This window comes from Theropithecus gelada, chromosome 7b, assembly GCF_003255815.1.
Source record: "Theropithecus gelada isolate Dixy chromosome 7b, Tgel_1.0, whole genome shotgun sequence".
NCBI classification, from domain to species: Eukaryota; Metazoa; Chordata; class Mammalia; order Primates; family Cercopithecidae; genus Theropithecus; species Theropithecus gelada.
Genome location: NC_037675.1, coordinates 91,844,497 through 91,916,585, shown reverse-complemented (window position 1 = coordinate 91,916,585; position 72,089 = coordinate 91,844,497). Strand labels below are relative to the sequence as shown.

The 72,089-nt window shown below is 47.5% G+C and overlaps 2 long non-coding RNA genes across 2 annotated transcripts; one reads left to right on the top strand and one right to left on the bottom strand.

The window, feature by feature from the left end:
* Positions 1-53,049: 53,049 nt before the first annotated feature.
* On the bottom strand, positions 53,050-56,704 carry LOC112629342. Its single transcript, XR_003120579.1, has 3 exons — positions 55,691-56,704; positions 54,801-55,518; positions 53,050-53,361 (listed from the first exon to the last, which is right to left on the bottom strand). It is a non-coding gene; the product is annotated as an uncharacterized LOC112629342 (long non-coding RNA).
* Positions 56,705-56,761: 57 nt separating this feature from the next.
* Positions 56,762-59,816, top strand: LOC112629431. The gene is made up of 3 exons (XR_003120596.1): positions 56,762-56,782; positions 56,972-57,124; positions 59,567-59,816. It is a non-coding gene; the product is annotated as an uncharacterized LOC112629431 (long non-coding RNA).
* Positions 59,817-72,089: the final 12,273 nt, after the last annotated feature.

Sequence of the window (72,089 nt, the reverse complement as noted above, 5' to 3'; positions counted from 1 at the left end):
TCCCAGCCCGGCAGGGGAAGGTCAGGGGCACGCAAGAGCACACAGGCCCCCTCACCTGGGTTGGTGCCACTGGGCTTGCCCCCAGGAGAAGCTCACCCTGCAGTCTGGGGCTCCCACCGGACCCTGCACTTACCCCTCAGCACGTTTTTCCGGCAGAATCAAATCGTGCCAGAGAGCTTCTGAGTGAGCCTCAGACAGATAGTGAACAGCAAGGAGGGCGCAGGGCCCTGTGGGGCTGAACCCTCCCCCAGACCCAGCCCTGGGCCCCCAGAGCTGGCCTTATTGTCCCCATTTACAGATGAAGAATCTGGAACTTGCAAGGCCCCAGGGAGCATGGGGGAAATGTAGGAGACGATGCTGTGTCTGCAGATGGGCCTGGAACAACCGTATGCCCCGTGCCCGGCAGCTGCCTCTCAGAAGGAAGCCGAGAGCCCCACGTGACCATCCATCAGCCTCGTGACATCAAGCACGTTACCCAACCTCTCTGGGCCTCAGGGTTCATAAATAGTACACCTTATGGGGTTTCGGCAGTTAGTGAATTCATACTTTTTAAGCACTTAGCGTAGTGCCAGAAATAATCATTACATACATTTCTCAAATAAAACAAATATACTCTAATGGGATGATGACAATGAGAATGGCAACTATTACAAGATGAAACTGTCTTGGAGGAAGCAAAACAGCTCAAGCCTGCAGACCTCAGAGAGTTCTTCCGCTGAGGTGCCTCTAGGGTACCTGGATCCTGGGAAAGAGGTCACTGCCTAAGGTGGTCTGGGCTGGACTGGTCCCTGGGCCACTGTCTGGGAGTTCTCTGAAGGCTAGGTGGCTCAGAGCCTTCCTCCTTGGCCTTCCCTGATCCCTGCCTGACCTGGCAACTCACCCCAACGTGCTGTTAAGACATTTTTCTCCTGGGCACTCAGCCCTGCTGCGGATGTGACGTCACAAATCCATCAGCCTCTGCTAATCTGACCCAGGTGAGGTTCTCTGTGTATGTCTCTGTGCTGGGCACAGGTGCTCGCAGGGGACACAGTGGAAGGTCCAGCCATCAAGGTGCCCAAAGGTGAAGGGCACACTGACCTGAACATACATCACCCTGGATTTCTCCTTCCTTCCTTCCTTCCTTCCTTCCTTCCTTCCTTCCTTCCTTCCTTCCTTCCTTCCTTCTTCTTTCCTTCCTTCCTTCCTTCCTTCCTTCCTTCCTTCTTTCCNACTTTAATGTGATGATAAATGATATTACCTGAAGAATTTGTTAAAATGCAGATTGCAGTTCTGTATGTCTGGGTGGGGCCTAAGATTCTTCCCTCCCTCCCTCCCTCCCTCCCTCCCTCCCTTCCTTCCTTCCTTCCTTCCTCATTCTCTTCTTTCTTCCTTTCTCCTTCCTTCCGTCCTTCATTCCTTCCTTTCCTTCCTTCTTTCTTTCTTTCTCTTTCTTCTTTCTTTTCTTTCCCTCCCCCCCTCCCTCCCTCTCTCTCTCTCTCTCTCTTTCTTTCTTTCGACAGAGTCTTGCTCTGTCACCCAGGCTGGAGTGCAGTGGTGCAATCTTGGCTTACTGCAATCTCCACCTCCCAGGTTCAAGCAATTTTCTGCCTCAGCCTCCCAAGTAGCTAGAATTACAGGTGTTCGCCCCTACGCCCAGCTAATTTTTGTATTTTTAATAGAGCAGGGTTTCACCATGTTGACTAGGCTGGTCTTGAACTCCTGACCTCAGGTGATCTGCCCGCCTTGGCCTCCCAAAGTGCTAGCCAGGCACAATGGCTCATGCCTGTAACCCTGTCGGACTTCGGTGTGGGAGGGCAAGCGATAGGAATTATGGACCCAGGAACAGGAGAGACCAAATCAAAGTGGCCTCAGAGAGGCAGCATGGCTCAGCTCAGAGCAGGCAGGAGGGTACAGTGACCCAGGGCTTGTACTACTGTCCCTGTGTCCGAGGTGACAAAGCTGGAGCTCAAAGAGGTGAAGGGAGGTGCCCAAGGCCACAAAGTCAGTCAGGGGCACAGCAGCACCTCCCAAGCCTCTGGGCGTTCACGTTGCTTCCAGGGGCCAAACCCTGATTCATTTTGAGCCTGATTCAAATACCGGATTTTGATAGCCCTTCTTTTCCTGGGCCCTCCTTTCTGTTTTGTTTGGGGAGAAGGGGACAGGAATGAAGGGGGAGTCAGTGGGAGTCTGCCCAGGCAGAGGGGAAGAGCTCACTCTGGTTTGCACGCCCAAGAAGGCAGGCACAGGGGAAGCTGGCTCTGCGGCCCTGGCTCCTGACTTTCTTCCAGCAGAACAGTGGTGGGGGTGGGGATGAGGTGTGTGCTGGTTCACATGAGTGACACACTGGGAGCAGAGCAGCATCATCTAATGAGAACAACTGGGCCGTGCGCCACCAAAGGTGAGGCGGGGTGGAGGGGGCAGTCAGAGCTGGGTGAGCCGCCAGAGATGGGAAGACGGGGCCACTCGTGCCTTGCCTGGCTGTCTGGCTGAGTCACATGTAATAATGACAGTCACTGTTCATTGTGTGCTACTATGTGCCAAGCACCAGGCAAAGCACCTTCTACACGTTACCTCCTCTATCCTCACAACAGACCCAGGAGCGGTGCTATTATCCCCCTTTCAGAGTAGGAAACTGAGGCTCAGGGAGGTGAAGAGATGTGACCTTGGTCACAAAGCTGGGGGGCAAACCTGGGTTGGCCCTGGAGCCTGGGCTTTGAGCCCCAGCCCCGCCCTGCCTCTCTGCACCTCTGTCATGGCTCCTAAAGGATGTGAGTGCTGGCCGGGCTCAGTGGCTCACTCCTGTAATCCCAGCATTTTGGGAGGCTGAGGTGGGTGGCTCAGCTGACGTCAGGAATTCAAGGCCAACCTGGACAACATGGAAACCCTGTCTCTAATACAAAAATTAGCCAGGAGTAGTGGTGGGCACCTATAATCCCAGCTACTCAGGAGACTGAGGCAGGAGAATAGCTTGAACCCAGGAGGCAGAGGTTGCAGTGAGCAGAGATTGCACCACCATATTCCAGCTGTGTGACAGAGCAAGACTCCATCGCAAAAAAAAAAAAAAAAAAGAATGTGAGTACAGGAGCTTGCCTCAACCTGTGGCCAGAGGGCATTGGAAGGAAGCAGAGGCCTCTGGGTGGTCATGAATGGTAACACCGATTGGCCCAGACTTTCAGCAAAATACCGGTGCCGGGCTCTGGGGGCACCATCATGCTGGGACCAGCTGCACCACATCATGAATGGGCGTGGGGGTGGGATTCAGGGGAGAGCTGAGTGGAGTGGCTGCTGTCAGTCATCTTGGAAAGAAGGAGTGTCTGGGATCTAGGAGGGAGAAAAGACTTTCTGCTCTCTCTGGGCTCGTGTGTCCCTTCAGAGGCCTGAAGTGGTCCTGGTGGTGGGTGAGTTTTCCCAGGTCGCATGGTGGTAGCTGGGAGTTAAAGACAAAACTGTGCCTCAATTTCCCCCTCTTGGCGGTGGAGGTGGCAGCAGGAGCCCAGAGTGGGCAACAGTCTGTAGGACAGCCAGTGTTGAGGACGGGTGTATTCAGTGACACTGGTTAAGGCAGGGTAAGGAGGACTTCGCTCACGACCATCGTGATAGGTACAGGGGCCACTGCACCAGGTCTTGCTGAGGGAGAGAAGAATTGGCTCAACTTCAAAGACCAGCCGGACAGGTGGGGATTTATAGCAGGGGAGGCAGAGCAGTTGTCAGTGGATGGAAAATTACCGAGAGGAAACGTCTGGCAAAACCGCCCCAACAGGATTCTTGCTGCAGGCAGGGTGATTGGACAGTGCCCGGGGGATGGTGGAGGACGAGGAACCCGTTCAGGTATCAACGGTGATCAGCGATCTAGGATGGGGGTTCTGCCTAAACTGACTTTGCAGGTTCTTGTGCTAAAACTGGGTTTTACAAGGAAGTGCACAGACGGGTGTAGCAGAAGATTCAGAAGACTGCCTAAAGTTCTGCCAAGCAAGGAATCTTCATCAGGATCATGACTGAGGGGGCCTTCGCCTCCGTGCAGGGGGAAGCTGCTCTGGCCACCCTAAGGAGGGAAGCAGCCTAAGAAGAGAGGTGTCCCCATGCGCCCCAAAGCCTGGGAACATCTGCAGTGGTCCACTCCCAGGAGAAGGAGCCTCAGCAGATGCTAGAGGAGAGAGCAGAATACCCGCTGCCACCAGGAGAAGCTTCCAGAGAGCACCAGAAGAAGGCAGGGCCTGGGAAATGCACAGAAGCAGGGGTGCGTACTCTGAGGGGGAAGATATGAAAAGTGAGGTCTCAGAACAGTGAGGTAGGAACGCTGGAGGCACCAGTGACACACCAGCATTTTTTGTTCATTGTTCTTTAGGTAACACATCACCCCCAACAAGATTTTGTTACTACGTCCCACAGTCCTGGGGGTTGACTGGTTCTCCCTGGGAGCCTCTCCTGCCATCATGGTGGCTGGGGCCAGAGTTGCTCTGAAGATGTCTTCATGCCCATGTCTGGCGGTTGAGCCTTGGCTGGGGCAGTTGGCTGGAGCATCCACATGCAGCCTCTGTGTAGCTTGGGCTTCCTCACACCATGGTGCCAGCCTTCCTTCATTCTAAGGAACTGGGCAGAAGCGTGTTGCCGTTCATGATCCAGTCTCGGAAGTCACATAACTTTACCTCTGACATAGTCATAGGCCTGCCAAAACTCAAGGGAAGGGAACAAAGACCCCACTTCTCAAAGGGACGAGTATTGGCACCATGCTGTAAGAAGTACAGTGGCATGGGAGGTATCATGGCCAGCCCTGGAAAAGAAAACCGCCATATTAGTAAATATTTATTGCAGACTTACTATGAGCCAGGCACTAAACCCTGGGAATCCAGACGTGACCCACAGGCACAAGTCCCTGCCTCATGGAACTGACATTCTAGGAGGGGAAGCCAGACCATGGAGCAAATAAATAAATGAAATGGCACGTTAAGTGGAGGTAAGCACTAAGGAGGACAAGCAGTCAAGGACCAGGGCAGGCAGGGAGAGGGCTGAGTGACATGAGGGTCCTCTCCCCACATGCCCTGGTCCCCTCTGCGGGGATATCTGGGGATGAGACTCCAGGAGAGAGATCAGCCTGAGCAGAGGCACTGAGGTGGGTGGGTGTTGGGGGCTCAGGCCACAGCTCAGAAGCAACAGGGCTGGAGTTGAGAGAGGGAGGAGAGTGTGAGGCGAGAGCGGCCAGGCAGTGGGCCCAGCATGGGCAGGTGGTCAGCCTTGGTGGAGATTTTGGCCTCTGCCTTGAGCAAAGCAGGGACTGTGGAGTGTTTTGAGCAGAAACAGAGAACGTCTCACTCTAAGAGCAGGACTGGATGTATAAGAACAGTTCTCCCCCACCACCATGGCACATGTTAACTTATGTAACATGTAACAAACCTGCACATCCTGCACATGTACCCCGGAACTCAAAATAAAAATAAATTAAAAAAAAAAAAAAACGAACAATTCTCCCTAACCCCCAGCCTCTGCTTACATGCCTCCAAGAATATGGGACTCCCCCTTCATTGCTAATGGGGTCTTTCTTCTCGTGAATGAACATGAGCCTCTTTGCTACATCCCCCGCATTATGGTTGGGTTCTGGGACCATTGAATGGCTCCGTCCCCAACCCTTGGTGTTTTAGGGGTGGATGCCTAACTCTCTGAGTCTTCACACTGAACCAACCCCACCCAGTTCTTTCCCCAGTCCATATACACGCCACTACCTCCTGAACACTCACCTTTGTGGTCATTTATATGTGTCCTTTTTCTAAACCAGGGGGTGGCAAACTACAGCCCAAAGGCCAAATCTGGCCCACCACTTCTTTGTGCAAATAAAGTTTTATTGGAACACAGCCACACCCGTTCATTTACTGTTGTGCTTGGCCGCTTTTGTGCTATACTGGCAGAGTAGTTGAGTTGCTATGGTAGAGACTGAATGACCCACAAAGTTTAAAATATTTACCCTCTGGCCCTTTACAGAGGAAGTTTCTGACCCTCTCCTAAATGTGTGTGCCTTAAGTTTCACTCCAATCACTCAGCTACTGCTGAAAGCAGATTGGAACGGGCAAGGAGGCCTGTTAGAAGCACAAGCTCTTAAAGATGAGCAGTAATAATCCCAAATTATAATACTTTCACACATTTGCTATAAATTTGTACAATTCAAATATCAATTTAGAGTGGGCACAGTGGCTCACGCCTGTAAATCTCAGTGTTTTGGGAGACCTAGGCATGAGGATCACTTGAGCCCAGGAGCTTGAGACCAGCCTGGGCAATGTAGCCAGATCCTCTGTCTAAAAAATTTTTTTTTCTTTTTTGAGATTTAGTCTCACTCTGTCACCCAGGCTGGAGTGCAGTGGTGCAATCTCAGCTCACTGCAACCTCTGCTTCCTGGGTTCAAGTGATTATCCTGCCTCAGCCTCCCGAGTAGCTGGGATTATAGGCATGCACCACCATGCCCGGCTAATTTTGGTATTTTTAGTAGAGACAGGGTTTCACCATGTTGGTCAGGCCGGTCTCAAACTCCTGACCTCGTGATCCACCTGCCTCGGCCTTCCAAAGTGCTGGGATTACAGGCATGAGTTACTGCACCTGGCCCAAAACAATTTTTTTTAAATTAGCCGAGTGTGGTGGAGTGCGCCTGTGGTCCCAGCTACTCAGGGGGCTGAGGCAAGAAATTGTTTGAACCCAGGAGTTGGAGTTTGTTGTGAGCTATGATCACGCCATTGAACTTTAGCCTGGAACAAGACCCCGTGTCAATAAATAAATAAATAATAAAAGGATGAATTTATACAAACACATGTTTTAAAATTGGACTTTATGCCTAGCTCTCCGTAAAGATTTCTATGACACGTCTCTGGTTGTGTAAATACATACTGCTGTGTGTTTTCGTGAATGACCACCCCAACACGGAAGGCCTGGAATCTTACCTTCAATCCCTCCGTTCTGCCTTCCCCTTGACCCCCACCTCAAGGGCTGCTGGAAGGCTCGCTGAGGGGGTGAAGGTGGAAGTTCCAGGGGAAGTAACCACCAGGTGTCCCAGCGTGGGGACTGTGTGTGGAAGGAGACTGGAGAAGGGAGTGGCTGGGATCCCAGGCACGGATCTCCTGCGTCATTGCCACCCACCTGGGATGCAGAGATGCAGGGCGGTGTGTGGATACCACAGGTGTGCAAGCATCTTCTGGAAACTTCATTAGTGAAGTTGGTGGGTGAGGAGCTGAGAAAGAGAGCAGGGGGCCGGGAATGGTTGGCTCATGCCTGTAATCTCAGCGCTTTGGGAGACCAAGGTGGGATAATTGCTTGAGAAGTGCGATCCTGTTTCTATGAAAAATGTAAAAATTAGCCAAGCATGGTGCTGCACGCCTGTAGACCCAACTACTTGGGAGGCTGAGATAGGAGGATTGCTTAAGCCCAGTAATATGAGACTGCACTGAGCCATGATGGTGCCATTGTACTCTAGCCTGGGTAACAGAACAAGACCCTGTCTCTAAAATAAATAAATAGGCCAGGCATAGTGGCTCACACCTGAAATCCCAGCACTTTGGGAGGCTGAGGTGGGCAGATCACCTGAAGTCAGGAGTTCGAGACTAGCTTGGCCAATGTGGTGAAACCCCATCTCTACTAAAAACATAAAAATCAGCCAGGTGTGGTGGTGCATGCCTGGAGTTCCAGCTACTTAGGAGGCTGAGGCATGAGAATGGCTTGAACCTGGGAGGCAGAGGTTGTAGTGAGATGAGATCGCACCACTGCACTCCATCCTGGGTGGCAGAGCAAGACTGTGTTTCAAAAAATAATAATAAAATAAAATAAATAAATATATGATAGACAGATACCGATAAATAGATAAGAAAGAAAGCAGAAAGTGCTATCAGGAGAGGAGAGGGCTGGGGACGCCATAGAGGCTCAGCTATTGGACCTTCACCATGGGGCAAAAGTTGAGGGCACCAGGGACCAAGGGGTCACAGACTCCTCCACACCCAGGCCCTGTTCTGGGTTCAATGAAGGCACCCTGACCTACCTGCTCACCTCCCCCAAGGGTTCCCTGGGCACCCAGACCAATGCTGCCCAGCATTTTCTGTGTCATGGCTCTGGCAGGGTGCCTGGGTGCTGGCACTGGGCCAGATCCTCTTCTTCCTGCTCCAGAATGTGCCCAGGGTCACAGGTGGTATGGAAAGGCAGCTGCCCCTGCCCAGGCCTCCCCAGCAACAACCCTCGGTTGAGGTCATTTCCCCTTCTCATTTGTTCCATGAAAAATCTCTCCCCAGGTTAGCAGACAGGCAGGCCTTGCTCTGAACAAGCCTCCAGGGAGAGGTGGGAAGTGGAAAGTAGAATGCAGAGCTCTGGGTGGAGTTAGCTGAGCTGAGATCATTAGATATCGCAGGACCTAGACACCACCTCGACAGGCTGAGCCCATGTCCTCTGAAATCACCTTGAATCTATTCGACTAACTGGTCTCTACCATTCTAGTTTTCCTTAATAACCACAAATAGATTATTTGTTTATTGACTAAGGTCAAAATATACAAGATAAATGTAGCAGATCAGGCAATGGGGGCCAGCTTCAGGGACCACCTGGAAGTTCCAGACTGCCTTGTGAGGGAGCTGACCAGCTGAAGGGGTATGAGAACTGTCATGTCCAGCCGTGAATCCAGGCACCCAACCATTCATTCACCCATCCTTCCATTCTTCCTTCTCTATCCTCTTACATTGCTCCTTTCAGCCTTTCATTCTTCCATCAGTCCATCCAAACATCCATCCATCATTTCATCCTTTATTTCCTTTCATCCATTAATTTATCTCACTATTAATAGAATCCAACTATCCAACTAATAGAATCCAACTATTCTTTTATCTATTCACCCTTTTCCCTTCCTTCCTTTCTTTCATTTTTCCATCCTTCTTTCCCTCCATTCTAATGTCAATCTTTCCCTCCATTCATCCATCCATCCTTTATCCTTCTATCCTTCCACTCAATATCTATCCTTCTTTCCTCCCATTCAACTGTCCTTTCTTTCATTCATACTCTTTCCATATATATCCATCCAACCATCCATCCATCTTTCCTTTTCCTCACTTCCATCCATCCATCATTCAATCTAGCCAATCATTCTTCCTTTCCTCCTTCCATTGGTCCACCCATCCTTTCTACCCATCAATATGTTCATTGATTACATATTTATGAGTACCGACTTGAACTGGATACTACTTATGTTTAAGTATTTACATTTATATGCATGTCCAAATTTTTCAATATGAATAAACCATAAGCGTATTCTAGAAACATCTCATAGGGAAGAAAGACTTCAAATACTTAAGGTACAACTTGAGAAATGCAATATAATAGATGTGTTCCCAAGAAGTAATGCAAGTTAGAGTGGAGTCGCCAGCCCTCAGGGGGTCATAATGGGTTTCCTGGGTGCTCTTGGGGGAGGTGGGAAGTGAACGTTTATCATGCAGATAAGGAAGGCATTCCAGGCTGAAGGAAGGGAATGGGCAAAGTCACAGAGGCATGGGAGAGCAGGGAGGCGATAAAGAGCATTGTGTGCTAACAGGACAGAGCCTGGAGATGAGCGGGCTGGAGAGGAGAGCAGGAGCCCAGTCTCCATGGGCCACGTGAGGAATTTGGACTTTGTCCTGAGGACAAGGGGAGCCCTAGAAGAAAGGCCCCCTTGGCTGGGAGGGGAGGAAGGAATGTTCAGGGCTGAGGAATGTGACTGCAGGTAGGGGGAAGGTCACCCTGGGAGGTAGGAGAGGAGATGACTTGCTCTGGTGAAGGTGCTGGAGCTCAGAGGGAACATGAGCGGAGTGGAAAGTGGCGTGGGCGGCAGGGGGAGCAAGTGATGGGCAGGAAGAGGGCGATGGTACCGAGCGGCGTCCTGCAGGTAGCCAGGGGTGATGATGCTGGAGCTGGGAACATGAAAGAGAAGCAGGGTCGGAGGGCAGGGTGAGTCTAGGTTCAGCTGAGGAGAGCCTGGGGTCTGGGGGCATCCCGGGAGAGTGGGCGCACAGACCTGTAGCACTGGCTTTTGCTGCCTGTTAGCTCCCTTGGTCTCAAGTACTGACCAACGCTAGGCAGGCAAGGCATTCATTCATTCTTTTTTTTCTTTTCTTTTCTTTTTTTTTTTTTTGAGACAGAGTCTCGCTCTGTCACCCAGGCTGGAGAGCAATGGTGCAATCTTGGCTCACTGCAACCTCCACCTCCTGGGTTCAAGTGATTCTCCTGCCTCAGCCTTCCAAGTGGCTGCGACTACAGGTGCTCATCACCACATCTAATTTTTTTTTCTTTCTTTCTTTTTTTTTTTTTTTTTTTTTTGTATTTTTAGTAGAGATGGGGTTTCACCATTGGCCAGGCTGGTCTCAAACTCCTGACCTCAAGTGATCTGCCTCCCTCGGCCTCCCAAAGTTCTGGGATTACAGGCGTGAGCGACCGCGTCCGGCCCATTCATTCTTTCATTTACTTGACAAACACTTTCCGAACACCATGTACCTGACTCCACTGTAGGCCCTGGATACACAGCAAACAGGTCACCAGCATCCCTGCCTTCCTGGGACCTGCATTCTGGTGACAGCAAGTCCCGCTGGACGGTTTCGGAGCCTGAGACATACAGAGGTGCAGTGGCCTGCATAGAGATGCGCGGTCAGCAGGTGGACAGTCAGGAGCAGCCGCCAAGGCCCCTGGAGCTGGAGGCTGGGAAGTGGAACTGAGTGGGGACTCTCGGCAGCCAGAGGAAGCTCCGGGTTGTCCACACTGCTGGGTGACTCAGCAAATGGCTTTTCTGCTGCAGCCTCGAACTGAAAGCCGAAGCAAGAGGGGACTGTGGGGGGCCCAAAGGGACAGCCAGGTGTCTGTGGCTGGAGCTTCCACTGCCCTTCTGGACGTGGTTGTTTCCTCTCCCTCTTCTGGCCAGAACTTGCCTCCTCTCTCCTCCCCAGTCCCCCAGTCCTGCTGTCTCCTCTGCTTTGGTTGCAACTTAGGTTCCAACCACACCCTCACTCGATTCCTTGGCCACTGCTTGTCTGCTAAGCGAGACCCTGGGTCTCTGGCTGAGTTTGCCCTGGGCTGGCAGTGGGGTCTGAGACATGTTATTTGGCCACTCTGAGCTGCCTCCATGTCTTTCTCCATAAAGCAGAGCCGCCTGGGCTCATGGACTGGACGAGGCTTGTGAGCTGGGGCAGACCTGCCAGGGTTTGCTCAGCTGAGCCGAAGCTGAGGCCAGTCCTGCACCCAGGCCCCCGCTGTGATCACCAATGCTCACATTCCCTGAGCCCACCATGTCTGAAGTCTTTCCAGGCATGATCCAGGCATGAGCTCACTTAATCTTCACACAAGTCAACAAAGCAGGTCCTGTTACCAACCCCTCGTCTGGAAACTAGGAAAGCAAAGCACAGAGGAGTTCAGTACCTTGCTCAACGTCACACAGCTCCAGTCTCTACGGCTATTGCTGGGCTATGTCTCCTCACAAGACTCTGCCCCAGGCACTATCTTTTAAAGAAGGGCAGGACCACTGGCTAAGGGAGAGGGGCTGGCAGGAGCTGGACATGCTCAGTATGAAGACGAGATGGCTTGGAGACCTGGGGGCTGGAGGGGAGTTCTTGAAATTCCTTTCCCCATCTCTTCCTCTTAGGTTAACTCTTGCCCATCTCTTAGGACTTAACTCAAGGGTCTCCTTCTCCACCAGTGCCCTCCTGGATGCTTGCAGGGTCCAGGTGATTATCTCGTTGCATCTAGCACTTTCTCTGCGCCTGGCACTGGGCGAAGCATTTGATGCATTGTCTCTTGGAATCCTCATGGTTTCTCCGTCTGTATGTGGCTTGTCCGGGCAGGGGTCTCTGGTAGCAGTAGCAGAAGCCCCTGGGGCCAGCTTAAGAGAAAGAGGGCATTTGTTGGGAAGCTCTGGGTGTGTTGGGGACCCCTGGTCTCACTGAGGATTCCAGCCAGGCACTGGGAACTTCCTATCTCCTCTCTGCTTCTCATTCTCTGAGGCTGCAACATTTCTCCTTGTGCGTTTCTCCTTATGGCCCTGAGGCCCCTGGTACGGAAGTCCCTTCGGTGTAGGAAGAACACCTCAGTCAGTGCTGTCCAGGCACACAAATAGACTAATAGAATCCAACTATCATTTTATTTATTCACCTTTTCTTCCTTCCTTTCTTTCATTTTTCCATCCTTCCTTCCCTCCAGTCTAATGCCCATTGTTTCCATCCATCCATCCATCCATCCATCCATCCATCCATCCATCCATCCTTTATCCTTCTATCCTTCCACTCAATATCTATCCTTCTTTCAGCTGCCTGGGAAGACAGTGGTGACCCACCCTGGATGCATGCAGGCAGTGACACAAATGGGGTGGAGAATGTCCCAGCTCTGACGGGCCTTGGCTTCAGGTGGCTTTCTAAGGGCTAGTCCCAGTTGAGCCACTCTGGGCTGTGAAATTCAGAATCTTGTTTCCAAATCCCTCCTCAGTGTCTCCCTGGGATGTCCAGTGGGCACTTCAGACAGAACACATCCAAATCCAACTCCCATTCTGTCCCCCAAACTGCCCCTTCTGGAGTCTCCCCATCTCTGGGAATGGCAACTCCATGCTTCCAGTAGCTCAGACCAAGACTTCCAAGTCGTCCTTCAGTCTCCTCTGTCTTCCATTCTGATCCATCCACACATCCTGCTGTCCCTACCCTAGGAATCTATCCCAAGTCTGACGTGTCTCTCCATGGCCCTGGCCATCACCCTGGTCCAAGCCACTGTCACCTCTCATCTGGGTAACTGCTAGAGCCTCCTAACCAATCCCCTTTCCTCCACAATCCATTCTTGCCACAAGTCAGATCATGTTCTTCCTCTGCTCCAACCCTGCCACGACGCCGAGCAGAAGCCAGTCTGTACGAGGGCTCCCCATGGCTCGGCCCCCTTGCCCCCTCACCTCCTCCCAACCACACCTCCTGTGCCGGGTCCTCCTCTGTGCCAGCCACATTCCCCTCCTCCTGGCCTTCGCACTGGCTGTCCCCTCTGCCTGAAGCCCTGCTCCCCCCATCTTCATGGCCAAGCCCCTCAGCCCCTTTGAGTCTTTGCTCGGGGGTCACTTTCTCAGTGAGGCCTACTCTGACCTCCATTTAAAAAATTGTAGCCCCCTGACCCCCAACACATTACCCAAGCCCATCCCCACACTCCCCATCCCTTTACCCTGCTAAGCTTTTTCTGTTTTTCCCACAGCACTAACCACTTCTAACGTGCTATATAATTTAAATTACTTTGTTCATTATTACCTGTCTGCACCCACTAGGATATGAACTGTCTGGGGGCATTGACTTTACTTCTGCTGACTGATGCATCCTAATCACCTCCAGTATCCTAATCTCCTCCAGCATCCTATCCACCTCTAGCATCCTAATATCAGCTCCAGCATCCTAATATCACCTCCAGCATCCTGATCCCCTTCAGCATCTTTAGTTATCTTGTGACTGATACAGTCTAGTTGCTCAATTGGTAAATACAGTGGCGAGGGAGGGGCTGCAAGTCAGGAGCCAGGGGCCTGGGGATGCTCCTTGCTACTGGTCGGGGCAGAGGTCCCCCTACACCTGGCTTGGGGGTCCAGGCAGACTCAGCCCAGTCCCTTTTTCCCTCTTCCCCACTCCCACATAGAGTGGGTCATAACCTGGAGGGGCACTGGTTCTGAGATGTATCCATGGAAGGCTCAGGAGGGCTAAAACCAACTTTGTTGGTGTAATTCCAGAGGTCACTTGTTTTTCAGGGGGAGAAGGTTTTCCTTTTCTCCCACAGCCTTTATCGATTTCTGACATACCACGCCATACATTTACTTACTTGTTAAGTTTCTTTCTCACTCTGTTGCCCAGGCTGGGGTGTAGTGCAACCACCACTCACTGAAACCTTGACCTCCCGAGGCTTAGGTGATCCTCCTGCCTCAGCCTCCCAAGTAGCTGGAACAACAGGCATGCGCCACCATGCCTGGCTAAATTTTGTATTTTTAGTAGAGATGGGTTTTGCCATGTTGCCTAAGCTAGTCTCAAACTCCTGGGCTCAAGCGATCTGCCTGCCTAGAACTCCCAAAATGCTGGGAATACAGGCATGAGCAAACATGCCTGGCCTTATTATGTTAAATTTCTAAATGTATTATTTACCATTCATCAGATTACCAAAGGGCTTCTGATTTTAAACAGTAGAGAACTAGCTGGGAAGCCAAGGCAGGAGGATTGCTTGAGGCTAGGAGTTTGAGGTCAGCCTGGGCAACATAGCAAGATCCTGTCTGTACAAAAAAAGTTTTAATTAGCTGGGTGTGGTGGTGTGTGCCTGTAGTCCCAGCTACTCAGGAGGCTGACTCAGAAGGATTGCTTGAGCCCAGGAACTGGAGGCTGTGGTTATCTATGATGACATCACTGCCCTCCAGCCTGGGTGACAGAGTGAGACCCCATCTCTAAAAGAAAAAGAAGTCTGGACCAGGCATGGTGACTCACACCTGTAATCCCAACACTTTGTGTGTGTTTTTTAAATTATTATTACAATAACTAGAGATTTACTAAACCAACAAGTCATTCTTCTTACAAAATTACAGTTAATGTGGGGTGGAGGGCAGTGATGGGGTTGGGAGGTAGGACCACTGCACCTAAGAGAGACGGCTTTGCTAAGAAGGGCCTGGGGTGCCTGAGCCCACCAAGCCTAGATAGGGGAGGGGAAGATGAGGAGGCAGAGGGTGTGCAGTAGGAGCAACGTGGGGGACAGTGGGCTGAGCCAGGGGATGGGTTGGAACCAGCAGAATAGAGAAGACCAGGAGGCAAGAGGGGAGGGCCTGGCTGCCCAGAGCTGGGAGAGTAACATGTGGGGTGTGGAGCACAGTGGAAGGGAAAGAAGGGGAGGGGAGGGCAGGGGAGAGGGACCACAGGCCACAGGAGCAGTGGTACCTCAGAGCTGCCAACTCTACCAGGAAGGGCTATGGATTCTGCTGGTGGTCTTGGGCCTGGGGATAAGCGCTTCTCTTCCAGGAAGAGAAGAGGGGAAACCTCTCCCTCATGGAGGGATCCAGGAGTTTGGATTGGGGGACATTTTTTCTGCTTTTCCCCCAACCTGCCCCTTCTTTGACAGGGGCCTTCATGTGGCTGGAGTGGGGTCTGTCTGGAGGCCTCAGCTGGACTCTGGACAGGGTTGGATCAAGACTCTTCTTGCTGAGGGTTGGGAGACAGGGAAACCTACCACAGACCCCACTGCAGCAGCTCATCCCCTGGGCCTGTTCCCTGGGCTGCTGAATCCCAGCACTTTGGGAGGCTGAGGTGGGTGGATCGCTTGAGTCCAGGAGTTCCAGACCAGTCTGACCAACATGGCAAAACTCCGTCTCTACGAAAAATACAAAAACTAGCCAGGCGTGGTGGTGCATGCCCGTAGTCCCAGATACTTGGGAAGTTGAGGCAGGAGGATCACTGCAGCCTAGGAGGTCGAAACTGCATACCACTGCACTCCAGCCTGGGTAACAGAGGCCGTAGAGAACCACTTGTCTCCATCATCCCACTGTTTTCCTTGTGCCCAGCAGGGATCCTGGGCTCCCAGGCCTAAGTGTAACTCACCAGGCTCCCTTGGGTCTGTGACTACAGCCTTCATCTAGTTGGAGAGCTGACAGTTGATTCCCCATACTCAGCTGGCCCACGGACTCTCCCTCCTTGGTCCCCAGCCTGGTGGTTTCCGCACCCCCAGACCCTGTCCTTCATCTCCTCAGGCTTTAACCTGAGCGGAGCCCTTCAGGTATAGCAAGACCAAAATGGTGCCTGGAAGAGCACTGTGGTGCTCTCCATGGTCCTGAACCCCACTAGTCCCTGTTCAGGGTGAGGGAGGTGGTTTCTTTGGGAAGTAGCTGGTGGGGGAAGTGGGGATTGTGTGGTCCCAGAGGCTCCTCTCCCTCCCCTCTCCCTTTCCATGTCATACTTTTACTTCTCCACTTCCTGGAACTCTAAACCTGCTTTTCTGGCTTACATTAAACCATCTTATCTTTCAGGTCTTAGCTGAGTTGTCAGCTTCTCGGGAAAGTCTTCTCGGACTCTGCAGAACTGAGGTAGGTCTCCTTCTTCATGTTCCCACATTCCAGTGTGCAGTGACCACCTGTTGGGTCCCATCGGTCAACTGTAAGCTCCCAGTCCGTTTCCCTCACTGTTGTGTCCCCAGCATGTAGATAATGACATTAAATTTTGGTTGAACAGAAAAATGAATTCATGAATGAAATGAATGTGTGGTGGATGGTCTGGGGGAAAGAACGCCCTCACAATCTGTGCCTACCCTTTGATTAAGCCTGGGCTACTCTGGCAGCCTCTGTGTGATTACATAATTCAGGAGTGACAGAGATGGAACTTGGCTCTGGACATTGTAGCCATCCCCTGGCTGTGCCATCACTTCCCATCTCTAGATCAAATTCATGTTCCTGTGTAATGAAAACATCTCCAGGGAAATGTCCCAACTCCAATATTCCATGGAAAATTAGAACCCATGAGTTTAGTCTCTATTTTGGGGGCCATAGCTTCTGGGACCACTGAGATGGCACCAGGGAAAGCCCTTGGTGCCCAGTAAGTAGTTTTGTTGTCCAAGTTTTATCATCAGAAACAGAGTGGGAGGCCCCTTCTTCCCAATAACTGGATTATTGGCAAGAATCACAAGGACCTTTCACACTCCCAAAATGTCTGAACAGTTGAGTCCCGTGGGAAGTTTGTGGTAGGCATGATATGCTCCAGCCCAGCCTCAGTCTGATCCATGGCCAGAGCTCCTGGGACGACCCACATCCCATCCCAATGTGGGCCTGTGGGACCTGCGGGAAATTCCATTGATGTCATCTTGGGAACCTTTACCTGCAGGGTTCTGAAGGATGTGGACAGTAAGCCCTGCACTAGTGACAGTGTTCAGCTTATGGAACTGTCCCACATATCCATCACATGACCATATGAGAACTTGAAGAGTCCCGTGTCTCTGGGGCAGGCAAAGCCTGGGTTCTGTGGGGCTTTGATGATCAAAAATGGGCCATTGTGTTGTTACTCAATAAAGCTGTTTGCTTAAGAGACATCCGGGGGTGGTGGCTCATGCCTATAATCCCAGCACTTTGGAAGGCCGAGGCAGGTGGATTACTTGAACCCAGGAATTCAAGACCAGCCTGGGTAACATGGCAAGATCCCATCTCTACAAAAATATGAAAAATTAGCCAGTTGTGGTTGTGTGTGTGCGCCTGTGATCCCAGCTACTTGGGAGGCTGGAAGATCCCTTGAGTCTGGGAGGTCGAGGCTGCAGTGAGCCATGATCGTGCCACTGCACTCCAGCCTGGGCAACAGAGTGAGACCCTCACTCAAGAAGAGACAGAAGAAGAGAGGTTTTGAAAACACGGTGTCTTAGTCCATTCAGCCTACTATAGTAAAATATCATAAACCAAGTGGTTTATAAACAACAGAAACTCTGGAGGCTGGAAAGTCCAAGATCAAGGTGCTGGCGTCTGCACCAGAGATACCAGCTCTGGTGCCTGGTGAAGGCCTGTTTCCTGGCTCACAGAACTGTCTTCTTGCTGTGTCCTCACATGGTGGAAGAGGTAAGGGAGTTCTTCAGCTCCTCTTTTATGGTACTGATCCCATTCATGAGGGTCTGGCCTGCTGACCCCAAAGCTCCCACCTCCTAATGCCACCACAATGGGGATTAGATGACAACATACAAACTTTGGGGCAACATGAAACATTCAGACCATAGCACATGGGGTACATAAAAGAAAAATAACACAGAAGGAGTTGGGTGGGCAAAAGGCGGGAGAGAGCTGGTAAAGGACCTACCAACCTTAAAGGGAGGCAGTTGGCCTCTGCTGGAAGCAAACTTCAGGACCAACGTTCAGCCTGCTGAGGAGGAGGAAAAAGAGGAGGGGAATCAAATAGGGGCCGCCAGGACCCTGGCAGGGAGGCTGCTAAAGGCTGGCTTGGCTGGGCGCAGTGGCTCACGCCTGTAATGCCAGCACTTTGGGAGGCTGAGGCAGGTGGATCATGAGGTCGGGAGATCGATACCATCCTGGCCAACATGCTGAAACCCCACCTCTACTAAAAATACAAAAATTAACTGGGCATGGTGGCACGCGCCTGTAGTCCCAGCTACTCAGGAGGCTGAGGCAGGAGAATCGCTTGAACCCAGGAGGCGGAGGCTGCAGTGAGCCGAGATCACGCTACTGTACTCCAGCGTGGGTGACAGAGCAAGACTATGTCTCAAAAAAAAAAAAAAAGAAAAAGAAAAAAAAGCCTGGCTTGTGCCTTTCCACTTAGTCTGAGAGCTGGGGCTGCCGAAAGTGGAGCAAACTCAGCACCCCAACAAATTCACTGTCTGAGTCAGCTCAGGATGCTGTAACTCATTACTGTGGACAAGGCAGCTTTGACAATAAGTATGGATTTATCGCAGCTCTAAAGTCTGCAAGATCAGAGTACCAGCATGGTAGGGCTGCGAGGGGCCCTCTCCCTGGGTGCTTGCGACCTCCACGTGATGGAGGGATTATCCCTCCTGTCTCTTCTCACAAGGGCACTAATTCCACTGTGAGGGCCCCTCCCTCATGCCCTAATCACCCCCAAAGGCTGTACCCCAAATAACATCACACTGGGGACTGGGGTTTCTGCATGTGAATTGTGGAGGGACACAAGCATTCAGTCCTTCGCACCCATCCACCACTGTGTCTAGGAGAGAAGAGGAAGGCAGTGTCCAGCTTCCTGGAGTCCCTTTGTCTTCTGCATCCTCCTGGCTGCAGCGGCTGGCCTGCTTTCTGAGACTGGCCTGCCATGTGGCTAGTGCCCTGTCTGCGATGTTCCCAGGTGCTCCATGCCCACCCGACTCACAGCCGAGCCCAGGAGGGAGACCCCAGGGGGTCTGTGCGGCTTTGGACAAGCCACCAGTCCTCTGTGGCCCACGGTCCCATCAGTAAAATGGGACAGGCTAGATATTCTCTGAGGGCCCCTGGCACCGGACATGCCGAAGCTCCCAGCCTAGATTCTATGGGGGCAGGGCTGGGTCTTGCAGCGAGGCCGTGCTGGCCCCAAATTCTGGCAGCAGCCGGAGCTGGCCGCCCACGCACAGGCAGGCAGGGGGAGGCAGGGTGCTGCAGTCTCGTTGCCAAGAGCACAGAGAACTTTCCACTGGGTCCAGGTTTTCATCACCATGGCAACTGCTGGGGGGTGGAAGCAGAATTTCTCAGCATTCCAGACACAGATTACATGGGGGAAGAAAGAACAAGAAAGACAGACCTGAGCCAGGCCTGAGAGGTCAAGGTCAGCACCCCACGGAGCCCCATTTCCTCTCTGGCCTCTTCATATCCTTCTCCCCTCCTTCTCCTTTTAGCATTTCTGTCTGCCTCCTGTTCTCTCTACATCTCTCTTTCCTGGCTCCCTTCCCTGAGCCCCTGCTTACAGGAGGTGGCTAGTCCGCATGTGCCACGTGCCAGGCACAGGTTCATGTGCTTCACACGTGGGGACTCATTTAATTCCCCTGCTCTGTGTAGGAGGCGCTATGATCGCTCCCATTTCACTGATGAAAAAATGGAGGCTCAGGGAGGTTGGGTGACTTGCCTCACAGTAGATGGTGGACTTGGGAGTTTGATGGGACTCCAACGACTGCACCCTCAGTTACAAGGTATTTGGATGGTCTCCCTTGTTTGAGAAACTCAGGGGCCCCCAGTGAAATGCAGGTGAGGGTGGGAGGCAGAAAAGAGGCACAGGTGGCCCATACTCTGGGGACCCCATTGGGCCTCCCCACTCTCTGTTCCTTCTGTCTCACCCCATACTGACAGTCCTGGTTTGGGCCAGGGCAGAGGGCGAGCCTGGCAGCCCATTCCTCCCGAAACACTGCTTTAGGGCTGATTCCCTGGCCTTGGCCGACCAAAGCACTCTCATTCAGGGTCAGGAAAGGCTCCCTAGTTTAGGGATGGCGCTGGAAAGTCCAGGGGGCCTAGAGACCTAGGTACCACTCCTAGCACTCACACATTCCCCAGGGATGCCCTGCAGAGAGAGAACCGGGCCCAGGAAGCCTGGCTTATGCCACACCATAACCCTGCAAGAAAATTCCTCAGAATTTCAGGCTTCACTGTCCTCCTTGCTGCCTCTTTGGTGAAGGCGAGGGATGGATGGGATTAGGATAGCAACTCAGCCATGCCAGTCACTTGGCATGGCCTCCATGGCTGGCCACTCACCAGCTTCTAAAGACCAGAACAAACTGGGGACTGGGAAAGTCCTGCTTCACTTCTGGGGACAGAGAACCTTTCATTCCTGGCTTTAAAGATGGCTGAGTCCTCGCCAGACTGGCTCTGCCTGTGCCTCACTCCCTCCTGGCTTCTGTATCCCGCAGCTCAAGCTCCTCCACTCACTGCCTTCAGTGTGATTTTTGTCTTCTGCTCCTTCTACAGATTGCCCCACATTTCTTCCAAATCTCTGGCTTAAATCTCCAAGACAGAGCTCCAGCATGGACCTCTTAATTATTAGTATCGTGACTGGGGAGAACTCCCCCTCCAGGCCATCCCATTGGCTGCTTGCCAGACTGCTGATTGGCTGCCCTGGGACTGGGGCTTCCCCCTGGTCCAATCAGCTATCACCAGGGAGGCCGCGTCCTCCTCCGTGGTGATACTGAATGTTACTGAGTGTTGTTGCTAAGATCATAGACGCAGTTTTACATTGTTTAAGTCAGTGGGAGTTGCGAATCCTTTGACCTGAACAGCCACCAACTCACTACTTGAAGTCCTGCCCTAAGCCTCCAGCAAAGAGTCAGTTGCTTCTCTGCTTCCATATGGCAGTTGAGTTGGGGTTTCTGTTATTTGCAACCAAAGCCTCGTGGCTGACACTCATTTCATAGGTTTATGGCAAGATTGAATGAGTTGGGACCTGTTTCAGGCTTGGCCATGACCTCACAGAGCTGAGGTGAGGGGATCGAGAACAGTGCCCCAGGAAACCTGGAGGTTCCACTCCCACTCATCAGCCTCCTTCCAACGGCCAGCAAAAAGTGACCGGGGAGGCTTGTGTTTCATCTGTAGTCATTGGTGGCTGCTCCCTGGTCCCAGGATGCCTATGCTGGAAAGGACCAGAGAAATTAACTCATCCAACCACCTGCCACGATTTGGACCGGGGGGAACCCCAAGGCACAAACCAGGCTCTGAGAGGCCAGCCCTGGGCCAGGCCTCCCACCTGAAGAGCCAGGTTTCCATCACCCATATGGTGGGGAGGGTAATCTGCAGCCAGAGGCCTCCCCAGCCTCGCAGGGCTTGCTGAAGTCTCTCATCAAGCCAGCCCTACAAATGTCTCCTTGATTCCTGGAGCCTCATCATTGAAGGGATTGCGGCTGTGCCTCCAGAGTATTATTCATGCCTCACTATGTAGGCAGAATGTCCCAGCCTAGTGCTGGGACAGGGAAGGGTGGGAAGACACGGCCATTCCAGGGGGCAGAGGCCAAGGTGTGGAAGATCACCCGGCCCCGCTCCCCCATCCCTAGCCTCGGATAATGCAGAATCACTCCTTTGTTGTTTTATGAGGTCTTCCCTGGCATGGATGAAAATAAGCCCCCTTCTCACTTTCCCGCACATGGCTCTCCATGCGAGGCCAGTGAGGGGGCATGCCTACCTCTCCCCACTGAGCCCCACCCAGTTCTTTTACCCATCCACACTGGCCTCCACCTCCAGAACCCTGGCCACCCTAGTCATTGATGTCTGCTCTTTTTTCCAAAGTAGGGAGGACAAACTACAGCCCAAGGGCTAAATCTGGCCCACCCCTTGTTTTTGTAAATAAAGTTTTATTGGAGCACAGCCACACACATTTGTTTACTGTTGTCTGTGGCTGCTTTTGAGCTACAAAAGCCAAGTGGAACAGTTACAAGGGAACCCGTATGGCCCAAAGCTTAAAACATTTACTACTTGATCTTTACAGAAAATTTCTGACTTTCGTTCTAAAGCATCACTGGTCCCCTCCATTGCACAGGGGACCTCAGGGATGACCATTTAGGATGGATACCTTCTTTCTCCTCCTTGGACCCCATGTGTGACTGCTTCAGTAGCCATGGCCCAGTACTGGCTTCACAAGAATCCATGTGGGCAACACAGATGCCCAGGTCACATTTGCACAGCCTGCTGCTAAGGCCTGTTGCCCAGACAAGCTCCCCCAGCCCTTGAATTCTGCAGGACTTGCATTCATCTTTGGTTCTGTTTGCCTTTGTCACCTTCATCCCAATCTCTTACTTTATGAAGACAGCTTTGAACCATGGGTCTCTCATCCACTTGTGCATTAGCCCTCTCAGTTTTGTGTTTTGTATACATTTCAACTTCTTTTCCTTATGTTCATTCAAGTTGTTGACTTTAAAAGAGCCCTGTGGGGCTGGGAGCAGTGGCTCACACCTGTAATCCCAGCACTTTGGGAGGCCAAAGTGGGAGGATCGCTTGAGCCTAGGAGTTTGAGACCAGTCTGGGCAACACAGCGAGACCCCATCTCTGCTAAAATATTTGTAAAAATTTGTCTGGTGTGTTGGCCTGTGCCTGTCATCTCAGCTACTTGGGAGGCTGAGGTGGGAGGATCATTTGAGCCCAGGAGGTTGAGGCAGCAGTGAGCCATGATTGTGCCACTGCACTACAGCCTTGGTGACAGAATGAGACTCCATCTTAAGAAATAATAAAATAAAAAAGTCCTGTGGCACATCGCTAGAGACTTCCTTGCTGGGCTGTTATTGATCCATCCTAATCAATACTCCTTAAGCATCATTACTCAGCCTGCTGTGACCCGTCTCCACTTGCAGCCTGCAAGCTTCCACTTTGCATCCGATCCGTCAGGATGCTGTCAGACATTTTGTCTAATATTTGGCTGGGTTTTTATTCTCAAATACTGCTGTCCACCTCTTAGAAAACAGAATCGCAGAACAGAAGGGACTTTTGGAAATCACCTAACTGATTCTCTTTCCTCACAGATGGGAAAATTGGGTCTCAGCAAAGCGACTGTCCAAGATGACAGCAAATGGGTGGCTTATTTTTCGAGTCAGGAGCTGGGTGCTATTTGCATGACCGCATGATGACACAGACTGCGTATCGGAGGAGGCATTCCGCTGTAACAAACAGGCCCACGCAGGTAACATCTCCCTGCAGCAGAAGCACATTTCTTGCTCACACTTACACTAGTCCTAGGGTAGGTATTGAGGGTGGGGGTCAGCTGTCTTCTACATGGTCCTCGGAGACCCAGGCTTCTTCCCTCCTGTGGCTCAGTCATCCTGTAGGGCCTCATCGTGATCTGCCTCCAGCAGACAGAAGACAGAGCCCTGGCCCAGTTGGGAAAATCGTCCTTCTACTTTACTGAAATCCCAAGTGATTCTTTTCTGGCTCTCACTGCTCCCCTCCTCCTGCCAGACTTCGGCCTTCTCTGGGCCCCTGTGTCACAATCTCAGCCCTCTGCCCACTGGGAAGGGCCTGGTCTGGGCTCCGAGCTGGTCAGGTGGGCAAGGCTGCAGTCCAAGTCACCAAGCAGAGGGAGGCTGGGCTCACTGAGCAGCTGGTGTGTGCTCAGTAATCATCCAGTCTGCAAGGAGGAGGGGGGGCTGTCCCCCATCCTGTGTCAGGAGAGAACAGGAAGCAGCAGCTGGCAAGGTCACAATTGGAGCCTGCCCACATGGAATTCACATCCCTCTCTGAATCTAAATGTGCCTGGTGCCATGGAGAAGGCAGCAGTGCCTACCTCTCAGGAGAATCCGTCAGATGAAGGGGTCTGCAAGCCCGGCTCTCTGAGAGGTGGGTGTCTTGGTGGCAGCTGCTGCGGTGGCTGGGTGAGATTATGACCCCTGGCCCCTCTTCTTAACATTCCATGTCCACCAGCACCTCATCTGCTAGCAGTTTTCTTAGAATCTATGTTGGTGAAGTCCGGGCTCTTGCTCCTGGCATCCAAGGCCTTCCCTTGGGCTCATCCCTGTCTCACCTCTCCCTACCACCTGCCCATGACATGTTCTTCCTTGAGTCAGGGTAGCATGGGTGTCTTTGGCATCATGCAATTCCTGGTTGTGCTATTTACTAGCAGTATGACCTTGGGCAATCTCTCTGTGACTCAGTCTTCTTATCTGTAAAATGGAGCTCATAATAATTAGTTAGCAGGGATATTGTGTGGATTAAATGACATGAAGGTATGTATATGAGCCTAGCACAGTGCACCATAAATATTCGTTTTCTCCATGCCTTTCCCCTCTCTCATCTGGACTCACAAGGCTTCTTCTTCCTCACTGCCCAGCCAGTCGTCACTTATACCTCTGCTTCCAATAGTTTTCCACTTCCTGCTGGAGGTAGAGCTTCTCTGACCAGCTCATTCCCCAAGGATCTTTGTGATAGTACTAATTGATGGAGAAGAGCTATATATTTGTAACCTGCATAAAATGCAAGGCTCCACATGAACCAGTCTTTGCATGAATTTGCACTCCAAGACTCATAGTCTGGCAACCAAAAGTAACTTAAAATTACATTTCAATCCTTTTCTGATTCTTGAAAAACGATGGAATTCTTGACCCTTAGCTGACTTCTCAGAAGGTCCTTTGCCACGCCCACTGCAGCTCTCGCCAGCACACCCCACAAACTTCCCCCAGCCCCACTCCCATGGTCTGTCTCCCACCCTCTCCCCTCTAGTCCTTCACTGTGTACCTTGCTGGAGCCGGGGGTGGGGATGGGCATGGGGGTGGGACATAAACACCACAGATTAGTATGTCCTGTCCTCTTTACCTTCGGAGGCATTTGGGCTTGCCAGGGGTATCTCCTCTAATTTTAAACTCCTGAGAAAGGGACTCGGGATTTAGGAGATTGACTTTTTTTTTCTTTTTTTTTTGAGATGAAGTCTCACTCTGTCGCCCAGGCTGAGGTGGAGTGGCGTGATCTCAGCTCCCTGCAACCTCCACCTCCCGGGATCAAGCGATTCTCCTGCCTCAGCCTCCCAAGTAGCTGGAATTACAGGCACCCGCCACCACACACAGCTAAGTTTTTCTATTTTTAGTGGAGACAGAGTTTCACCATGTTAGCCAGTCTGGTCTCGAACTCCTGACCTCAAATGATCCACCTGCCTCGGCCTCCCAATGTGTTGGGATTACAGGCGTGAGCCATCACATCCGGCCAACTTTTTATTTTATAAAATTTCAAAAAGGCAGAAAATTTGCAAGAATAGTACAAGGAGCTCTCTTATATCTTTGACCAAAACGCACCAATTGCTTACTTTTTACCCATTTTCTTCCTTTCACTCTCTCTCTCTCTATATATATATACACACACACACACACACACACACAAAATATATGTATATATAACTATATAATCATATATTTTAATATATACATATATTACATTGTAATGTTTGTATTATATGTACATATATATGTATATCTTTTTTCTGAAATCATTTGCAAGTAAATTGGAGATAATGTGCCTTTTTATCCCTAAATACTTCTGTGGGAATTTCCTAAGAAAAAGAACATACTGTTGTATAACCATAGCCCAGTTATCAAAATCAGGAAATTAAACATTCCAGCAATATACTATTATCTATTTCACAGTCCATATTAAAATTTAATCAACTGCCCCAATACTGTGCTTGATAGCTCTTTTATTTTCCTAGTCCAAGATGCAATCCACATTCCCTAATTGCAATTAATAGTCATATTTCTTTAGAAAACAGTATTTTATGTTTTATTTTTATTTTTTCTGAATCCTGACCCCTACCCAGCAGTTCTTAGAACACTATGAACTTAATAGCAAATTAGTAAACACTGATCTGAATTGAGACAAAATGATTTAAATATAGTAACTGGAGATTCTGGGCCGGGCGTGGTGGCTCGCGCCTGTAATCCCAGCACTTTGGGAGCGCAGATTACCTGAAGTCTGGAGTTCAAGACCAGCCTGACCAACATGGAGAAACCATGTCTTGACTAAAAATATAAAATTAGCCTGGCATGATGGCACACGCCTGTAATCCCAGCTACTCGGGAGGCTGAGGTGGGAGAGTTGCTTGAACCTGGAAGGTAGAGGTTGCAGTGAGCCGAGATCATGCCATTTCACTCCAGCCTGGGCAACAAGAGTGAAACTCCATCTCAAAAAAAAAGGATTCTCATACCCTATGACAAGCTGTTGGTTATGTACCCAATAGTCATTCTCCTGGATTGCTGGGCATGATAGTGGTTGGATGGAAGGATACGTGGATGCATAAATGGATAGATGGATGACAGATGGGTAAATAAGGAATAGCTGGAGAGAGAGAGGATGGAATGGGCAGATGGATGGATGGATGGATGGATGGATGGATGGATCATAGATGGGCAGGTAGAGGATGGGCAGGTAGAGGAATGGATTCTATGAATGGAGAAATGGAGGAATTTGGTGATTTGTGGACACATGATGGATGGTTGGGGGAATGAATGGTTAAATTGGGAGAATCAGTGGGTGGAGATTGTTTATGCCCAATTTCACAATGATGGACTGAACGAAGTACTTGGATAGGAGTCAGAGGTCCTAGGTTCAGGCTCCAGCTCTGCCTCCTCCTAGCTGGAGCTTCTGGAGAGCTCCTTCCCCAGTGGGACCTCAGCAGCATTCTCTATGAAATGAGGTTGCTGGGCTGAGGGGCCTCTTTGACCCTTCTAGTTTGAAACAACTCATGTCTCAGAAACGTTCAGTGGTTTTCTGAAGATGGTGGAGTTGGTGACCATGGAACTCAGATGTGGATCTGGACAATCTGGCTCTAAAGTGCATGTTTGTAAACTATGCTGCTTTCCTGCCACTGTTGAGACATCAGAAGAAAGATTCCGAGGCCAGCCAGGGGCTCTTTGTCTCCAGTGCCAAGCCCCACCTCTCCAGCCCACCAAGCCACCGCCTCAGCCAACCCCTCTGAGACCCAGACACCAGGAAGCACCTGGGCTTGTTCCACATTTTGCTGCCTCTCCCAGAGCCCAAGGGATGACGCAAGTGGCATTTTCCACAGGCCCCTCCCTGCTCGCTTTCCTCCCAGCTCAGCCTCTCCATATCCCCCCGTCCCCATCTCCAGCACCCTTTGTCACACCCTCACCCCACACACGGCAGCTTGCAAGACTTCCTGCCCCCGCCATGCACCACAGGAACCCAGGAAAGGTGCCGCAGCTCCGCAGCTCTGAGACCTGGCTCCTTTCCAGCCATGTGCGAGTAAGGTATCAGCACCTGCCCACACGGATAGGAATTGGGCTCCGCTCCCACGGATACCAAGAATGCAAGATTTTCAAGGTGCCTTAAGACAGGTATCAACTTGCCTCCTGGATTCTCCAACAGGAGGCCCAGCAGGTGCTGAAGATGACAGCAAACAAGGGCACCAAAAACTAAATGAGGAAAAAGAAAATATTTTAGAAAGATAGTGATATGTAATGTTGCAAAAGCACTATCAAAGTAACAATCATGAAAAAAATCAGAATTCGGTTGCATTATGGTATTTCCATTATAGTCTTGTTTTACTTTTGTCTGACTTGTGGGGTGATGGTGAGCACCAGAATCTCTCTGGAATGTAGGGCCTTAGAAAGTCTTGATGTGGCCCCACCTTCCGCGAGTTTGGAGCAGCTTGATAGCTGGGACCAAGCTCTTGAGCAGCGAGAGCTGAGGCCTAGGCCCACAATCTGGCATTTCAGAGGTCTGCGGACATGAATGCCACATGGAACCTCAGAGAAGCCCTCCTCCAGGGCTGCCTCCTCTAGCCTCAGCTCCCTGCAGCTTGGCCTCCCTAGGCCCACCTGAGGTAAGGAGTGCTCTCCCTCCCCACCAGATCACAAGTGTATGAACCCTCAGGGAGGTAACACACCTAAGGCCTCATACCTAGTTCCAGACAGAGCCAACACTTGAACCTAACGTGGTAGGAAATAAAGGGTGCATGAAATACAATCCACATCATTTGTTCCAGGAGCCTTTACTAAAAGCTGTCCCTGGCAGTGACCCAACGTTGTAACTAGGTCAACAGTTCGCTTTGAACTTAAGGTTGGAAGAGATGGTTAATGTATTATTGCTATATCCTTTTGCAGAGATTTTGTACACATCAATTTTTAACCAGAACATGTGCTTAATACATCTACACATGCCATACTCATCCCTCATCGAGCCCACTAACCTCTTCTGAGCACCAGCTCTGGACCAGACACCTCACTGCACTGATGGCCAGAAAGGTGTATAAACAAATAATTCACAACCCAGTTTGTGATTGAGAAAGGGCTTGCACTAAGTGCTCTGAAAGCACCAAAGACCGAATGACGAATTTTACCTGAAGAGGTGGGAGAAAGACTTACCAGGGAGCTGGCATTTTGAGCTGGGTCAAGAGGGATGAGAAAGAGGAAAGTGGGAGGAAGAAGTCACATTTCTTGAGCACAGTATTAATTAGGATAATGTTGTTTGCTACAGCAAACAAACCCTGAAATGGACAATGGGTCAAATATGATAGAAGTTTATTAGTTTTTCATGTAAAATCCAAAACCATATTTTTGATTAGCAGGTGACTCTCTTCCAAGTGGTGATTCAGGGATCCAACCTCCTTCCACATTGTGGCTCCACCATCTTCACCTTGTCTGTCTGCATCAAACTAGCAAAAGGAAAAAGAACGTGGAAACTTTCTTGAGAGAGGCTCTTTGTAGGCCTTACCCGAAAGTGGTACACATCATTCTGATCACATTCCACTGGCTAGCACACAGCAGGCTTCTCCCACACCACTTGCAAAGAAGAGTGGGAAATGTTATCTAAGCCTATGGCCAGGAAGAAGAACTGGGCTTGGTGAACAGCTCTGACAAACAGCTGTTCACTGTGTTATCTCTTTAAATTGTATTACGCTTATCGGCAACCCAGTAAAGTGAGGCATTGTTAGCATTCCCATTTCACAGATGAGAAAGCTGAGGCTTGAAAAGACTCATCAACCTGCCCAAAGCCTCAGACCTGGCAAGTGGCTGAGCTGCGATTCAACACCAGGTTTGTCTGTGTGGGTCCAAGGCTTGTTCACTTTCCTGATATCATAAGCTTCCCCAGGAAGGGGAAAGAACAGAAAGCAGACATGAAGGTGAACGGAGGAGTCTGAAAGACCAACAGAGGGTGAGGCAAAAGGAAGCACAGAGGGGTAGATTTTGAAGGTGGTGGCAGCAGCCAGTGTGGAGGCAAGAACATGCAAAGTGAATTTCATGAGAATCTTTGCAGTTCATACTGTCACCCACACATAGGCTGTGGGTACCAGAGAAGGGTTTAAAAACAGGCCCCACTAACCTCACTTGATCACAGATAGATCTTACATAAACCCAGATAGAAAAATCTTAAATAAAATACTAGCAAACAAAAACCATCTGCACATTAAAAAACAACACATCATGACTGTTGAACATGATGCTGGGGATATTAACCAAAGCAATTAGACAAAAGAAAGCAAGAAGAGGCAGAAGAATTGGAGAGGAAGAGATAACACCAATCTCTACTTGCAGGTGATAAGACTATACATAGGGAGAAGGCAAAAGGATATGAAATAATTGCTATAAACAATGAGGATTTATTTTATTTTTTTGAGATGGAGTCTCACTCTGTTGCCCAGGCTGGAGTGCAATGGTGCCTTCTTAGCTCACCGCAACCTCCGCCTCCTGGGTTCAAGTGATTCTCCTGCCTCAGCCTCCTGAGTAGCTGGGATTACAGGCATGTGCCAGCATGCCCAGCTAGTTTTTGTATTTTTGGTAGAGATGGAGTTTCACCATGTTGGTCAGACTGGTCTCAAACTCCTCCTGGCCTCAAGTGATCCACCTGCTTTCGCCTCCCAAAATGCTGGGATTACAAGTGTGAGCCACTGTGCCCTGCCTGATAATTTAATAAGTAGTAAAATATAAAATTAACATGGAGAGGCCTGGTGTGGTGGCTCACACCTGTAATCCCAGCACTTTGGGAGGCCAAGGTGAGTGAATCATGAGGTCAGGAGTTCGAGACCAGCCTGACCCACATGGTAAAACCCCATCTCTACTAAAAATACAAAAATTAGCCAGGCGTGGTGATGCGTGCCTGTAATCCCAGATACTCAGGAGGCTGAGGCAGGAAAATCACATGAAACCGGGAGGCAGAGGTTGCAGCGAGCTGAGATCATGCCACTGCACTCTAGCCTGGATGACAGAATGAGACTACATCTCAAAAAAAAAAAAAAAAAAATTAATATGGAGAAATCAATAGTCTTCATATATATAACAAATTAGCAGTTGGGAGAAAAACTAATGGAAGAGCAGACTCCATTCATAATAGCAAAAATTAAAATATTTAGACATGCACCGAATAAGAAATGTACAAAATGTATAGGAGGAAAACTGAAAACATCTCTGCAAGACACAAATGTCCACTGGAACAGATTGATGTATATACCATGATCGTGGTGGAAAAAATCAACATCATAAAAATGTCACTACTTCACAGGCTAATTTATAAACTTAATTTAGAAATTTAATCCTCCCACCCATGCTATCTTTTTTTTCATGGACCATCAGTGATTGATTATAAAATCCATATGGAATAAAACTAGTAAGGGTAGCCAGAGAAAAATCTAAAAAAGGAGAAGAATAGGGTTCCTAGTCTTATAAGATATTTAACATATTTTAAGCTTCTATACAGTTAACCCTTGAACAACGTGAGTTTGAACTGCATGAGTCACCTTATACATGGATATTTTTCAATAAATACATTGGAAAATTTAGGGGTAGATTTACAACAACTTGAAAAAACTCACGGACAAACTGTGTAGCCTAGAAGTATTGAAAAAAGTTTGAGAAAAATTAGATTTGTCATGAATGCATAAAATATATGTAGATCGTTCCTTTTATCATTTACCACCCTAAAAGATACACAAATCTATTACAAAAAGTTAAAATGTATCAAAACAGACACCAACACAGATCATACATGATGCCATTTGCAGTTGAGAGAAATGTAAACAAATGTAAAGATGCAGTATTAAATCACAACTGGATAAAATTAACTGCAGTACACACTGTACTACTGTAATAATTTTATAGCCACCACCTCCTGTTGCTATTGCAATGAGCTCAAGTACTGCAAGCAGTTGATTTCTCCAGTAAATTGCATATTCCAATACAAAATGATCTCTCAGTTCTTGCATCTTTTTCATTGTTTAGTGCAATATTGTACACCTGGAATAGCACAATGGGTCCCATATGAAGTGCCACTAGTGATACTGGAAGTGCTTTGAAGAAGCAGAGAAAAGTCATGACATTACAAGAAAAAGTTGAATTGCTTGATATGTACCATAGACTGAGGTAAGTAGCTGCAGTTACCCGCCATTTCAAGATAAATTAATCTAGTGTAAAGACCATTGAAAAAGAAAAGAAGAAAAGAAGAGAAAAGAAAAGAAAGAAAAGAAAGGAAAAAGAAAAGAAGTCCACATTACAGTGGCTCACGCCTGTAATCCCAGCACTTTGGGAGGCTGAGGTGGGGAGATGGCTTGAGCCCAGGAGTTCAAGACCAGTGTGGGTAACATAGGGAGATCCTGTCTCTATAAAAAATTTTAAAATTAGCCAGGTGTGGTGGTGCACACCTACAGTTCCAGTTACTTGGGAGGCTGAGGCAGGAGGATCACTTGAGCCTGGTAGGTGGAGACCACAGTGAGCCATATCATGCCACTGCACTCCATCAAGGGAGACAGAGCAAGACCCTGTCTCAAAAGTTAAATAATATTAAAAACAAAGAGAAAATTATGAAGCCATCACTGCAGCTACACCAGCAGGCATAAAAACTGTGTATTTTCTTGTGAAATACCTTTTTATCTCATGTTGAAAATGCAGCTTTTACATAGGTGTGGATTGCTGGAAGAAAGGTATACCTGTCAACTCTAATACCATTTGAGAAGAAGTGAAGTCGTTATATGACAACTTAAAGAAAAAGGAAAGCAAAAGATCTAAAGCTGAAGAATATAATCCCAGTAAAGGATGGTTTGATAATTTTAGAAAGATATTTGGCTTTAAAAATGTCAACATAACAGAAGCAAGCTCTGCTGATCAAGAGGCAGCAGAAGAGTTCCCAGGCACCATTAAGAAAATTATTGAGGAGAAAGGATAACTGCCTGAACAGGTTTTAAATGTAGACAAAAGTGCCCTATTCTTGGAGAGGGGGGAGTCACAAAGGACATTAGTAAGGAAAAGCAGCAAACATTGGGATTTAAGGCAGGAAGGGATAAGCTAAATCTGTTGTTTGTGCAGATAAGTTGGGTTTATGATCAGGACTGCCCTTATATATAAAGCTGCTAGCCCCTGGGCCTTGAAGGAAAAGGATAAACATGAGCTGCCAGTTTCTTGGTTGTAGAACAAGAAGGCCCGGACAAGAACCCTTTTTCTGGACTAGTTCCATTGATGCTTTGTCCCTGAAGTTAGGAAGTACCTTGCCCATAAGAGACTGCCTTTTAACATTCATTTGATCTTGGACAATGCCCTGGCCATCCAGAACCCCATCAGTTCAACACTGAAGTCAAAGTGTTCTACTTGTCTCCAAGCACAACATCTCTAGTTCAGCCTCTAAATCAGGGAGTCATAAGGGCCTTCAAGGTTCATCACATGCAGTGCTCTATGGAAATGATTGTCAACACTGCTGAAAAAAATGCTGATAGAGAGAACATTATGAAAGTCTAGAAAGAGGCCGGGTGCAATGGCTCACGCCTGTAATCTCAGCACTTTGGGAGGCTGAGGTAGGCAGATCACGAGGTCAAGAGATCGAGACCATCCTGGCCAACATGGTGAAACCCCATCTCTACTAAGAATACAAAAATTAGTTGGGCATGGTTGTGCACGCCTGTCGTTCCAGTTACTTGGGAGGCTGGGGAAGGAGAATCGATTGAACCCAGGAGGCAGAGGTTGCAGTGAGCCAAAATCGTGCCACTGCACTCCAGCTTGGCATAGAGCGAGACTTTGTCTCAAAAAAAAAAAAAAAAAAAAAAAGACAGTCTAGAAAGATTACACCATTGAAGATGCCATTGTTATTATAGAAAAAGCTGTGAAAGACATCATGCTTAAAACAATAAATTCCTGCTGGAGAAAACTGTGTCCGGATGTTGTGCATGACTTCATGGCTTCATAGAATTTATAACAGGTCCAATCAAGAAAATCATGAATGGGTTGGGTGCGGTGGCTCACACCTGTAATCCCAGGACTTTGGAAGGCTGAGGCAGGCAGATCACTTGAGGTCAGACGCTAGAGACCAGCCTGACCAACATGGCAAAGCCCCACCTCTACTCAAAACACAAAGAAAATTAGTGGGGCGTGGTGATGCACACTTGTAATCCCAGTTACCCAGGAGGCTGAGGCAGGAGAATCGCTTGAACCCGGGAGGTGGAGGTTGACATGAGCCAAGATCACACCAGTGCACTCCAGCCTGGGTGACAGAGCGAGACTGTCTAAAAAAAAAACAAAAACAAAAAACTCATGATTGATATTGTGAATATGGCAAGAAAGGTGGTGGTGGGGGTTGAAGGGTTTCAAGATATGGATCTTCGAAAAATTCAGGAGCTCGCTTTTGAAGCATCTGCTTGACCCTTTTCCAAGTGTACTTTCCTTCCTTTCATTTCCGCTCTAAAGCTTTTTAATAAACTTTCACTCCCGCTCTAAAACTTGCTGCAGTCTCTCCTTCTGCATTATGCCCCTCAGTTGAATTCTTTCCTCTGAGGAGGCAAGAATTGAGGTTGCTGCAGACTCTTATGGATAGGGATTCACCACCCGTAACATATAGTGCCATGTGACTCGGACTGGGCTATGTTCCCTAGTGGTAAGATATCTGTATGCCTCGCCTTCTTTGGCTGGAGGTGCTCAACCCCTGTGCATAGTTTTCTTCTGCCCTTTAACCCTCCTGCTTACTAAACAACCCCTTGGAACGATTCCACTTGGCCATAAGTGGCTCTGCTCCCCCCAGCTGATTTCCCACCTCACCCTAACAGGTGTCTCACGGGGGTGAGAAGGACCTTAGGGTCTGCACCGAGTAAAACTGAGGCTCACGAGAATGATAGGGCTAACGCCTAAAACAGGGCAATGTCTGGGGTTTCCTCTGCTTTTTCAGCTAAAATCAGATCTTTCCCAAAAACCTGAAAGCAACAACAAAAAAAAGCTAACAGAGGAATGAACAAAAGACGACTCGGAGAGGAGTGCTTCTGAACCAGTGCCAGATGATGAGGAAAAAGACATAGAAGAGCCAGTGCCACAAAACAATGGACATTAGACATTCTGACCGAAGAGTTCTGATTATTCAATACTGTTTTACTTCTTTTACAACATGGACCTGTCTATGATATGAGCCCTGAGACTAAAGCAAACAGTGGAAGAAGACTTGGTACCATATAGAGACATTTTTAGAGAAATGTAAAAGCAAAAAAGTGAGACAAAAATTACAATATATTTACATAAATTTACACCAAGTGTCCTTGCTTCTCCTGCCCCTTTTCCTCCTCCTCTACTTCTACTTCTGCCACCCCTGAGACAACAAGACCCACCCCTCCTCTTCCTCCTCCCTGTCAGCCTACTCAGTGTGAAGACCATGAGGATGAAGACCTTTATGGTGATTCACTTCCACTTAATGAATCTTAAATCTATATTTTTCTTCCTTATGATTTACCTAGTAACATTTCTTTTCTCTAGCTTACTGTATTGTAAGAATACAGTATATAACACATATAAAACCCACAATATGTATTAATTGACTATGTTATCAGTAAGGCTTCTGATCAACAGTAGGCTATTAGTGATTAAGTTTTCAGGGAGTCAAAAGTTATATTCGGATTTTCAACTCTACAGGGGTCAGCATCCCTAGTCCCCACATTGTTTGAAGTTCAACTGCAATTTTAACAGTGTCTAGGCAAAGCGTGGTGGCTCATACCTGTAATCTCAGCACTTTGGGAGGCCAAGGTGGGCAGGTCACTTGAGGGCTGCTGGTAGCCCACTTTTATGGTTATTTCTTGATTTTATACTAAACAAGGGGTGGATTATTCATGAGTTTTCTGGAAAAGGGATGGACAATTCCCAGAACTGAGGGTTCCTCTCTTTTTTAAACCATATAGGATAACTTCTTGACGTTGCCATGGCATTTGTAAACTGTCATGGCGCTGGTGAGAGTGTGGTAGTGAGGATAACCACTTGTTGCCATCTTGGTTTTGGTGGGTTTTAGCTGGCTTCTTTACTGCAAACTGTTTTAACAGCAAGGTCTTGATTACCTGTATCTTGTGCTGACCTCCTGTCTCATCCTGTGACTAAAAATGCCTTAACTTACTGGGAATGCAGCCCAGCAGGTGTCAGCCTTATTTTATCCAACCCCTATTCAAGATGGAGTCACTCTGGTTCAAACAACTCTGACATATTTCCCCCCTTCCTTTTATAAGAAAACTCTTAATCCTAATGGTTGTAGACAGACAAAGATCCATCTTCTGTAACTTATTTAGGCTGAATAGGGGCAATGATATTCCTGCCTAACTATTAGGGTATCTTGTATTCAAGGTAGAGAGGAGCTTAGTCAGAAATCATCAGTATGGTGAGGGCTATACATAACTCCAATGAAAGGTGATATCTGGATTAATAAATGTGTAGTTTAGGAAAACATTCATTAAGCTTATCCTGCATTCTTACACAAAGAGCACAACAGCAACATATTTCACAACAGTAAAGCAAAATAAGCAAAATTATTCCAAGTAAACTAAATTAGAAGGCTTTCTATGAACTGGACAGCTGTTGGAACCAAGCTGATATGGGGTCACAAGCTGATTCCAATGTGCTGAGAATTAGAATATTGATCCAGATTCTTACATTACCCATCCCTCTGTTTCTTCTGAGCAGTAGCCAGAGATCACTGGTTGGTTCACAGAAATAAGCAGGGTCAGTCTAAATTGCAGGAAAAACAAACTCAAAAACAATTGATGAGACTAGAATCTAACAGGTGTACCATAGTTCTTCAAATACAGTTTTTTCTCTCTTCAGTCTCCCATTTTTACTGAAGACAAATCATGGTAAGACCAATTTCCTTTATTATACTTAGCCTGATTGTTTGTACAAAGTACAGCAAGAATAATTTTTTACATAGGCTTTTAAAATTGGCTTTGATGGAACCTTGTTCCATGGAAACAATCTCTGATAAGCTTTTTTTTTTTTTTAAAGCTGAGCCCAGCCATGGATTTGTACCATCAAATACCTATGAGTTGGATAAATTCCTCTCCTCTTGAAGTCCCAAGATAACTTGGGGCTCCTGGGCCTGTCAGAAAGTAACATTTTTTACTTACCACAGGTCAGGAACCCTGTACAGGAACTGTGGAGACAAGGTATGAGGCCAGTTTTCCCAAAGGGCTTTTATTGGCTCTGCAAGTCAAGTTTGATTCCCTAAAGGAAAGCACGCCATTCCAGTCAAAGCCTTGTTAAAATAATCAGTTTCTCCAATTGTGTACTGTTACGAAAGAAAACAGATTCTTATTGCACTTATGCAAACAACTATACTGCCATAAATTAAGAATGCTAACTAATAGTTTCCAAATTTTGGAGAAATCAGGTAGAGAGAAACAAATATGCTCCAAATTTTGTTCACAGAAGTATACTTTTCTCAATTGTTAAAAGCTGTAAATAGCTCAAAAGAAGTTTCCTTGATTCAAAAACAAAAGGAAGCATCAGGAACATTTTAAGCAAAAAGTCAAAAAGATTACTTCAGTGTTCTATTAATGCAGTTCACGCAGTTAGCTCCTGTTCTGCTTGATATTCATGAACGTTTTAGCTTTCCATGAATCCTGAAAGTTTTTTCCTCTATGCTAGGTCACAATCTCCAAAGTTATCAGAAACCTGCATTTGAGAGCACCTGTAAAATTCCTATAACTGATTATAAAACCACCTTTTGAAGAGGACCAAAATAAGACAATTGTCAGTAGATGACAAAAAGTTTTAGGACAGCCACTATTAAAGCCACAATTGACAAAGAAATTTTTGTTACTTCTGTGGTGTACAACAATTTTACATAATAAGTATAGTTATTGATATCATACCCTAAGTGATATTAGAATTATAGGAGTTTTCCATAATTTTGGAACACATACCAATTCCATATTTGTACAAATACAGCCCAAAGAAAGCCAAACATCATTTCATATTTGACAATGCTTCCTGTATGACTTTTATACTAAATGAGCCCAATTTCACCTTTGCATCAGTGCATTATTGATGTTAACCCAATTCTTAATAAAACCTTATAGACAAGCCTATCCAGTTTAATCAGTTTGACCATAAGGTAAGATGCTCATAAATCTTTTATAACTCTTTATAAAATTTTGTTGAAGAGCAGATCAGTGCTCTATGGAAAACTTATTGTGCTTTTATTTCAATGCTCACTTTATGAAAAAACTGAATAATACTCCTTTAACTTTAGCCAATATGTTCTCACACAGAAACTCTTTTACAACATTAATTTTTCACAAATCTTCCAAAACGGGCTTAAACCTTCAGCTTTACCCTATCTAATTGACACAACCCTTTAACCCTTTAATCTAGGCAGAAAAACTACATTTCCATGCCTTCTTATAATCTTTTACCAAAACACATTTCACTTTTCTTACACACCTTGCATGTAAAACTGTTTCTCCAGTAGTCTCAGTTACATATTACAATGTTAACTCTTAGCAACTTTTATTTTTGAAAAAAGTTGGTACATAAGGGATTTTAATTATGTACTAGATGTGGAACCTAGGACCCAGACAGAAGTGCAGATAAGGGCTGATTGTTTTCAGCATAGCTAGGGGGCATGGCTCTCCACATGTCCCCAGGCCTTATCTAGAATCTAATGCTCCAAATTAGGTAAATTGAACAATTTTCAAAAGCCAAAGAAGCATTTTATGACTTTAAAGCATTTGAAAAACTTAATATCTGACCTGCCTAATTTAAATGAAATGTCTAAATTTTGAAGATATTTTTATTTTACCAATAATCTTTAAAACTGCCTTTATTTTCCAAAGCTTACTTAAGTTACATGAACTAAAAGACGTTACACTTTTTATTTTTCTGATAAAATATTTTAGTTAAGCTCTTATTTTTTTTTACCTGTTTACACTTCCAACTTTAGTAATGAGAACACTTAATTAGATTATAAAATTCTGAGTTAGAAAATGAACATGAAGTTGATTCCACAGGATTGCCACTCATTTGTAACACTCTACAATACCCACTTGGGATGATGTTTGCAATTGCAAAACAATATGAAACCCATAAAACTATGGAGCATGTTCATATTAACATCTAGATTGCGTTGCTTAAAAGTGTCCATTACTTGCACGGATGAGGCCCTAAGGAGCTCTTATTTTTTAAGCCAGTTAATTAAAGATCTTTCATATCACACATAAACACATATAAATACACAGACAGAAGAAGATTTAGTACTTGTAAGATTTTTCATTTGTCGCTTTTTAAGTTGGATTACTGATTTCAGATTGGAGCCCTTGGAGGAACAGGGCCAGGAAAGCATATCGTTTCTATGGCCTAATAAGCAGGCACAACTAGAAGGCAAAACAGATCACCCAATATTAAGGGTCCCATTTTTATACCAGATCCTGAATTCCAAAAAGAGGAATCAGCCCATCCCCATGAGAGTCTTATTTCTCAGTGAGGGGTAGGGACATCTCCATACTTGCTAGGTGGCCAAGAGCATGCTTCTCTGATCCAAACATGCAGAGCTTAGTATTCCCCCATAACTGCCATTAGCTAGCCCTGAAAGTATATTCCCTACCTAGTTATTACACATCAAATCTCTCTTATAATACAAAGTAATTTCTGATACTCCAAAAAGTTAAAACTATCAGATAATGCAATGCAAAACGGAACAGAGCCTTAGATTTTGAGAAGGATTTATCTGCTTTCAATCCTGAAGTTTCATGAGGAAAACTGAGGTTTTTCCCAAAACAGGGTCTGTGGTGTCTCCTGTTTTTCCCAAGGGGTCCCAGACTGTTAGAGTGTGAATATCCACTTTTCATTAAGCTGACTTTTCACCACAGTGCATAGTGTTCTTTTTAAAAAGTTCTTTTAAATTTCTTATTACCCAGCATTAGCCAGGCCAAAAAGCCAGTATTTCTGCGCTCAGAGAAAGAAAAACTCAAGATGGTTTGTGGAGGGGAAGAGAATAACCAAATGATCAAGGTTACGCAGATATCAAACCAGAAAGGACTCATTCTCTAAGCCAGGATTGAACATGAGCCACCATTGTAAAATGGCAAAGCCTTAACTCCTGAGTTACGGCATTGGGCAGTTTCCATTGCTCTCCCCAGAAGGAGTCTAGAACAGCCAGTTTTGAGCTTGTGAAGACTTTTAACTACTCAAGATAATTTTTGGAGCTATGAACCCCAAAATTCCTGTTCCCTGGATGGCGGAGACCAGGAGGAAGTACCACCACATGTTTACAAGGTCAAGCTCCCAAGGACATTTTTCCACATGTGGTCTCTGGCAGGATGGTTGCCCTGAGTAACAGAGAAGATAGGAAAGGGAAATGAGAGAGAGAAAACCATTGTCTGCAGCAGGATGGGGAAGGCCAAGAGCTCAGGAAGGCCAGAGAAAGACCCACCCATTGCAGCAACAGTGAAAAGTTCAGGCAGCTGCTTGTCAGTTGCAAAAGGATCTTTTCCAGCAGTCTCATCAGCTCTCAAGTTTCTCTCCTTTGGGGAGAAAAAGCTCCCCATATCCCATGATCCTGTACATGCCTAATCCTGTCACCCATAGCTGTCAGCAAAGAGTGCAAGGCAGATAAATCCGAAGAGAATAGCGGTTAACGTTCCATAGTGCCAGATCCATTTTTAGGCAAGAGGAACTTTGAATTTGAAATGTCAGTATAACTCAGGATTTATTTTCCTCTCTCTAAACCATATACATATACATATATATATATATATGTATATATATATATGCATATATCCTGCATTGTGTACTGAATAGCCTTAGAAGTGATAATACCACAGTAGCAATAAACATATTTAGCATCTTGATTGTGATCTCTAAGTACCCTTTCAAACTAGAAGAATCCAGGGTTCCTTGAGAAGTGGCTGATTCTAGGGCTGGAGCACCTTTTGATATGATGCCTTCTGGTACACAGCACCACCTGTGACTCCATTGTTCCCCAGAATACTACACCAGAATCTACTTAAGCCCTTAGATCAACCTCCAGTTTGCAGGAAAATGGAGGAGAGAGGAACATGCTGAACACCAAATCCAGACTGTGGGAACTTGCACAGTGTGAATGACCAAGTTTCTTTAACAAATAAATGGCATTTTCAGAAGGAAGGGCAAGTGATACAGATTGAAAGAGTCTTACACACTGCCAACCAAAAGCAGTGTGTAGACCTTGTTTGAATTCTAATTCAAACAAACAACTGTGAAAAGGCTTGAGACAATTGGGGGAAATTGAACATATTAGATGGTATCAAGTGATTAAAAGTCAATATCGGGGTGATGATAGTGTTATGGTTATATTAGTTACTAACAGATGAAGCAATATGACAGAATGTTAAAGCTAAGTAATGAGTGTGTGGGAGTTCTTTAGACTACTCTCTCTCTCTAATGTGTGCTTGGACATTTTCATAACAAAAAGATATTTTTTTTAAAAAGGCCTAGTTAGAAGCAGAACTGCAATTCTTCAAAGACCAGCCCCCTCCTCTGGGCAGGGAGTAGCCACAAGTTCAGATCCATTCAGGTAGCTGGGAATTTGGTCCCTGTGAACTCAAACCACTGCTTATGATGAATGAAAAAGGGACTTGTTCCCACTTTTGCTATAGCCTCATGGTGGGAGGGAGAAACCTTCCCACTCATTGACTTTGGGCTTGCCCAGGTGACACTGGCATATTAGTGGCCAGGAAGTGAGCAGAGGCTTAAAATGTGCTTGCCCAGTGCAAAAAAACTGAAATCATAACAGTCCCTCAGACCACAGCACAATCAAATTAGAACTCAAGATTAAGAAACTCACTCAAAAAAGCACAACTACATGGAAACTGAACAACCTGCTCCTGAATGACTCCCAGGTAAAAAATGAAATTAAGGCAGAAATCAAGAAGTTCTTTGAAACTAATGAGAACAAGGAGACAACATACCAGAATCTCTGGGATACAGGTAAAGCGGTGTTAAGAGGGAAATTTATAGCACTAAATGCCCACATCAAAAAGGTAGAAAGAGGTCAGATGTGGTGGCTCACACCTGTAACCCCAGCACTTTGGGAGGCCAAGGTGGGCAGATTGCCTGAGCTCTGGAGTTTGAGACCAGCTTGGCAACATGGCAAAACCCTGTCTCTACAAAAAATAAAATTAAAAAAAAATTGCTGGGCATGATGGCACACGCCTGTAGTTCCAGCTACTTGGGGGGCTGAGGTGGGCGGATTGCTTGAGCCTGGGAAGTTGAGGTTGCAGTGAGCCAAGATTGCACCACTGCACTCCAACCTGGGTGACAGAGAGAAACCATGTGTCCAAAATAAAAAATTTAAAAAAAGCTAGAAAGATCTGAAATCAACAACCTATCATCATGACTAAAAGAATTAGAGAACCAAGAAAAAACAAACCCCAAAGCTAGCAGAAGACAAGAAATAACCCAGATTAGAGTGGAACTGAAGGAAATAGAAACACAAAAACCCCTTAAAAAATCAACCAATCCAGGAGCTGTTTTTTAAAAAAAAATTAATAAAATAGATAGACTGCTAGCTAGACTAATAAAGCATAAAAGAGAAAAGAACCAAATACATACAATCAGAAATGATAAGGGGGATATCACCACTGACCCCACAGAAATACAAACAACCATCAGAGAACACTGTGAACACCTCTATGCACATAAACTAGAAAATCTAGAAGAAATTGATAAATTCATAGACACATACACCCTCCCAAGACTGAACCAGGAAGAAATTGAGTCCCTTAATAGACCAATAACAAGTTCTGAAATTGAGGCAGTAATAAACAGTCTACCAACCAAAAAAAACACAGGCCCAGATAGATTTACAGCTGAATTCTACCAGAGGTACAAAGAAAGTCTGGTACCATTTTTACTGAAACTATTCCAAACAATGGAAAAGGAGGGACTCCTTTGTAACTCATTTTATGAGGCCAGCATCATCCTGATACCAAAACACGGCAGAGATACAACAGAAAAAGAAAACTTCAGGCCAATATCCATGATGAACATCAATGCAAAAATCCTCAATAAAATACTAGCAAACTGAGTCCAACAGCACATCAAAAAATCTTATCCACCAGGATCAAATTGGCTTCCTCCCCAGGATACAAATTTGGTTCAACATATGCAAATAAATAAATGTAATTTATCACATAAACAGAACTAAAGACAAAACCACGTGATTATCTCAATAGGCACACAAAAGGCTTTTGATAAAATTCAAAATCCCTTTATGTTAAAAACTCTCAATAAACTAGATATTGAAGGAACATGTCTCAAAATTATAAGAGTCATATATGACAAACCCACAGACAATATCTTATGAATGGACAAAAGCTGAAAGCATTCCCCTTGAAAACCAGCACAAGACAAGGATTCCCTCTCTCGCCACTCCTATTCAACACAGTATTGGAAGTTCTGGCCAGGGCAATCAGGCAAGAGAAATAAATAAAGCATACTCAAATAGGAAGAGAGGAAGTCAAATTATCTTTGTTTGCAGATTACATGATCTTATATCTAGAAAACCCCATTGTATCACCCAAAAAGCTTCTTAAGCTGATAAGCAACTTCAGCAAAGTGTCAGGATACAAAATCAATGTGTAAAAATGGCTAGCATTTCTATACACCAACAACAAGCAAGCAGAGAAGCAAATTATGAATGAACTGCCATTCACAATTGCTACAAAGAGAATCAAATACCTAGGAATACAGCTAACAAGGGAAATGAAGGACCTCTTCAAGAAGAACTACAAACCACTGCTTGAGGAAGTCAGAGAGGACACAAAAATGGCAAAACATTACATGCTCATGGATAGGAAGAATCAATATCATGAATATGACCGTACTGCTGAAAGTGATTTATAGATTCAATGCTATTCCCATTAAACTAACATTGACTTTCTTTGCAAAATTAGAAGAAACTATTTTAAAATTCATGGGGAACAAAAAAAGAGCCTGAATAGCCAAGACAATCCTAAGCAAAAGAAGAACAAAGCTGGAGGCATCACATTACCAGACTTCAAACTATACTGCAAGGCTACAGTAAGCAAAACAGCATGGTACTAGTACAAAAACAGACACATAGACCAACGGAACAGAATAGAGAACTCAGAAATAAGACCACACACCTACAACCATCTGATCTTCAACAAATCTGACAAAAACAAGCAATAAGGAAAGGATTCCCTATGTAATAAATAGTGTTGGGAGAACTGGCTAGCCAAGTGCAGAAAATTGAAACTGGACCCCTTCCTTTTACCTTATACAAAAATTAACTCAAGATGGATTAATTAAAAACTTATATATAAAACCCAAAACTATAAAAACCCAGGGAGAAAATCTAGGCAATACCGTTCAGGACATAGGTACAAAGATTTCATGACAAAAATGCTAGAAGCAATTGCAACAAAAGCAGATATTAACAAATGTCATATGATTAAACTAAAGAGCTTCTGCACAGCAAAAGAAACTATCATCAGAGTGAACAGGCAACCTACAGAATGGGAGAAAATTTTTGCAATCTATCCATCTGACAAAGGTCTAATGTCCAGAGTCTGCAAGGAACTTAAACAAATTTACAAGAAAAAAAAAAAACCCATTAATAAGTGGGGAAATGACATGAACAGACATTTTTGCAAAAGAAGACATTCATGTGGCCAATAAATATATGAAAAAAGAGCTCAACATCACTGATTATTAGAGAAATGGAAATCAAAAGCACAATAAGGTATCATCTTATGCCAGTCGGAATGGTGATTATCAAAAAGTCAAGAGACAACAGATGCTGGTGAGTTGCAGAGAAAAAGGAATGCTTTTATACTGTTAGTGGGAGTGTAAATTAGTTCAACCATTGTGGAAGACAGTGTGGCAAATTCTTGAAGATCTAGAAGCAGAAATAGCATTTGACCCAGCAATCCCATCACTGGATATATACCCAAAGGAATAGAAATCATTCTACTACAAAGATAGATGCACACGTATGTTCACTGCAGCACTATTCATAATAGCAAAGACATGGAATCCACCCAAATGCCCATCATGATAGACTGGATAAAGAAAATGTAGTACCATGGAATACTATGCAGCCATAAAAAGGAATGAGATCATGTCCTTTGCAGGGACATGAATGGAGCAGAAGCCATTATCCTCAGCAAACTAACACAGGAAGAGAAAACCAAACACTGCATGTTCTCACTTATAAGTGGGAGCTGAACAATGAGAACACATGGATGTACTGGGGAGGTGGTGGATAACACACACTAGGAACCTGTGGTGGGAACAGGAGGAGGAGGGAGAGCATCAGAAAGAATAACTAATGGATACTGGGCTTAATACCTGGGTGATGGGTTGATCTATGCAGCAAACCAACATGACACAAGCTTACCTATGTGAAAAACCTGCACATCCTGCACAGGTACCCCAGAACTTAAAAGTTGAAGAAAAAAAAAAATGTACTTGACCAGCTGGGCTTGCCATTGATCACTGAGGGAGAATACGACTTCAGTCTGAGCCTTAGAATGAGATCAGTGGAGCAGACCACATGCCCCAGGTAGTTGCTGGACCACAGAGGGTGAGTGATAATGGAAAGCAGACTATAACCCAACCAGCAATCTGGGGCCTGGAGCCCAGGGCCGGGCATCTGGAAACCAGGCCAGCCTAGCTCAAGTGCAATTGGCCTGCACACCTGTGAATGTAATCAAAAAGGATTGCTGTTTTAAGCCACCTGGTCTGGCGGTGGCTTGTTACTCAGCACTGTCATGGCAATAGCTGCCTAATACACCAAAAAATAAAGAGTTTGCTTGGTATGCTGTGCCAGCTAGCAAAGACCTGAGTTTTAAATCCAGCTCCACCATTAACTATCAGTATGGGCTTTAGTCTCTCTGAGACTCAGGCACTTCCCCTATTAAATCTCTCTGCTTAAAAGGCTTATTTGGGAGATACAAGTGCAGCTGGTCCCACTAATCACATAATTGTTCCAGTGGATGATCACTCAAGCATCCAAGCTCACCTAAGACCCAGGCCTGTTACCTTGTAAATATCCACCGAGCCACAGGGAAGTGGGAACTACTTGAAGGAATTGTTAAGCCCTTTGGAGTATTTGTTTATTCAATCTGTTAAAATCAAGCTTAGAATTTGTACCATGTGTCATACTAAACGTGGATCACTTGTTTGGAACTTAACAACGCACATAAAAGCGTTTCTGAGAATTGTTTGTGTTCCTGAGCATGTATTTACTTAATCAAATAATTTTCTGCGGCTATTTAAAAATGTTTATTTGATTACCCAAGGGTTTCATCTGTGTGAAAATGGTTGCATCACGTGTAACAACCCCTGAAACCCATGGAAATTATGCTAATAAACATAAGAAGGGCAAAGAAATAGTCTGTAATTGGGGGCCTGTGCACCCCAGGGGCAGGAAGATAATGTTAGAATTTTTATTCATATATTTGTGTAAAAATTAGGAAAGAAATGAGGACTTTCTCATATTTAATTTACAAATCAATATGAAGGTAATCCTGAGTCAGGTGGCCATAGTGTGAAGGGGTTAATGAGCTTTTCCCATTAGTGCTGTAAGGCAGTTCAAGTTTGTCCAGGAAACTGGGTTTGCAAACTATCTACTCTTCATTAAATCAGCCCTCACCTACTGGATAGATGACTTAAAAGGGCTCCTGCAAAGGGCCTACGAAGTGAAGACAGTACTAGTTGTTTAAGCACAGGAGAAAAAAAATAAAGCAAATGACAGAATATGAAATAAAACCAGTGACAAATCTGCAGCAATTTCCTGCCCTTGAATTTGAGATTCTCAAGGAGACTATTTGAAATGTGGATTTATTTCCATCGTTGCACTAAATGCATACCAAGCCTTGAGATATTAATTTCTGACAGTGGTGCTTGTATATAATTTGCCAGCATTCCATACATATGTTGGAGGAAAACATGCTCCAAAATGTTTACTGATGGAGTATATGATCAAAAAGTTTGGAGAGGGGGCCGGGCACGGTGGCTCATGCCTGTAATCCCAGCACTTTGGGAGGCTGAGGCGGGCGGATCACAAGGTCAGGAGATCGAGACCATCCTGGCTAACACGGTGAAACCCCCGTCTCTACTAAAAAAAAAAAAAAATACAAAAAATTAGCCGGGCGCAGTGGCGGGCGCCTGTAGTCCCAGCTACTCGGGAGGCTGAGGCAGGAGAATGGCGTGAACCCGGGAGGCGGAGCTTCCAGTGAGCTGAGATCGTGCCACTGCGCTCCAGCCTGGGCGACAGAGCGAGACTCCATCTCAAAAACAAAACAAAACAAAACAAACAAAAACAAACAAACAAAAAGTTTGGAGACTACAATGATCAAGGCAGGCATACAACATCCAAAAAAGAGAGAATGGTTGGAAATGAGAAAACCCAGGAGAGGCAGCTTAGCTGAGGGCAATGGCACAGGCCCAGGAGCTAGGGAGCCTGGGTTTGAATCCCACCTCCTCACTTCCTGGCAGGTTTACTTCATCTCTCTGTGCTTCAGCTTTCCATAAAATGTGGGTAATGATTATACTTACTTCACAGGACCATTACGAGGACTCGATAAGTAAACACCTAAAATGGTATTCAACTCATAGCAAATGCTGCCTAAAAGTTTGTTACGTAAGTTGCAAAATCCCATAGGATCTCATCAAGTGGAAATACTGGCTATGAATAAACAACACACCAGAGTATAACCTAGCATAGGAAGTATGCATTGTAAATGTGAGCTACTGGGAGCAAGAGTCAAACACATCACAGGCATGGTGGATGAATGGCAAATGCCAGGCTGGGTACAACTACTAGAATTCTAGCCCTTGGTCATTTTCCTGTGGGATGTACAGGACCTCACTGACTCCGTCAAGCCGTACGCTGGCTCCTGGGATGACAGAGATGAATCAAATTCAGATGCTGCTGGAGCCCCGAGCCTGATGGTGGAGGCAATAATAATGCCAGTAGACATGAAGACCCCATAAGACAGTGGCAGGGACAGGGGAGGTCTGGCCTTGGATAAGCCTTTTCTCTGTTTGTCTGCTTCCCTCTGGCTTGGATAGCTCTTTTCCCGAGCCAGTCTCCCTCCCTCTCCCCTGCTGGAGCTCAGGGCATCTGCCCCCTTAGCAATCAGAGTCCCCAAGGAGGAGCTCTGACCTCAGCTACAGAGCTTACCAGATGGGGTATCTACTCCACGAAAGCCCACCTGACGTAAGGCGAAGGGGGTCTGATGTGGTTCGGCTGTGTTTCCACCCAAATCTCATTTCGAGTTGTAGTTCCCATAATCCCCACGTATCATGGGAGGGACCCGGTGGGAGGTAATTGAATCATGGGGGTGGTTACCCCCATGCTGCCGTTCTTGTGATAGTGAGTTCTCATGAGATCTGATGGTTTTATAAGGGGCTTGTCCCCCTTTTTCTGGGTACTTCTGCTTGATGCCACCATGTGAAGAAGGACATGTTTGCTTCCCCTTCTGCCATAACCGTAAGTTTCCTGAGGCCTCCCCAGCCATGCAGAAATGTAACTCAATTAAACCTCTTTCCTTTATAAATTACCTAGTCTCAGGTATGTCTTTATTAGCAGCGTGAGAACAGACTAATACAGGATCTGTCCTCAGGAGCAAGGGACACAGGGAACAAGGAGTCCTCATATACCTGCCTGGGCTTTCCAATGGGAGGATCTATTATCTATCCAAGTGGTGTGAGCTAGAAGTCAGTTTGTTTCACAGGAGCCCAGAGGGCTGGCTGCCTTGTTCCGTCCATCAAAATAATAACTAAGCAATTAGTAAATAACAGAACGAAATTGATCTTGCAAAAGAGAAGTCATTATGTGGCCCATCGGCCAGGACCATGAGAGTCAGATGCTGGAACGGGAATGATGGCCTGATGAGGACTGAAATCCTAAGCAACTGGGAGGGAGTGGAGAGGTTGTGAATGAACAGGGCAGGGGCTGCACTGCTTTTCCTGCCTCTCACCCTGGGGGTGGCTGCTTGCCCACACCCTACTCAGGTATGACCACGTCCTCAGCCTCACTACTTCCCTCCACCCCTCTTTCCCTCCTTCTTGAACTGCAGGCCTCCAGGTCTCCTCTTCCATCTCAATGGCATTGGGATGGGAGAGATTGGCTAAGTCCTTTCTACTCCACTGGTGGTCAGTGGGCCAGCAGCACCATCATCACCTGGGAGCTTGTGAGCAATGCAGACACGCCAGCCCCACCCCAGACCTACTGCACCAGAAACGACTCTTAGACAAGGCCCGGGGGACTTGTGTGCACATCAAGGCCGGGGAAGCACTCAGAGTGGCTTTCAACCCTGGGGGCATATTAGAATCGCCTGGGAGCAATTGAGTCAGGATCACTGGGGGTGGTTCTTGGCCATCAGTATTAATTGCAAGGTTCCCAGGGTCCAAAACCACTGACTGGACAAATGCTCTCCTCTCACAGAGAGGCGAGGCACTGATCAGGCTCTAAAGTTAGCCAGGGGCAGAGCTGGCCATGGAATCTAGGCCCCCCTCCTCCCGATATGCCAGTGTGAGGGCTCAGCCCCACTTCCGGGCCCCATGGTAATGGGTAAGATCTGTCCTGACCTAAAATTGCTCCTGGTCTAGGGAGGGAGATACGCAAATAAAGAGCCAACAACAAGGCCGTGTGGGAAGGGCTTCCGTCTGCAGGAAAACTCCAACCCCAGGAGAGAGAGGAGGGAGGCTGGGGAAGCCAAGAGGGGGGGGGACAGGGTGGCAGCTTCTGAGCCTTGTCTTGAGGAACTAAGAATTTGGCAAATTCAAGAAGAAAAGAACATTCTAGAAAGAAGGAACAGCATTGCAAAGACCTAGATTCACAATTGGGCTCTTTGTGGGGACGGTAGAAGCTCAGAGGCACTGCAGCCTAGCACATTTGGTGCACACAGGGTGGTGAGAGATTAGGAGGGAGACGTGGTTGGGGCCAAATGGCATCAGCCTAGGATGCCAAGGAGGGGAGTCTGCACTTGATCCTGAGGCTACATATGGGCGCTGGTAAGAAGGTTCAGGGACAGGACCACACTTGACTTTCATTAAGATCCCTGGTGGCATAGCGGGAAGTGGATGGGAGGGGAGGAGCTGAGGGAAAGGAGGACGCAGGAGACATGAAATGGTGTGACCTGGAACAGGGTTAAAGGAATGGCGAGGAGGAGGCTGAGACAGGAGTCATCGCAGAGGAAAAATCATAGAGGAATGCAGGGGGTGGGGCCCATTGGGCTCCTGGTTCCAGCAGGGATCTCAGTGTGAGTCCAGTTTCTCAACCACTCTCGGTGCCTTTGGCTCCTCATCCTAAAATGGGACTCACAGGAATACCTCCACCTAGAGTGGTGTTGTGAGGATTAAATGCATTAACACAGTGGCTCACATCTGTAACCCTAGTGCTTTGGGAGGCTGACGAGGGAGGATCACTTGAGGCCAGGAGTTTGAGACCAGCATGGGCAACATAGGGAGATCCCATCTCTACACTCCAGCCTGGGAAACAGAGAGAGATTCTGTCTCTAAATAAATAAATAAATATAAAACAAAATAAAACAAAAAGTATATGTGTATTCCTTTCTTGCTCTAAGAAGATGCAGGGGAAAAAAGAAAAGAAAAGAAAACAAAGTGTATGTGTAAAAGGTCCTTTGTAAACTTAGGTAAGGATAATCGACTTTCCTTTAAGATATAGTGTTCTTTAAAGTGTGCCTCCTTCAAACAATAGATCCAAAAGATTATTTTAAATGCAGATGGCCCAGAATTGCCCTAAATATGATTGGATGATTCTCTCTGGGCTTATGGAGATCTGCGGGTGCTGCTTGCCCCTTCATGGAATGGCCTCATATTGCCATATGATTGGTCTCTGCTGTGTTTCTGACTTGTTTATCTTAAGATTATAATAAGAGACAGTCTCTCTCTCTCTCTCTCTCTCTCTCTCTGTGTGTGTGTGTGTGTGTGTGTGTGTGTGTGTGTGTGTGTGTATCTGTCTGTCTCTCTCCAGCTCTCCTTTGGGCCTGTGTGACAGATCAACATTCAGCCATGGTTGAGAAGATCCAGCCTCAGGAAGCTACCAGGGTTGCCTGGAAGGTCCTTGCCCTGCTTTGCCCCTGAGTTCCTGGTACACTAGTCTCCTTCTCCAAAACTCAGCTCAAGGTGGCTTTCTTGAGCCCAATCATTCCCACCTTCCCGGACACCTTACCTTTTGCCTTCCATCAGAGCACTTAGCACATCATTGTCCACATGTTTTGGTCATTTCCGTTGCTAAGTTTCAGCAGCTTGCAGGTAGGAGGCAGGTCACCTTCATCTTCAACCTGGACCTAGCACGATGCTTGGCATCTAGTGGGCACTTGGAAGATTTTGCTAACTGAATGACTCCATTTCCCATTTGGGATAGTGATGGGGATTATATCACCTCTCACTGAAAAAAAAATCCATGTCTCGGCTGGTCACGGTGGCTCATGCCTGTAATCCCAGCACTTAGGGAGGCCAAGGTGGGTGGATCATGAGCTCTGGAGTTCGAGACTATCCTGGCCAACATGGTGAAACCCCGTCTCTACTAAAAATACAAAAAATGATCCGGGCGTGGTGGCAGGCACCTGTAGTCCAGCTACTTGGGAGGATGAAGCAGGTGAAACACTTGAATCCGGGAGGCAGAGGTTGCAGTGAGCCCAGATTGTGCCACTGCACTCCAGCCTGGGTGACAGAGAAAGACTCCTTCTCAAAAAAAAGGAATCCATGTCTCTTCATTTTCGAGTCATACTTAAAGAGTCTGAACTATTCCCTTCATTTCAATTATTTTAGCTAATTACTTCAGTGCTTATGTTTTTTCTTGGACATTTTCCACCAAAGATAGAGTTGGTTTCCATAAATAATTTTGGTGCACACTGCATATCCCATTTAGAAGATAGTGAGAGCCTCCTAATACTTCTGAGCAGACTGGAACTGCTAAGAAAGAGAAGGTACCCACTCCGAGGGGCTTCTTAACAAGACAGGTGGCAGGGCGCAGTGGCTCACGCCTGTAATCTCAGCACTTTGGGAGGCTGAGGTGGGTGGATCACTTGAGGCCAGGAGTTCAAGACCAGACTGGCCAACATGGCAAAACCCCATCTCTACTAAAAATAGAAAAATTAGCCAGGCGTGGTTGCACACACCTGTAATCCCAGCTACTCGGGAGGCTGAGGCACGAGAATCGCTTGAACCCAGGAGGCAGAGATTACAGTGAGCCGAGATCGCACCACCGCACTCCAATCTGGGTGACAGAGTGAGACTCTGTCTCAAAAAAAAAAAAAAAAAAAAGGTGCCAGCGAGGAGGGACACCGCCTGTGCCAGGTTGTCATTTCCAAGGATAGCTACAGCAGTCCCATCCACGAGATTTGCTGTGATGTGGCCTTGACACTCCTCCCATTGGGAGATGGCACCTATGCCTGCTCCCTCTTGAATCTGGGTAGACTTGTGATTTCTTTGACTAATAGGAATGGCTTGTTACACTGCAGTGCTAACTGAACTACCACCTGGCACTGCAAAGCCAAATTTCCTCACTGCCAGGGCTCATCTGCTCTCTCACTCACCCAAAAGCCCACAAATGCTCCTTATTGCCTCAAATCCTCACAGGCTTCCACAATCTGGTTTATTTGACCTCTTTGGTGTTATTTCCAATGATATCTTCCAGCCCCTCTTATAATCTACACATACTCACATACACATACTCAAGAGAACCTTCCCAACAAGTCAGGCTGATCTCTAGTTCTCATTGTACATCAACTCATGGAGCTTCATTCACCCTCTAAAGCTTTACTCAGGCTGTACTCATGGCCTGAATGGCCATCTTCTTGGTTTTTTTTAGCTATTCCCAAATATTATTGATTGTATTAGTTAAGGTTAGGCAGGGCTAGTATTCAACTGGTTCTCAGCTGTTTTGCATTGATATGACTAAGCTGGTTGCTAAAATATTAAAACACTTCCATACTGGTTGGTAAATATTTGTGGTTCTAAGCCTTCTGCTACCCTAAACCCTTCCTCATCAGTGCCTGTGCCATTCTGGTTGTTAAATATTTTCAATACCGTCCCTGAGAGTAAGTTTGGCTGTGTTTAACAGCAAAAAGGGGGACTTCAACAAGATAGCTTACTACTGTCATACCCAAATATAAGGAGATAGGGACATTATAGTGACTCCACACTGTCACCAGAAACCCAGGCTCCCATCATGCTCCATCATCCCTGGTGTATATTTTTATATGCAAGGTCTTGTTTAAAAACCCTTAACTCATGCCCCAGCATGGATGCTGGGGCTCAAGCCATCACATCGGGATTCCAGACCAGCAGTAGAAAGAAATGGGACAAAGGGATTATCTTTCCCACTCAACCAGTTCCTTTTAAGCAGCCTTTCCAGTAGTTCCACATAACACCTGTGCATCCATTTCATCGGCCAGAAGTTAATCATGTGGCCATATCTAGCAGAAAGGGAGGCTAAGAAATGTAGTCTCAGCTTTGTTATTAAAGGAAATGGGGAGGGTCAGTAATGGGGAGCATCCAGCAGTTTCTGGTCTTATCCTTCAAGGTCTAGTGTAAGACTTCCCTGTGACACCAGTCCTTGAGGATATCTCACATCATACATCATTCAGAATCACTGTTTACTATATATTCGTTGTTAAACACTCATGGTTTTATATAATAATAATAATACAAAATAGCTGCCATTTATTGAGGCTTACAATGTGCCAGACCCTATTAAGTAGTTTATCTGCCTTATCTTATTTAATCCTCACAAAGTCACAATGAAGTAGCTATTAACTGTCATTATCCCCACTTTGCAGGTAAGGAAACAGGCCCAAGTGGTGGTTAAATGCTTGTCTAAAGCTATAAAATGTGGAGCTGGGATTTGATTCATGAGCTGTTAAGACAAAAACTATGTTAGCTACAGTGCCCAGCACAGCGTTCAGCAAAGAGAAGACATTAAAAATAAATAAAACCTTGTTAGTTTTATTGTTGGATCAAATAGTTAACTCAGCATCCAGATAAAAACAGGAAATAGACAAGGGACTTAACAGAATGACCTGGGCCTCCTCCAGGTACAGGAAACCACAAGTCTGAGCTTGCAACTACAGCTCCACAAGTTTGGAGATTTGCAGAGGCCACAGAATGAAATAGGGTTGATGTCCGGGTCTTCTCACTGCTGGGATCCCAGTCCAGGATCTGCCTCTGCCCTACTGTGGGGTCTTCTAGCCCATGTTCTGCAGGGATCGTTTATGCTCCAGGAATGACCCTGGGTGCTGCCTTCTGCAAGCAAGAAGAATTTCCATTCAATGCCTGGTCTACTGCTTGTTTGGATTCCTTTAACTTTTTATTGTTCCTTATTGAGCAACTAAGACATTAATGAAGCCATCTTCTGCAGTTCCAACATATCCAGGCATGTTGCTCAGCATTTGCTGACAGCGACCAGTAAATTATTATTATTATCATCATTATTGCTATTACTGTTATTACTAGCTGAACAGAAATAATTCATGCAAGTTACAGCTGCCTCTGAGAGTCATCTTTGGCTTTTTTAATGACAGCCCTATAGATTTTAGTGAGAGTCTCGGATACCTCTTTCCTAGGCAGAGCCTCCTGAAAAAGCAGGTTTGCCCTTCATCTTTTTCTTGAAAAGAATGTTTTGTTGTGAAAAAATTTCCAGCATACACCAAAGGACTGGTTTGCACCACATTAAGTCATTTTGAAAGTCAAAAATGGTCAAATAATCGCAAGTTTGTAAGACTCAAATTAATAGTGTAGTATCATGACCCCCATTCACCTGTCATCACCCAGCTACCACAGTGATCAATCAGCTCAGAGCAAATCTTGTTTCATCTAAACCTTTACTTCCTTCTTCTCTCTGTAATGGATTATTTTAAAGCACATCCCAGACATATTATTATTATTGTTATTATTATTATTTTTATTATTTGAGACAGAGTCTTGCTCTGTCGCCCAGGCTGGAGTGCAGTGGCGTGATCTCCACTCACTGCAACTTCCTCCATCTGGATTCAAGCAGTTCTCACGCCTCAGCCTCCCGAGTAGCTGGGAACAGGTTCCATCTGGGTTCAAGCAATTCTCATACCTCAGCCTCCTGAGTAGCTTGGACTACAGGAATGTGCTACCATGCTCGGCTAATTTTTGTATTTTTGGTACAGACGAGGTTTTGCCATGTTGAACTCCTGGCCTCAGGTGATCTGCCTGCCTTGGCCTCCCAAAGTGCTGAGATTACAAGTGTGAGCCACTGTGCCTGGCCTCATTAATTCATCAGCAAATATTTCTGTATGAATCCCTCAACAATTAGGACTCTTTTTAAGCATAATCTCAAATACCATTTTCACATTGCTCAAAAATTAAAAATAATTCCTTGAGGTTAAGTATCCAGTCAGCGTTCAAATTTCCCCAATTGTCTCGTGAATACGTCTCATTTTTATCGTCACAATTGTGTAGTTTGTTTGCAAGAATCAGAATCCAAAGTCTGTATGTTGTAATTGGCTGATATTTCTCTTAAGCTTCTGTTATTCTATAAATTCTCCTTATGTTTTGTTTTTTTTTTTCTTTTATTCTTTTTCCTTCCACGTTGTTGATGAAACCTGTAATTTTTTGCCTGAGATGAAATCTGGCCGCCTCCCTGTGGTGAGGTTTAAACACCTTGACACATTAACATGCCCCCTGGTTCTCTAATTCCTGTAGCTGGGAGTTACCTCTAGAGGCTTGATCTGATTCAGGTTTGATTTTTCAGTAGGTGTTGTGGTCTTTCATCGGAAGGAACATCATGTCCAGCCATCTATCTTTTTATGATGTTAGTTATCATTGATGATCACTGCCTGGATTCATTGTCCTCTAAACGGTGATAAACTGGCCATGGTGATGGACAAGTGGCATATGCAGTTAAGGGACTCACTTTGCCCTCCCTCCTTCCCCCATCCCTGGCAGTGCTGTGGGCGAGGCTTGACCTGCTCTGTGATGGGGCTGGAGGCAACACTTCCTGCCCACTTCTCCCCTCTTCCTCCCCACCCCCACATCTGTGTGGGAAAACTTATCATTAAGGGAAGGCTGGTGAATTAGAAAGAGCCTTGAGTCTGGGCCTAGCCCTGCAGATGCCAGCCTCAGAGGTTGCTAGGATACGCCGCTCCCCAAGCCTCCTCAGAGCTGCATCCTTCTGGAGCAGCTCATGGACACTGATGGGCTGCCTGTGCAGTGGGGAGGTGGGAGGAGGAGCGGCACCCCACAGACGGGCCTACAAAGAAGGGGGTGGTCCGCGCTCCTCCCGGAGCTCCATGGAGCAGGGAAAGTGTCACCCCAGAAGCACCTGTGTACAGGGATCAATTCAGATCACCCACAGTGAAGCCCACTCTGAATTGTAAAAGTCCCCCAGTCTTATTCTTCACTGTACTTGCATTTCTTCTGCAACATGTCCTTCTATATATAATTCAGAAAACATAACCTGAATGGACAAATGCCAGTCCTCTCCCCAGCCCCTGTCTGCCTGGTAAACTTCTGGTTCACCATAAGGCTCAGCAAAGAGCTGTATCCTCATCCTCAATGCAGCCTTCAGGACTCCCTCCCTGTGCTCCAGATGCCACATGCTGACCTCTGCTCACACTCACAGCAGCATTGCAAGTGCTTGTTTCCCCACTGGGTCTCGTTCTCCTCTGCACCCAGCACTTAGCACAGTGCGTTGCATAGGTCAGCTTGAATGCATAAGTGAAAGTGCCTTGCTTGCATGCCTCTGCAGACAGGGAGCTCACTATCACAAGACAGCTCATTCTGACAACTTCAAAGTTCTTCCTTAAACACAGCTGAAATCTACCTGCCAGAAACTTCTACCTGGGAACCTTAGGGAGGCTGCCAGTGCCACACTGAACAAGCCAGCTACCTCTTCCACAAGACCACTCTTCAGAGTTGAATCCCTCTCCACTGTCCTCTGCAGCACCTACCAAAAGGTAGTGGGATATGAGTCAGACATTCACATTCTAAGTCACCAAGCTTGGCTCCCAGGAAGCCTCCCTAAGGTTAGAGGTTCTGGTCCTACTACGCTCTCAGATACCTGCACCCTCACCCTGGTCCCACTGGGACATCACCTCAAGGGCCCAAAACTGTAGGGCACAAGTCTCGATGCCAGAGAACCCAGGTGGAGAGTGGAGGGTAGGCCTTGCAGTCTCCCTGGGTGTGAGAGTATCTGTCGCCACCCTTTCCTGATGGAGGTTCGGGATGCCAAGTCCTAAAGAGGAGGCAGTTTTCTCAAAAATCACCCAGGGAATCTGTGCTGATCTCAAACTAGAGCTGAGAGAGCGAGAGAGGCAGGCAAGGAAGAGGAGGTAGCAATGAGCTAGCATCAAATTCCACAGTCGACCTGACATAAGCCAGCTCACTGTGATTTACTTGCCACCATCCTTGGGGTGGCAGAAGAGCTGAAATTCTTTCTGACATCTCAGGACCAAACTTGTCAAATCTCAGCAACAACTTTCCCCCTCAGCACCCAGGCTCTCTGAAGACTGTTCCTCGGAATAGCCTGGAGCTGCCGAGCCAGTCGGGGATGGCTCCCGCCAGGATACAGGCCGGGCTGAGAGCTCAAACGAGTCACAATGGCGAGGCTGGTGCCCCCCATCCATTCCCGTGGCATCAGGTGAAGGGGTCTGGAGCCAGCCGCCTGGGTTCGAATCCTGACTGTCCCCCTCACCAGGTCCTTGGCCTTGGCCATCACTCAACCTGGCCAAGCCTCAGAGTCAGTGCTTGTCTCTGAACAATTAGGGCTGCGTGGCGGGCTAATGTTTAGGATACGAAGAAAACAATGTATAAGGCTTAGCCCAGTGTCTGCTCTTTAGAAAACATCAGTTAACATTAACCATTCCATATGCTCACTTCCTGCCAGGCTCTGGGGAGGAAAGGGAGCCCATGGCAGACCAGACACTTGACCGGCCAGGGTCCCCTGGCCTGCGAGGAAGACGTTCATGGGCGCGTGTGTGGTGGTGGATGAACTGCGGCAGAACCCGAGATTGACAGCTGGAACCCTCTCCTCTTGCAGGTGAGGAAGATGACGCCTGGCAACACCATGCTTCACCTCTAGTTAGTGGCTCAGCCCAGACTTCGGGCTGCCGCCTAGCCCAGCACTCTGCCCGACAGTGGCCTTCTCGGCAACGCTTGCACTAGGGTGCAGAAGCCTGGGGAGCAGGGAGGCCCAGAGAGGCCCATTGTCAAGGCTGGGAGGCGGAGTCAGGAAGCTTAGAATGTCAACCAATGGGAGACCACGGTGATGATGTAACGCTCGGCCTTCACCTTCATTGGCTGCCGGTCCTGCCACTCCAGACCCTGCTCTGGGGCGGTGCCTTTCGCCTCAGGTTTTCCAGCAGAGCGGGTCATCAGTCTGGGAAGGACATTGGAGAGTGGGGGTTGGGGGCTGAGGACTGAGCCGGGAGTCCCTCCCTGAGCCTACCAGGGAACTGACTGCTGCCTTTACTAAACTCAAAGCTCCTGGGGGAGCCCGGGGTGCGGGTTCTAAACACCCCACCTCCTGGGTCAGCGCCGCGCCTGGCGTCGCTGCAAATCTCAGGGGTGTTAGGAGGAGACAGAGACACCAGCCCCGCCAGCCTGGGAGGCAGCCCGGTACCCAGGAGGGAGGAGGGCGGGGGCCTGGGTCAGCAGAATTAAAGCATACAGCTCTATACTTACGATCTCCTCTAAACATCTGTGATAATTATAGGTCTGGGTGGAAAGCGTGGGGACCCTCAGCCCAGAGCCGCACAAGACTTGGATTTGCTTTGGAAACCACTGTGATTTTCAACAAGATCGTCAAGATCGTTCAAATGGCCTGGGTGGAGACGGAGAGCTGGGGAGTTGGGGATGGAAGCCGTTTTTAAGCCAGGAGGAATCCAAACCACACACAGTAGTCCTCTTCGCCACCACCCTCCCCCCCGCCCCCCGCCATGAGGTCCATGACTGTGTCCTCATTTCACAGATGAGGAGACAGGCACAGAGCAGCAGGCATGGCCATGTGGCCGGTCACGCAGTAGAGGGAGGCCCGGGGGCAGGAGAGGGGCGCCTAAGGCCACACAGCAGGGCTGCGCCAGTGCGCATGGCTGAGAGGCAGGTTCCAGGAGTTTCTGTGAGTTGTTGCTCAACATCAAGAAAACGCTGTTCTATGAGAGGAACTTCACCAGGATCCACGGGGGAAGTGGAAGCGGCCTTGTGATAGGAGTTTCAAAGGCCTGGGCTCTGGCAAATAGGAAAAAACAGGCTGAGAAAACATATCAGGCAGACCTGCTTGTGAGGGAACCTGGCAGACATCCAACCAGCAGTCTGGTGGCCAATCCGGTTATCAGACATGCGCTTAATCCGTCATTCCGCAGCGGGCGGGTCACTGGCCACACAGGCTTCAGGCCTCCTGGCTTGAGGGAACTTGGAGTTGCCATCAGGCCCGTATGAATCAGAAATTCTGGGCTGCTCACCCCCCACCAGGCACCCCCACACTGTCCCTCCTGCGAGTTTGCCTCTCCATTCTCTTTACCTTCACTGTCTCTGTTACCTGTGGTCTCAGTGATGCTCAACAAACCACCAAGTCCAGTGGCTTAAGAGTATGTGTTTCTTTCAGCAGGGCAGTTCTGACCTTGGCTGGCCTCACCCATGTGTCTGCATCTGTGGTGAGCTGGCAGACAGGGTGTAGGTTGGGCTCTCCCCCTTGTCCAGGTCCTCAGCTGGGACACCTGGGCTGGCTTGGCTCTGTTCCATGTGGCCTCTCATGCTCCAAGAGGCTAGCCCAGGCTTAAGTACACTGAGGTGGCAGTTGCAGCCTGCAAGGCCTCTCGTGGCTTAGGCTCAGGACTGGTACATCATCACTTCTGCTGCATTTCTCCCTGCTAAAGCAAGTATTGAGGCCACCCAAGATCCAGAAGGTTGAGAGGAGCAGCAGAGCCTCACTGCAAAGGGCATAGATGCATGGAGGCCCTTCTCTGGATCCACAAATGCAGACAGTGTACAGCAAACACCATCTCCACCCCTCTTCTCTCCACCTGTTGGCATACATACTGTTCTTCAAGGCCAACCTCAAGTCTAGCTGTTTGTAAAGTTTTACCTAAATATTCCACCCCACACCCGCCATAGACTAAATGAATAGCAGGATATCTATCTGGAGCCCTGGGGCCCAAAAGGAGGTGCCTAAAAGGAACAGGGTGTGACTGGCCCTGTGGGCTCTGGCTGGGGAACTCTGCAGCTGGGACAGGAACCCAGAGATACCAGGGCCCACCCCGGCCCAGGCCCTGGGGAAGCCCCTTCTGAGGACGAGAACCAAGCTCTGAAATCCCATGCTGCAGGCAAAGGCAGGGACTTCCACCCATCCTCCTGCCATCTACCAAGTATCCACTGAGGGCCTTCGGGTTGTTCCTGGCTCTGTGCTAGGCACTTCCACGCATCATCTCATCACACCCTCCCAGCAACTTACAAAGTGGTTATTGCTTTCCTCCCCATTTTACAGATGAGGAAACCAAGGAAATCAAGGGTGTTTAAGTGACCGACCGAAAGTCACACAGCTAGGAAGTAAAGGAGCCAGGATACAAGCCCAGAGCCCTGGTTTTACCTGAAACCAAAACCAGAAGTTCCCCTTCCAGCTGCCACCACCTCTCTGAGTATCAGCCTTGCTAATGACAATGGTAACATCAGCTCCGCGGCGTGGTTCTAAGCACTGTACGTTAATGCGATCAGTTAATAAAAGCATCTTGCCTTAATTAATTTACTCCTCTCAATAACCCTTTGAGGTAGGTACAATCTTTACTGCCATTTGACAGATGAGGCACAGGGAGATTAAGGGATTTGCCTAAGGTCACACCACTTGGAAGTGACAGAGGCAGACTTTGAATCTTCAGCACTGAACCTTGCTACCACACACTCACCATTTTTCTTGTTAGGATTTCATAGGCTCAGGGTCCGAGGGGACTGGGGCATGCCAGAGGGGTGGGAAGGTAGGATGCAGAGCCAAAATAGGAGACACTGGAGCCGGGACAGGAGCCCAGAGAGAAGATGAGCAGCAGAGCATGGTCTCTGGCAGCCTGCGTCCCTCCTTTCCAAGTCATGATGCCAACCAGAAGCCCTGATCGAGGGTGGTGCTGGAGAGGCTCTGAGAGGAGACCGGGATGGTGGTGCATATGGCCGTGCCACCCTAGACCGCACTCCAGGGAGGGTTCTGATGGCCTGGTTTGGCATTTCTGCAGAAGCATCAGCTGGGGACACGTAAGGGGCGGGGAAGGAAGTGAGAGGAGATGGAACTGCAGACTGGGCAGACTGGGTTCCCCATTAGCCAGGCCATATGTCCAAATGTGGACAAATAAGTGCAAGCAGGCACCAAGCCTGGCGAGCCCAGCTGCAGAACTGCGTGGGGAGAGCTCGCCCTGGGAAGCATGGCAGTGGGCTGCAGAAAATAGGGAGGCTGCTGTGTACCCTGCCTGAGGCTGACACCTGCTGTCAACCACCCTCTCTTCTAGCCACCCTGGGAGGCAGGGACGATGGAGGCTTGGAGAAATTCATTGATTTGCCTGAGTTCACAGAGGGACTAATTGGGGAGGGCAGGATTTGAACCCAGGCCTGCCTAATTCTAAAGCGGGTCCTTAGTCAATGCCCCAGACCCCTGGCCAGTTTGTAGGGTTAGAGGGAGTGCCCCCTTGGGCCTCAGTGATAGTGGCTGGATTGGCTGACACCCCACCCAGCCTGCCAGAGGGGCACAAAATAACCTAGGCCCTGAGTGAGTGGGCAAGGCCTGGGCTCGCATTCCAAGATAGGCCCTCAGAGGGCATGAGACAATAGCACTGGGCTTAAGATAAGAATTGTGACCTCTAGTTAATGGAACACTTTTCTGTGCCAGGCACCAGCTAATGCAGTACATCTGTGAACCATCGCTTGCTCCTCACAGCAGGACCGTGGGATAGATGTCATTACCATCCTCCCCACGTTATAGATGAGGACATTGAAGAGAGGTGACATCTAAATGCAACCTGGGATCCTGGATTCGATCCCAGAACAGAAAAAGGACATTGGTGGAAAAACTGGAGACATCTGGATAAAGTCTGGAGTGGAGTGAACAGCAATGTACCAATGTTAATTTCTTAGTTTTGATGAATGCACCAGGTAATGTCAGATGCTAACATTAGGTGACACTGGGCAAACAGTATACAGGAACTCTTGCTGCAACTCTTTTGTAGATCTAAAATTCTCTCAAAATAAAATGTTTAAAAATAAGAGAGGTTAAGTGACTTGCCTGAGGCCACACAGCTGGTGGGTGCCACAGTGAGGATTAGGTCCCAGGTCATCTGGCTGCAGAGCCCAAGCTGTGACCACCACACTCTGCCAACTCAGGGGGGCCACTCTGTCACCTGCCCCTCCCTAGAAGGCTTTCACCCAGGGCTGCAGGTGCCGGTGGGCATTGTGTCAGAGGGTGGACAAGCCTATGCCCAGTGCTATGGCAGGAGGTGCCAGGGTAGAGCTCCCCACAACGCAGTGTTGGAGGGAGAAGCACACATACGTGGGTCTGTGTTCAGTCCCAGCCCTGCCCCATCCTAGCCCCAGGACCTTGGATGAGCAAATTCTTCTTTCAGATGTCTTCAATTATCCAAATCCTGACTGTCTTCTGATGCCCGATCCAGCTCCCATTCTCTCCCTCTTGCCGTTGCTTCTCCTTGGGCATCTTCTTTGCATGTGGAAAAAATGGGGTTCCAGACTGGATATTCCCAGTCCACCCTACCCCCCACAACCAACCAGCTACGTTCCTTGATGTCCTTGGCATTGCTCACTGTCAGAAATAAGAGCTGGCCAGACGCAGTGGCTCACACCTGTAATCCCAGCACTTTGGGAGGCCAAGGTGGGTGGATCATCTGAGGTCAGGAGTTCGAAACCAGCTTGACCAACATGGTGAAATCCTGTCTCTACTAAAAATACAAAAATTAGCCGGGCATGGTGGTGCACACCTGTAATCCCAGCTACTTGGGAGGCTGAGACAGAAGAATCGCTTGAACCTGGGAGGCAGAGGCTGCAGTGAGCCGAGATCGTGCCATTGCACTCCAGTCTGGGTAACAGAGTGAGACTATGTCTCAAAAAAAAAAAGAGAAAAAAATAAGAACTTCCCCTGAGAGGTGCCAGACAAGGCCCCTCTTCTGCAGCGTCTTGCTCCCAGCTCGGAGGCTCTGATAACTCTCATACTTCCCTTTGTTCTCTGATGTAAGGGTGGCTGCTACTTCCTGCAGGTTCCACCTCTATGTTACCCTGGTGTCTCCTTCTCACCTTTTCAGTTCTCCAAAACAGAGGGAATGGCACTGGGGAGAAAAGGGGGCTTGGACTGGGCAGGTGTTCAATTGTTATATTGAATACTGTAAGTTTCTTATATTAAATTCTATTGGAAAAATAAAACCAACAAGTGCTATGTGACCCACAGGTGGACCTGAAGAATGGGACCACTTATTCCCAAGGCCTGAAACCCCATTAACTACAGTGCCTGTGCAGCCTATCTGGCATAGCTTTGGGAGGTTGACCAGCCTGTGCTTGAATCCAAACTCTACCACTTATTCGCTACGTGAACTTGGCCTTGTTTCTTAACCTCTCCTAGCCTCAGGGCTTTTTTTTTTTTCCATCTGTGAAATGGAAATAATCATACCTGCTTTCTAAGGCTGTTGCAAGAATTCAACGAGATAATACATATGTGGCACTTCTCACAGAGTCCGACGATGAGAGTTCAATAAGCGGTAGCTTTTGTTATTGTTATGGTGATCAACTTTGGAGAGATTCTTACGCGACAAAGGAAGGAGTTCATTTCATCTTTGTGTGTGGCTAACAGCCTCACGTGGAGAAAAATTCCCTTTGTGGCTGTATCAGTTAGAACTGCTGCATTTAAAATCACTTCAAAATTCCGTTGCTCAGGCCAGAACCAGTGGCTCACACCTGTAATCCCAGCACTTTGGGAGGCCTAGGTGGGCGGATCATTTGAGGTCAGGAGTTCAAGAGCAGCCTAGCCAATATGGTGAAACCCCGTCTCTACTAAAAATACAAAAATTAGCCGAGTGTGGTGGCACACGTCTGTAATCCCAGCTACTCAGGAGGCTGAGGCACGAGAATCGCTTCAACCCGGGAGGTGGAGGTTACAGTCAGCTGAGATCATGTCACTGCACTCCAGCCTGGGTGACAGAGTGAAACCCTGTCTCAAACAAACAAACAAACAAAAACAACAAAAAACTCCATTGCTTAAAACAGCAGTCATGTATTTTCTGGTTTTTGTGTGTCTGTGCATTGGCTGGGGGTCGGCTGACTTACACTGAGTTGATTTGGTGGTTCTTCAGGTCTTTATGGACTCATGCATAAGTCTGCAGCTAGCCAGCTTGAGGTGGCTCTACTGCACGTCTCTTTTGTCCTGCTCCATAGATCACGACACTAGCCTGAGCATATTCTTCTTACGGTGATGTCAGAGGTGCAAGGGGACAAGCTCCGTCATGCAAGTGCTGTGTTATGTTTGTTAACATCCCATTGGCCAAAGCAGGTCACATGATTGAGGCTAGATCAAAGAGTGAGGAACTGCCCCCTGCCCACCGTAGGGGGGCACTGCAAAGTTACACGGCAAAGGACATAGTTATAGGGAAAGGTGAAGAACTGGGTCCATTAATGTCATCAAACTACCACACTCCGTGCCCATGACCCCAATTATCCAGTAGGCAAAATTCATTTTCTCCCATCTCAGGACTCCAAAACAACCCCAAAGCAACCAATGGCATCGAGCCAAAGTCCACTTTCTCATGATCTCATCAGGTTCAGATGCAGCTCCTCGTAATCCGGAGATCTATGGGTAAGTTATCCATCTTACCTGCAGTAAACATTGCCACTCAAACAGGGGAAGAAACAGGCCCATAGCCATCTCTAGTCCATAGCAATTCTGAAATCCTGCTAGGAAAGTGTTTCCAGTTGCCCTTGTTCTGGCGGTAGGTAACATTCCCTGATTAGCTCCCAGATTTCCATCCAGAGAGAGGTTCATCTCCATTTTCTGCTTGGCTCCTGCTCCAGCCTCTGCAATGTTCTTCCTTTTCTATCACCCTCCTTAGTCACTTCTGAAGGCATTGTAAAACACATCTTTTAGGCAATCTTTTCAGACTGCTTCCTACCCAGAGGCCTTTTTGCATTTTAAACAACTTTGGTATTTTTTCATGCAGGCTGAGAGTCCTACTGCCAATACAGCACTCTGAAAACTTGATGGGTTCCCTGTGTCTTGGATTCCGTTCTACTCCATGTGCTAAAAGTCATATCAACAGAACACATTCAAACTTCTCTATATTCTTTCTTTTTTTTTTTTTTTTGACACAGAGCCTCACTCTGTTGCCCAGGCTGAAGTGCAGTGGTGCAATCTCAGCTCACTGCAACCTCTGCCTCCTGGGTTCAAGCGATTCTCATGCCTCAGCCTCCCGAGTAGCTGGGTTACAGGCAAGCACTGCCATGCCCAGCTAATTTTTGTATTTTTAGTAGAGATGGGGTTTTGCCATGTTGTCAGAGTGGTCTCGATCTCCTGACCTCAGGTGATCTGCCCACCTCTGCCTCCCAAAGTGCTGGAATTACAGGTGTGAGCCACGGCACTCAGTCTTTTCTATATTCTTTCTAATACTACTTTCTTTTTTTTTTTTTTTTTTTTTTGAGACGGAGTCTGGCTCTGTCGCCCAGGCTGGAGTGCAGTGGCCGGATCTCAGCTCACTGCAAGCTCCACCTCCCTGGTTTACGCCATTCTCCTGCCTCAGCCTCCCGAGTAGCTGGGACTACAGGCGCCCACCACCTCGCCTGGCTAGTTTTTTGTATTTTTTTTAGTAGAGACAGGGTTTCACCGTGTTAGCCAGGAAGGTCTCGATCTCCTGACCTCGTGGTCCGCCCGTCTCAGCCTCCCAAAGTCTAATACTACTTTCAAACCAGGCAGTTATTTTCTGAGGTCATCTCCTTTTTGCAGTACCTTATCAAACACAACCATAAAAGTCAAAGGATGCTTTCAGTAGTCTGCCTAGAAATCTCTTTGCCCAAGACCAAGAGTTCATTAGATACATTTGTTTCCCAATAAGTTACTAAAGACAACAATTTTACCTAATCATTCCCTATTACACAATGGGATTGCCACTTCTTCCACCTCCAATTGCAGTTTCTTTGCTATTTTTCCTGCCCCTCCTAATAGTTTACTCATTCCTACCACTCAGTCCTAAAAAACCAATGCTGCGTATTTTAAGTTTTGTTATGGCAGCACCACACTTCTGGGTACCAATTTATGTACCTTTAGCAGTTGTTCCATAATGAACTATCCCAAATCTCTGTGGCTCAAAATAGCAATCATTCCTCATTCCTTACATGTCTGTCGGTCAGCTGGGGATTGGCTGATTCAGGCTGAGCTTGACGGGTCCTCCTCGTCTCCACTGAGCTTTGATCTAGGTGATCATCTGCCTTAGGCTGGTTCAGTTGGGGATGCCCCTGTTCCATGTGTCTCTCACCTCCTGCTGGGACCAGTGGGCTAGCCCGGGTATGTCCACCTGAAGGCAATGATAGTGGCACAAGACAGGAAACTCAGTCCTGCAAGCCCTTTGCAAGTCTCTGCTTGAACCATATCTGCTATCACCCCATTGACCAAAACACGTGGCTGAGGTCAAATCTCAAAATCAAGAGGTAGGAAAGTACCTCCCGCCTACCATAAGGAGGCCACTGCAAAGTTCCATGGCAAAGGGTGTGCACAGAGGGAGGGCTGAAGAGTGGGAGCCATTCATGAGACCTGCCACTGTGGCCTAAGGCAAATACTCTAGTACTTCTATTTCTCTGCACCGGCTCTTTCTCTTACTGGAATATTCCTTATAATTGTACAACCAGGTTGTATCTTCATTTTTCAGATGAAGGATCAGAAGCTTGAAGAGGTGAGGTCGCTTCATCAGGATCACAACAGCTAACGAGTGGCAGAATCTACATTTGAATCTAGACCTGTTTGGACACGTGTTTGGTGCCTACTAGAGCATATGAAATGTTGGGTACAAAAAAAATAGAAAGAATAAATAAGACCTAGTATTTGACCACACCACAGGGTAATTATAGTCAAAATAATTTAATTGTACATTTAAAAATACCTAGAAGAAGCCGGGCATGGTGGCTCATGCCTGTAATCCCAGCACTTTGGGAAGCTGAGACGGGTGAATCCCTTGAGGTCAGGAGTTCAAGACCAGCCTGGCAACATGGCGAAACCCCATCTCTACTAAAAATACAAAAATTAGCCAGGCGTGGTGGTGCATGCCTGTAATCCCAGCTACTCCGGAGGCTGAGGCATGAGAATCGCATGAACCTGGGAGGCAGAGGTCGCAGTGGCTGAGATCGCACCACTGCACTCCAGCCTGGGTGACGCAGTGAGACTCTGTCTCAAAGAAGACAAAAAAACAAAAAAAACTAGAAGAGTATAACACAAAGGATAAATACTTGAGGGAATGGATAGTCTGTTTTCCATGCTGTGATTATTACGCCCTGCATGCCTGTATCAAAATATCTCATGTATCCATAAATACATATACCTACTATGTACCCACAAAAATTAAAAATTAAAAAATAAAGTATACACAATGAAAGGCAAGTCACTTCTGTGATGGTCGTATCCATAGGGTTCTTGAATTGTAGAACCTAATTTTGGCTCACAAGCAGAGGAAAAATGTGCCATTTATTAGGAACAAACTGGATAGGTTATAGAAGTTAAAGAAAAGCTGAAGAAACAAAGGCAGTTTCAGAAAACTTTGTCAGAAGTGGGGTTTTGGAGGGCACCACTGTGAGGGGGGTCTCAAGGCTTCTTTGTCACTCAGCCTAAGTGACAGGCACCCAGAGAGTCTGATTGGCCCAACCTGAGGATTGTGCCCGCCCACTGATCTCATGGGATGGAAGAGGGGTGGTTTCTTAAAAAGAAATGGCGACCGACATGGTGGCTCATCCCTGTAGTCCCAGCACTTTGGGAGGCTGAGGTGGGAGGATCATCTGAGCCCAGGAGTTTGAGGCCACCCTGGGCAACATAGGGAGACCTCATCTCTACAAAAATTAAAAAATCATAATAAGCTGGTTGTGGTAACTTACACCTGTAGGTCTCTGCTACTCAGGAGGCTGAGGCGAGAGGATTGTTTGAGCCCAGGAGGTTAAGGCTGCCGTGGACTGTGTCTGACCTATTGTGCTCCAGCCTAGGTGACAGAGAGAGACCCTGGCTCAAAAAAAAAGAAAACAAAACGAGGAAGGAAAGAGAGAGAGAGAAAGAGAGAGAGAGAGAGAGAGGGAGAGAGAGAGAGAGAAAGATAGAGAAAGAAAGAAAAAGAAAGAAAGAAAGAGACAGAGAGAGAGAGAAAGAAAGAAAGAGAAAGAAAGAGAGAGAAAGAAAAGCAAGCCTGAGTGAGTGAAATTAGCACAGAAAGGAGAAAGGAGGAGGAAATCTCGCTCTGGGAAAGCTCATTTGCTTCATTTCCTTTACAGTGCAATTGTTGGGGTCATGGACTTGAGAACTAGGCTGTCTGGGTGTGCAATCCTGACTTCGCCGATTACTAGTTGTTTTAACTAATACAGTCAGGGCACTTAGCCTTGCTGTGCCTCAGAGTCGTCATTGGTAAAATGCTATTGTGCAATAACCCATCAGCCTCAGTGGGTTATTGTGAAATGTAAATGAACTCACCTGTGTCATGAGCCCTGTCATGCATGTGTAATGAGCATTCCATTTGTGTCACTGTGTCAGGGGAACCGGGAGAGCGAGTGGAGCACTTAGGAAACATCCACTCCCGGGAGAGACAGCACAGGCTGCCAAGGTGGGGCCTGCTAGCCAAGGCACCTGAGGCCATGGCCAGGTGTGTCCCCCTGGCCTGGAGAGGCCCAGAGAGCTGCCAAGCCGGTCCTACTCCTGGGCGCTCTGTTTCTGGATGGAGGAGTTCTGAGAACTCAGGGGATGCAGCTGCTGTTAAGTCACCATCACAGAAGGTCCCTTGCAAAATGGGACAAGCTCACTTTCCTGTTTCTGAGTCTCCTGTTTCTGGCATTGCAGTCGGGGCCTCCTGGATGCTGGAACCAGAGTCGCGGAGGGTATGGCTTCCTGCACTGGTACCAGATGAGAAGGCATGTGGGCAGGCGGAATGAGCGCTAGACTTTGTTCCAGAGATTCTGCCTGAACTGTCGCTCCACCCTCCCGTGAGCTACGTGGACTTGGGCAGGCTCCTCTCAAGCTGACAGTGTCATCTGTCCAGGGAGCGGGGAGGCCCAAGGGCTCCAAGCACTACTGCAACTTCCATCCTGACACTCAGATCTTAACCCCAGAGCCGGTGCCACCTTTTCCTGTCTCTGACCCCAGGGCCTTGTTTGTTTCCAGCATGACCAGGTGGCTCTTCAGTGCCACCCTCTATGACTTGTCTTTGCTTTTCTGCTTAAGCAGGCTCCAGGGTTAAATCAGGCCAATAAAAGCATTGGGTTACTCTGTGTGGGTGGACCCCACCTTATGCAGACCTGGTATTGCCCAATGGCGAGAGGATGGCGGAGGCCTGTCTTCAGTCCTCTCACTGGGGTTTCTGATGGTGTGTGCTGGCCAGGCACTGGGCTGGCAGTGGGTGGGGTGTCCCGGAGAGGTAGGGTGAGCGCCCTCAGTTAGAGGTAGGAGGCGGCGTGTGCTTGGCTCAGAGAGGCACAAAGCGCAGGGGAGCTTCCTGGGCCCCTTTGCTTATAGCCACACTCCACAGGCCGCCAGGCAGGATGTGCCCCCAGCCTGGCTGTTCTCTCATAATCTCATGATCTCAGGAAAGGAAATCGGGTTAGCCTGACAGGCTCGTCTTTTACAAAGCGGCTTGCTTTTTTGTAAGGTTTGTTTCATTGCCCTATGTGACCCCAGACTGCAAGAAAGCCAGTAGACAAGACCATCAGCCACTCGGATGGTGGAATGGGAAAGACTGTGGGTCTCACCCAGTCCCATCCCCTCATTCTTTAATCTTTTTTAAAAAATTAAGTCAGGTGGCCAGAGTTTCACACCCTGGCTCTGCCACGGGGCAGCTTCAGGCGTCACTGTGCCTCTGTTTTCCCACTTGTCAAAAGGGAACAGCACTGTTCTCTTTCAAGATAAAATAATGATGCCAATAAAATGTGCTGGGTGGTTGTAAGCCTCAAATGACCTAAGACATGGGCATATTTACAGCAGTGCCACACATGTCTCCAGGGCTCCCCAACATCCAGTCCAGTGCCTGCTGCTCCACCTAAGGCTGGGGGTCCCTGGAGAAAGCTCTGTGCCCTCCTGGAAGGGGCTATGTCAGGAGCACCCTGGAGGACCTGCCCTAGCCCAGGGGCTGGGCCAAGCCATTATTCTGACCACCCTGCCCCCTCCCCAGACACTTTGACCCCCGTGTTGTGATTTCCAGGCTGCCGTTCCCACACCCCAGGCTCTACCAGTACTATTTGCTTAGCTATTCATTTCCTCACCCTTCCCATCTCCCCTCTTCAGCCAAGAATCCCTCCCTCCCCACAAATCTCATCCCAGCTGCTAATTTCTTCTGAAAACCTGATCCTCTCTGCCTGCTAGGGTGTAAATGACTCGCCAGGGGCTCCACTTAAGAGGATATGAGGAAACCACCTTATGCCCCTGTTGGAAGCTGTTTGCTTAATAGCGCTTTTCAAGGTGTTGTTCAAGACTGGGGAGGTCTCTGGCATGAAGCTGAGGGTCCAGGCAAAGGCAGGGGTAACATGAAGGAATAATTGTCCAAGCAGAAGCTGGAAGAGTTGGCCCTGCGGGCATCCAGCTGCCATAAAATGCCATGATTTTATATTAGTTTTGTGTCAGCCTCATGTGCAAGAGTGAGGAGAAAATTCAAAGTTTGGAGAAGAAATTCAGAAAATCAATGTTTCCATCAGCTTCATTTACTAACTGTTGAACTGAGAGACGAGGATGCCTGACGTGTTCTTAGGAGTCGATTCTGACACTTTGTCCTAACTTGTATATTAAGAAGTGAGACAGGAAAAGTTAAAAATGACTGTCCTTCATTTGCACAGGACAAATGAAAGGACATGTTGTTTTTGGCTGTCCAGCATCCATCCCCTTTCTAATTACACCTCCATTTCCTTTTGGGGAATTACCTCCCTGCCACGTTTTTTGTCTCAGTGGGAAGATGATTCCAGGTACAGCACCCTACCATGAAGCGCAGGGGATAGAGGCTCCTCATCTGGGGCCTGTGATCTCTGCTCAGCCATGGGGACCATCTCCTCTGTTCTCAGGTTACTTAGTCCACCATATTGCTGGAAATGGAAGTCACCACCAGCAGCTGATCACTCTGGGTAGTGGAGTGGGCAGAAGGCATAGCTCACGTCCAGCTTTGCCATGACTAGTTATGTGACCTTTGATGTGTTGTTTATCTTCTCTGGGGCCCCATTTTTTTCACTGGTGTAACAGCCAAATGTCACAACCGTGATTTTGAGTAAAAGAAGCTGAACACAAATAACACATATTATATGAGTCCATTTATATACAGTTCAGGAACAGGCAACACTAAACTTTATTATTTAAGGATGCATACATAGCAAAATCATTTTTAAAAAAGGAAATGGGCCGGGCACAGTGGCTCATGCCTGTAATCCCAGCACTTTGGGAGGCCAAGGCAGGTGGATCACTTGAGGTCAAGAGTTGGAGATCAGCCTGGCCAACATGGTGAAACCTGGTCTGTACTAAAAATACAAAAATTAGCCGGGTGTAGTGTGGCATGCCTGTAATCCCAGCTACTTGGGAGGCTGAGGCAGGAGAATCACTCGAATCTGGGAGGCGGAGGTTGCAATGAGCCGAGATCACACCACTGCACTCCGGCCTGGGTGACAAAGTGAGACTGTGTCTCAAAACAAAAAATAAAATAAAATAAATTTTAAAAAATAAAAGGGAAATGATCTTCATGAAAGTAAAGCAATGAGTACCTAGGAGACAGAGGGTGTGTGAGTGAGGAGGGCCACCTGGGGAGGCTGGTATCATTCTGTCATTCAACCTTGACCTGGGTTGTTGGTTACACAGGTATTTTCCTTAAGATTATTACAATTACAGTTATTCATAACACTTTCCATTTGTGTATGTCCTTTTCTGTATGTCTGCCGTGATAATGATGATGAAGAAGAAAAAAATGGATGATGGATTTAAAGAGTCCTGTAAACTGAAGTGCTGTCCAGATATTAGGGCTCAGGAAGAACCTCCTCTTCCCACCTGTCCTTTTTCTCTAGGTTCAGAATCCAGAATGTCCACACTAAAAGGAACCATTGTGGTCCAGCCTCCCATGCCCCATTTTACAGAGTGGCAAACTGAGGCCTAAGAAGGTAAAGACATCTCCTCTTCCCTCTCTCCCCCTACCCTTCCAAGGGTTCCAGCCCTGAGATGTATGCCCTCCTGGACCCTAATGCTCCCTTCTTGCCTTAAGCACCTGGAGTGTGTGTGTGAGTCCAGCCACCTTGGAATTTAGAACCCACAGGGCGTTCCCTCTCCTTGGGAACCAGTTCCAGTGCCTTCCATCTCAGGCTGAAAAAAAACCATTTGCAATTTCCTCCCACCCACGACTCCCTTCAGATGCGCTCAGCCTCAGGCGTGGTCGAGGGCTTTATTATTTTTTAAAGAACGCACACACACCCTCCCAAGCTCCCAACAGCCCTCTGAGCATCCTTCTGCAAACCTCTCCAAAGGCATAAAAACCAGGCTGGGGAAAGGGCTGGGCCTGCTGCAGGTGAATCTAAGATCTGGTTCAGACATTACGAGCGTGCAAGAGGCTCCCTTGTCTCCTTGTTCCCTCAGCAGATGCAGCCTTATTTCCCTTTGAATAAATTGCCTCCAGCTTGGTGCAACCAGGAACTTTACAAGCAGTCCTGCTCCCAAGCCCAGTAATTTGCCAGAAATTAGCAGTGACTAAGATGCACCAGCCTCTCTTTGTTCTGGGCAGTGGGGATCATCTTGTCCTGAGTTTTCATTTTCGGCACTGGTCAGAGAGCTGTGGACACTCAGCCACCCA